Raw genomic sequence first — 72,089 nt, 5'->3', positions numbered from 1 at the left:
TCCAGATCCCGGCGGTCCGACCGCCGGGATCCGGATGGCGGTAGGGGGGGTCGCGGGGCCCCTGGGGGCCCCAGCAGTGCCCATGCCACTGGCATGGGCATTGCAGGGGCCCCCGTAAGAGGGCCCCTAAATGTATTTCACTGTCTGCTGGGCAGACAGTGAAATACGCGACGGGTGCAACTGCACCCGTCGCACAGCTTCCACTCCGCCGGCTCGATTCCGAGCCGGCTTCATCGTGGAAGCCTCTTTCCCGCTGGGCTGGCGGGCGGCCTGAAGGCGACCGCCCGCCAGCCCAGCGGGAAAGTCAGAATTACCGCCGCGGTCTTTCGACCGCGGAACGGTAACCTGATGGCGGGACTTTGGCGGGCGGCCTCCACCGCCCGCCAAGGTCAGAATGAGGGCCATAGGGCCTTATTACGAATTTGACAGAGGAGTTTCCTCCATCACAAATGTGACGGATATCCCATCCATTGTATTACGATCCTCATTGAATATAATGGGATCATGATATGGCAGATGGGATATCCACCACATTCGTGATGGAGGAAACCCTCCGTCAAGGTCATAATAAGGCCCACAGTGCCAGAATCAAAAGGCCCAATCGACATCAGAGCCTCACTTTTAATGAGGCTCTGATGGCGCTATGCACTCTGCCAGATTCACAACGTGGTATTGAGACACTTTTTGTGGCTTAACACACCTTGTAAATATGGCCCCTTCAAACGCAGCACCTTTGCCTGGAAGGGGCGTGCAATCGGTGTTGCTATGGCCATACCACAACAAAACCCACTGCATATTGTTGTTGCCCCAGATTTAAGACTTTTTTGTAAACCTGAGGCTTCGACTAAATCTAACACCACTCCAGAGGTGGTGTTAGAATGGCGCAACAAGGAGAAATGCTTTCCTCTGTTTTTGTTGCACCATCTTGCAGCACACATAGAAAGTGCAAATGCCCAGAGAAGATTGTATTTTCAGCAGGAAGGTGCTCCTTCCTGCCCAAAAACAATAACCCCTACAGCCATCCATACTCCATGGCGCAATGTTGTGTGCATTGGTGCTTGGCAGAAAATAGAGAGCTGATGCAGGGGCCAACACAAGGCTGAGCCAAATACGCTTAAAAACGGTGCATCCAAGCATATAGGAAATGATGGAGTGTGGCATTGTCAAATGTCGCGCAATGTTGCACCCCATCGTTTTTCCTGAAACCCGTGCAATAATGGCCCAACACTTCAGATATGCCTACACCATTCCCCTATATGCACCAACCATTTCTCAACCATCCCAACAATCACTTCACTGTTGCCACTGATCCACTTGCTCATGTGTAACACTCAGTGAACAACATGTACTACGTGAGTTGCACAGAGTGACCCAACAACAACTGTCACACACCTCCATGAGCCATTTGGGAATGGGCACAAAGGTGAACATATACAACATATGGGGGCATGTCTGTGATCATCATTTGTGCTGCTGTACAAGTAGCTTCCATTTCTCCATGTAATAAGGTTGCCTGTGATGTGGGAATGGTTGGTGTTGTGGACAAAGGGACTCCTTAATGCGTAAGAACAGTCACAAGTGCCATCAGTGTCGCACAAGGGGCACAATTTTACAAGCACGTAATGCAACATTAGGATCATACAAATTGTTGCCAATGTGGATCCAAGCTGCCCATTCCCCTTGTGCCACATTAGCAAAGTCACACAGTACATGCATTGATCCACTTTGTACATCCTTACACCACTATATGCCTGTGGCAGATATGCTGTATGCAAGGAAATATCCCTTACGCAGGGAGGGAAGAAGTAATGAGGCTGTCAGTCAATAAAGGCTGTATTGTGCCATCTAATTACCTCATGCATGAGGCCTGCCAAAGACAGATGACAAGTGACACAAGCATTGTAAGCAATGGACCTCCCTGTGCTTTGCTGCACTAGTGCTATCATTCATGGTACCAATGCAGCAAAGCACCAAAATAGTGACAAAACTCATTAGACTACTGTGGGAATGTCCACCATGTAAATGGTCTGTTTCCATGGTGTCAGTGGCCTGGACAAGGGGCCTGCAAGGAAAATGGTGGTGTGGGATAAATGCACCAACTATCTTGAAAGGTTGCCGTATTTGTGATGCACACTGCAATACATAAAAAACAACTACAACCTGTAAAATTACAAACTTGTCACCCACCCACTCGTCACTCCACACAACCCTGAGTTCTTGGACTACACTAAACCTAATCCAGATGTTCTGACCTTTTCAAAGGCATCAGAAGCTGGGTGGGTCACACATGTGTTGCGTGGGAAGATCACAAAAATACACATGGAATGCCTCTTACATGTAGTGTCAGGTGTGAGGGGCACATGAAAAATACACCAGGATAAGGTCTGCAAGGTGCTTCGCCTTGGCATGTTAAGTATGACATATCACTATCCGCCACTCAAGTACGAGTCAAACATTTTATATGCTTGAGTACAGCACTATGATGTCTGTGTCTGGATATACTGGCAAATACATACCCATTTATGAATAAAGTGCAACAGCTCTGCTTACTCTTCTGTGCAGCATCAATTTTAATGTCCAGGGATGTGTGCTTGTCACAGATAGTCAATGCATTCCTCTACTAACCTTGGTAATGCCCAAATATATGAGTGGCCTTACCAACATTGTCACACAACCTGCATGGTATAGAGGTGTCCCTCTTGTCTGTCCTAATGCATATCTACAGGAAGGAACAGATCCTGCTAAATCTACTAACAGGAATGCTGTTGGCCACTTACAATGTTTGACGATGATTGCAACACACATTGAAAGTAGTCCACAATAGGATTACTACAATGTCTGTTCTCAGTACCACAACTAACATGCCACCCTTGATGTGGTGTCCCAACATTATGCATCCACACATCAACAATCCTCAAAATGTTTCTGGTCCGCCTCCCATCATACGTGTGTTCACAGACTGATGGAAGTGGGCGGGCTTTCCACATACATCCTCCTAGCCACTTAGGCCCAGATTCATGACAAAGCGGTGCAGCACACTGCTGCACCAAAAATAGCAGTGTTGTGCCACATTTGAAATGCAGGGATGTGCCTTATTTACAGGAATAAGGCTCACACATGTGGTTCCGCCTTTGCTGGCACTGAAGTAAGCTGCATGCTCCAATGCAGACATCCTTGCACCATAGTGCAAGGGTGTCGGCTTTGAGGAGACCGATTGTTTGTGTGCAGGAAGGGACACCTTCCTGTACATAAACAAACACCTATGGCATTGTGCTTCTCCTATGTGTGCTGCATAATTATGCAAACATGGAAAAAGCAAACCACAAGAAGGAATACAAGCATTCTTCCTCATTTTGCCATGGTAAAGCTAACCCTGGGTTGACACCAGTAATTGCCACTGCCACAAGTTTAGGATTTCTTGTAACTCTGGGGCAGCATGATACGTTATGGAGGTTGTGGTGGAACAGCCACTGCAACACCAATTGCATGCCCCTCCTGCACTGAAAACTGTATCGGAGGGTCCATTTTTACAAGGAAGCGTACTGCCACAGAAAGTGGTATTACACCTCCTTGTAAAAATGGAGCCCTGAAAAGTGCCACTGGAGCATTGCTGAAAGTGAAGCTCTGGTGGTAATGGGGGCTTGTAAATCTGGCCCCCAAAGTCATGTATTCTGCATCCTGCACCACACAACATAACAATGTACCATCTTGTGTGTATGTGTGCAAACAGGAAGGTCTACCTCCCACCAAAACAACACTCAGTCCAGCAATGCAGCCATCCTCGCAACTATGCAACAAGGAAGCCTTAGATGCAAGGATGAGTGTTGTCCTGCAGGGGGGGAGAAAATCATGTGTGCTCACATACACACAATGTGGTTGAATCACACAATCGGTGGTGCAAGATGCTGGACACATCACTCAAAATGTGTAGGAGGATGTATGTGGACTGCTCACTCCCTTCCGTCACTCCAACAACACACGTATGGTGGCAGGTGAGACAGTTAATTACCCAAATATCTGTAAGAACAAATTCCAAGTATATCTGAACATCTCCACTTGTGGAGTGAGCACAAATCTGGAACAACCCCCATGTCTTGCAAAGTTTACACAGTCAAGTCAATGAAAGTGATACATTTGTCGAAGACCATGATTAAAAAATCAATGTGAGTGTAACACACTGGGAACTGTGGACTGGCAGATTGTGTAAATAGTATATATAAATGATGTTCAGGTGGCATAGTGTTCCATTAGGGTTCCACAAATGTGTGCCTTGATGTGGGAATCTGTAACATGCCACTGACCACCAGTAGCAAGTAAATGATGAGCCATGTCAACAGCCACTGCAGTCAAAGATTGACCTTTCACTATTCCTTGCAGAGGATGATGCCTTGCCTCCTGCAGACCTGCCTGTCATTGATTTTACTGATGATAAGGATGACCAGCTGCTGACTATCAAGAGACTCTCCAGGGTGTCCTGGGTTCCTTTCAGACACCACCTCCAGTCACAGGGAGGACACACAGTGTTGTGGGGTCTCCACATGAACCACCCAACTACCAACACACAGCACCAACCAATCCTGCCACAGCCCTGGACTCTGAGGACCCAGACATTACCTTTCAGAGGATGGCGGTAGGAGTCCAGCAGGAGCTGGCACAGCAGGTGTGGGTGGGAATGGAGACCATGGCAGGCAGCCTAGAGGGAGTGCAGACGTGCCTCAGTCCGAATAAGGACAACTCAGCTGCATCAGAGGCACCTACTCCCGCTATGTGGACTCCAGCTACCCTGGCCAACATAGTTGCTGTCATGAGGCAGAGGCTTGACCAATTGCCCTTCCAAGCAGCAGCATGAGAGATAACAGGTTGGGGGCCATACAAAATGCCATGGAGTCCATACAGCGGGAAGTGACCTCCCTCAGTGAAAACATGGCTGCTTACCACAGCAATGTAGCAGCGATGTTGCAGAATCAGCAGTTCCTCCTTGCTACAGTGATGTCTTATGTTTTCCCACAAAGAGCAGCAGTTGGGATCTTTGATTCCACTTCTCTATCCCCTGACGTATGTGTGGCCCCCTCAACTTCAACAACAGCACCATGCACGGCACCGGAGGCACCACACACATAAGATGATGAAGATGTGGAAGGAACAACAATCATATATAAAACCACCCGGTAGCTCCAGTGTGTGCCACGTGGACAGTATCTCCTTAGTTCTGTGCTTAAGAACATGCCAGTGTTGTGACAGCTGGCAATGTGCCCTCTTCACTCTACTACTGTTGACTTATCTTGTAGGGACTCTCATTGTCTCAATATCAACATATTGTCAATTTGGACACCTCCTGGCTAATGTACACTTCACTTACATGAAAATTAAATGGCTCAGGATCATCTCTCATGGGGTCCGTGAACAGTGCATTGTACAGCATTGGATACAAACCTTGCTTGTGTAAATAAATCACCATATTCACATGTATTGTGCTCTTTTTGTCAGTGTACAATCAACTTATATATATTTATGCATTGTGTGAAGCTATGCCAATGAGATCAGAATCAAATTACATGGGTGGCTTACTGTGTGACAGAAAGGCACACACTAGAACTCAAACATGATAAAGGTGACCAATAGTATTGTGGACAACAACCAACTTTCTGAGTCTTCCAAGCATGCATTGAACAGATATCCGTGCAATTTGACATATGGCATGTATGGTTCAGAACTCAAGTGTCTTGAAATTTCCCTGATGATAGTACCAGTACAACAAATATGTGAGGAACAGAAGGGACCCATTTAAGACTATGTCGGGCAGCTGTTAGTGTGCCAGTATTCATGCCCTATTAAGTTGGAATTTAAGGTGTTAAACTTTTCAAGAATGATTGTGACAGACCTTAGCGATGACAATTGATGTTGCATATTACCTGTCAAAGATTTTGTATCCATACATAATCTGAGTGTCAGAAACTGTGCTGAAGACTGTCAGACTACCGCAGCCTATCAGACAGGTCCATGGTCACAGGGGATACGCATAGTCATTCATTTAAATCAATACTGAATACATACCCGAAGGTATTTCTATAACTTGGTCAGTGCCTAGACAGTCAATCATCATGGACACCTAATTGTCTAAAACTAACAGGATTTATTGGGACTTAAAAACACAATATAATAAAAATCTAAACTAAACACTAACCTACACTAAGCTAACCGATATTAACTTACCCCACCAGCTATCTACCATAATCTAAACTTATTTTATACATGTAATGCCACACAATAAGCATTATCCCCAACCCACTTAAGAGACAATATACAAGTAGGACAACATGAGGTGAAGCTACAAATAGACTAACTTAATCTATAGCCTAAACAAATATATATATTTTTGTATTTTTATATTTTATATTTTTTTCATTTTTTGCACAGAGAGCCCCATACATAACCCCTACCCAACCCCCAAACAAAAAATAAAAATAAAACCCACCAAACTATACTAACTATGTACTACAACTAACCTAATCTATGCTACCTAACCTATTACTACCCACCTAAAACCCACTAAAACTATTTACAATATAAAATAGGGGAAGGGAAGGGAGTGGGAGGCAGTGCATATTATGGTTCATGGCTTTTTTGAGCTTTTTCTTACACTATTTTAAATGTTGGTAATTTCTAGCATTGTCCTGCTCCAGTTTAGTCAACCTGGCCTTTATCTCAGCCATGTCCCTCCTCATGTCCACCTCAAAGCTGGAGACTGTGTCAGCTGGTGGTGGCTGTTGCTGGGCTGGTGTTGAAGTTTGTGCTGTGGACGTGGAGGGGGTGCGACCAACTGAGGGACCTCTGACCCTTTCAGTGGAGCTAGATGTTGTTTTGGTGGTTGCGGCCTGTTTAAGTGGTCCCCCATGTTGGAATGCCTGCTAAGACCCCGATGAATTTTAACTCCAATATCTCTTGACCATCTTCCAGCAACCTGCTTGCACTTCTAGAATCTGCCCTCTTCTCAAAAGCATGTTTCTGTGCTGGTCTCATTGTGGTAGCTAAAACATGAGGAGAACATGACATCAAAAGCTTCATTGGGTAGAGGTAGAACAGCCATGCAATGTATACAGCTTCATCAGATGACACACATTGTCCACCCGACATACCACAACAATGTCAAGATCCAAATCAAGACTAAACTGCCTATTAGGTATCTACGGTATCATGTTCATGTCACAGGGATAACAGCTACCTAATGTTGCACATTAGGACCCATATTTAGGTTGGACTAGTGCCATCGTGCGGCACTTTAGCGTCATCAATCTTGTGAGGCTGATGTGGCCCAACAAGGCCAAAATCCATGTGCCATAGTCACAAAGTGGAGTTCAGGGTTAGTGCCAATATTTTTTGTGCTAAGCATGAACTGCACAGCAATAAAGTGTACACTTTTTAGCCTACTGTACCCTACCCTGTGGCATGGTGTGCCGAATATCTAATGTGGCTCACACATGGTGGCAGTAGGTGTGCTCTAAGGGGTACAGGAAAAGTGGTGCTGTCAGTAAGACAAAGGGCCAGATTTAAAACGCCCGAGCGAGACGGGGGCATCACTTTCAGGGACGCTCTAGTGGCGCTTTTCACTGCACCATATGTACAAGGACCGGTAATTACACTTTTTGTAGCATAACGCCTCCATGTAAATTATGGGCCTGTATGATGCAGTTTTCTGCGTCACAGTGACATGCACCAGTTTACGAGATATCGTAAATTAATGGCAGCACCAAAAGTGTAACACCACCCTATGGGTGGTGTTAGCATGGCAAAACGATGAGGAATGCTTTTATACCTCCTTGTTTCTTGCTTTTTCTATGTGTGCACCATTCAGTGGAACACACAGAAGAAGTAAAATGCCATGGATGATTGCTTATGTGCAGGAAGGTGTCCCTGTCGATAATAAATTATGCTTTGGCACTACTATGTCTACTAAATTCTGCAGCACACATAGATGTGCCAAATCAACATTGTAGATTGTTTATGTGCAGTGAGGGATACGTTCCTACATAAACACTCCCTTCGACGCAGACACACTTGCACTAGGGTCCAAGTATGCCTGCATTGGCCCAGGCAGCAGAATTATGTGCCAGTACATGCGCAGAGGCAGGCCTCCGCCTTACTCTTGGAAATACGGTGCACCCCTCTATTTAAAAAATGGTGCAGCGGGGCGCTGCTGATGTTGGCACAGCACCGCGCTGCGCTGCACCTGTTTCATTCATATGCGGTTCATAGTTAGCCCACAATAATATGTACAGATTTGGGTGGCAGACATATGTACAGATTTCATATACATAGGTTTTACATTTCTGGGGGACAGGATACTGTCCATTGTCAGAAGCTTTGAATCTTGTAGTTATTCTATGTGAAACAGCAGCAACCACTCAGATGCTTGACTGTTTTCAAACCCATAGCACCACCACATACCTCCATCTTGTGTGTGCCATATGAAACATATGGCACACTATGGCCGATGTCAGGACAGTGACTTTGCAATCTATTTCATTATGGTTGCACATAGCATGTTTAGCACCATACATGCAGATTCTATACGTGCAAAGTGAAAATTGGCTTATTGATGTCAATGGAATAGTCATGTAACCAACCTGCCTTAGGCACAAATACAAGTTGACTCAAAACAATAGAACGGTGTAAACAAGTTTATTTAAGGGCTATTATTTTCGTGTGCCACCTACTGCAGGAATACACACCTTGCATTCTTCAGGCCTGGCTCTGCCATCATGTGCCACCAGGCTTTTATGCTGCCAAAATACTGCACTGGCCAAATTTTAACATATGGTTAGGTTGTAGTTGCCTCCATTGGCAACATTACCTTCAAAAACGTAGACACAGATGTTGCATTATGAGGCAATCAGTCCTTCTTACATTTGTGTTTTTGTCATGTCACTCTGCACATACATGACTCAAGGCACACACAACCATGACTAACAATACTCCTGTGTCATGTTTCTCATCATTTAAACATTACTTAGCACATTTACACAGTTATAAAGCCCATGATGGACATGTACTTTTGCTCCTGGGAAACATTGACCCTTGCACCATTGCACGTGTGTCCGATATTTGGCACTTCATTGTGTATATGTGATACACAAGGTACACAGAGAGGAATGTGCAATTTGTCTGCAACTGGTGCATTGCTGAGCTCTCATAAATGCCAGTTGGTTTAGAAACAAATCTCCCTGTCCTGACCCTTGTCATAAAATGCTGCAGTCCTACTGTCACGCACATGCAAATGAAGATGTTGCAATGCAAAGCGGATACTTACCAGCAGGTCCGCCAACCTGAATCACCAGGTGATCCAGGAGATCTCCTTTAAGGGCAGTGAGGTCTGCCCACCTGTGTTTGTGCTAGTGGTCATCCGCTCCACAGTAAAGATCCTTCATAGCTTGTAGAGCACCTTGCCCAACTGCAGCTTCCTTACCTCCGTTGGGTAGCCCTTGATGATCCGGCCACCAATAGCCACTATGTTGGGGAGGTACACAAACCAGATGAACCTTCTCAGTTCATCTCCACTCATTCGTTGGCCTCTCCCCTTCCCAGACATTTTGCAGTTTCCCTCCACTGCTAAAAATATTTCACCAAAAATAAGAAGACACTACCTCTCCTAACCCAAAATCCCCCAACAATCTACACTACCCCAAGACAAACACCCGACAATAAAAATACAATAACAGTACAAAACACTGCACAAAGCTTAAAATATATCAAATTGGAGTAAACAGCAACAGGACACAGCACAAAACTCTCAAAAACCACCACTCCTCAACCCGCCCCAGCTCCACAGAACCTCTCACAACCACAGACTAAAAGACTGCAAAGTAAAAGTGAAAGTAAATTCACTTTATCATGGGCCTCATTCCGAGGCCGGCGGGCGGCGGTCGCCGCCCGCCTGGCGGGAACCGCCATATGGTTCGACCGCGGAGGCCATTCTGGCTTTCCCGCTGGGCTGGCGGGCGACCGCCAGAAGGCCGCCCGCCAGCCCAGCGGGAAACCCCTTACCACGAGGAAGCCGGCTCCGAATGGAGCCGGCGGAGTGGGAAGGTGCGACGGGTGCAGTTGCACCCGTCGCGAATTTCAGTGTCTGCGAAGCAGACACTGAAATTCTTTGTGGGGCCCTCTTACGGGGGCCCCTGCAGTGCCCATGCCATTGGCATGGGCACTGCAGGGGCCCCCAGGGGCCCCACGACACCCCATACCGCCCTCCTGTTCCTGGCGGGCGAACCGCCAGGAACAGGATGGCGGTATGGGGTGTCGGAATCCCCATGGCGGCGCAGCAAGCTGCGCCGCCATGGAGGATTCCTGAGGGCAGCGGAAAACCGGCGGGAGACCGCCGGTTTTCCCTTTCTGACCGCGGCCAAACCGCCACGGTCAGAATGCCCTTGAGAGCACCGCCAGCCTGTTGGCGGTGCTCTCGTGGTCGTTGACCCTGGCAGTCAATGACCGCCAGGGTCAGAATGACCCCCCATGTGTGCAGAAAGGAAGTCCTGTATTATTACTTCCTGGGTGCGTGCGTCATGTTTTCCGATATGTGTTTTTTTTTTACCATGTGTGGATTTTTTCCATGAAGGTTGACAAGGCCTGTTAATGTGCAATTGACGTGCAGGGGCCAGGTGTAATTTTTCGCATGTGTGATATCTTTAGGACAATGATAGGCATCAAGTGCCAGATGTATCATCAAGGCCATTTGCGATTCGGAAATAGCGATTTTTAAGAAATCGCTATTTCCGACTTGCAAAGTGCCATGTATCACATTTGCGAATAGGTAACAGCGATTTCTTAAAAATCGCAAATGCTATTACCGATTCACAAGTTGCGATACCGGCCCCATTCGCACCTATGGGCCTGTTGGCCCATATCTGCAAATTTTTTGCACCAGAACCAGAAATCGCAATTTTGGAAATGCAAAACCCCAGGGTGCTGGGGGCCTAAGGCCCCCTCCGCTGCACCCCAAATTTTTTTGGGGGACATGTAAGATGCACACATGCCAAAAGGGCATGTGTGCTATACATGAACAATTTATAAATGCATTTTATATGCATTTTTAAATTTTGCACATGGTTACCACCAAGTTCAACTTGGTGGTAATTAGCGATTCCTAAATGCCAAAATCGCATTTAGGAATTGCTTCATACATGTGCTAAGAATCGCTAATAAGGAATTCTTATTTGCGATTTCTAATTTAGAGAGTCCAAATTTGCGACTCTCTAAACAGGGTCGCAATTTTAAGGAATCGCTATTTTACATACATTCTGAAATGGCATTTTGCATTCACAAATGGGCATTCACACCGTTTGCGAATTCAAAATGCTTTCATACATCTGGCCCCAAATATTTTTACTCATACCAGGCATGCGTAGATTATGGAGGGAAGGCTGAGACGGCAAGACAGTTCAGACATGCATGGTGCCAGGCGTCATTTTAGTGATTTGCGATGTATGGAGAAGTACTGTACGCATCATGTTACTTGATGCATAACAGCCATGCGTGGATTTTGTTGGAAAGGCTGACAGTGCGCCCATATTCACATTCCTCATTACGGGGCATTGCATCTATGTAGTTTGTATGGTATGGCTACATGTGTATGCATGTGCATTTAATTGTGTACAGGTAACATAGGAACTGTTTTTGCTGGTTTTAGGACTCTGCGCACTTTACCACAGCTAACCAGTGCTAAAGTGCATATGCTCTCTCCCTTAAAACATGGTGCCATTGGTTCCTACCCAACTGGATTATTTAATCTACTTGTAAGTCCCCAGTAAAGTGCACTACATGTGCCCAGGGCCAGTAGAGTAAAAGCTACTGGTGAGCCTGCAGCACTGATTGTGCCACCCACATAAGTAGCCCCTTAACCATGCCTCAGACCTGCCATTGCAAGGCCTGTGTGTGCAGTTTTCTTGCCACTTCGACTTGGCATTTAAAAGTACTTGCCAAGCCTTAAACTCCCCTTTTTCTACATATAAGTCACCCGTAAAGTAGGCCCTAGGTAAGCCATAGGGCAGGATGCTATGTAGGTAAAAGGAAGGACATATACCTGTGTAGGTTATATGTCCTGGTAGTGTCGAACTCCTAAATTTGTTTTACACTGCTGTGAGGCCTGCTCCTGTCATAGGGTAACATTAGGGCTACCCTCATATACTGTTTGAGTGGTAGATTCTGAAAGGACTAACCAGGTCATATTTAGTATGGCCAGAGTGGTAATACAAAATCCTGCTTACTGGTGAAGTTGGATTTAATATTACTATTTTAGAATTGCCACTTTTAGAAAGTGAGCATTTTTCTGCACCTAAATCCTTCTGTGCCTTACAATCCACATCTGGCTGGGGTTACTTGACAGCTCCCTTGTGCATTTCACTCAGACAACCCCAAACACAGGATGCTCAGTCACACCTGCACCCATCTGCATACTGAATGGGTCTTCCTGGGCTGGCAGGGTGGAGGGCCTGACACTTACATGTCAAAGAACAGTGGCCTGCCCTCACACAATGAACTGCCAAACCCCTTACTGGGACCCTGGCAGACAGGATGGAACTCAAAGCAGATGTTGTGCACTTCTAAGCCACTCTTTGAAGTCTCCCCCACTTCAAAGGCACATTTGGGTATTTAAACAGGGCCTCGGACCCTACCAACTCAGACGCTTCTGGACAAGATACCACTGGTGAAGAAACTCTGAACCAAACCCTGCAACCTGCCAAAAGGAACTGCCTGGCTGCCCAAAGGACTCACATGACTTCTTTTCTGCAAAGGACTGCTGCCCTGCTGTTGCCCTGCTGCCTTGCTGCCCTCTGGCTCTGCTGAGAAGTGCTCTCCAAGGGATAGAGCTTGCCTCCTGTTCCTTGAAGTCTCAGGACCAAAAAGACTTCCTCCTGCAAAGAACTCCTTGTGCAGTGAAAATGTGACGCACAGCCTGCCATAAATGATGGACAGCCTGCATTGCGGTGGGAAAATCACCGTACAACGAACCGGAGCGATGCAGCCCGCCTCCCTAAAGGAGATCCACACAGCGCCAGGATTGGGACCGGAACTTCAATGCATTGCCCACCTAATCCATGCATAGTTGAGCCAGAACAACGCAGCTCGACTTCCTGCGAGAAGAATAGACGCAGCGCCTGCCGTGCAACAGAAATTTCCCCGCATCGCCCCCCGGATCGACGCAGCTCCTGTGACTTCTTCATGCACACCCAGGATTTCTCTGTATCATCCCCGGGGCATCCAAAACCCTGCAACCCAAACAGGATCCAAGTCAGTGTGTCGGAAATCGACGCAAAGCCTTCCCTGCGTGGAAAATTGTCAACGCATCATCTGTGTGCGCCCAGAGAAACCGACGCACACCTCCCTGTTTTCCACACATCTCCTCCTCTGCAGTCCCCTGTGGAGAATTTGAACGCAAACCAGGTACTTTGTGCTTGCAAAAGACACTTGTTGCTTTTTAAAGACTAAAGACTCCTTTTATCATTCTCTAAAGTGATATTTTAACATGTACTTGACCTGCATTTAACCAGATAAATATTATGGTGGTCATTACAACATTGGCGGTAAAAGGGACGTACCGCCGTGCAGAAGACCGCCAATACACCGCCGCGGAACTCCGCCACAGCTATTATGACACACATCTCGGAATCCGCTGAAATTCAGACACCCACAGAAGTCCGCCACACCAAAGGTCAGTGTTAAACTGGCGAAAACAAATCCTCCACCTCCACGCCAACAGAAACACGCCCATGCTATTACGACCCACGAATACACGCAGCGGTCTTTCAACCGCAGTATTCCATTGGCGGTACACACCGTCGCGCTCAAAATACACACACATCTCCAAAACACCGCCACATTGGACAATTCCAAATACACACACCTGATACACATACACACACCACTCCCACACACCCAGCACAATATAAAACACACACCCACATCACCCACAAACCCCTACGACCAAAAAACAGATTGACAAAGGCCAGAGAGAGAGCACAGAATAGACAATCCCACCACACAGAGGCACACAACACCATCACCCACACAATATCCACGCACAAAACACCACACACCACTACACATCACCACACACATCAACACAGACACCGCCCCACACATCACCCACACCACCCCATGTCACGCCAAAGACACCCCCGGTTTTCCGAGGAGGAGCTCCGGGTCATGGTGGAGGAAATCCTACGGGTAGAGCCACAGCTATTTGGCTCACAGGTGCAGCACACATCCATAGCCAGGAAGATGGAGCCATGGCGCAGAATAGTGGACATGGTCAACGCTGTGGGACAGCATCCAAGAAATCAGGAGGACATCAGGAAGAGGTGGAATGACCTACGCGGGAAGGTGCGTTCAGTGGTCTCCAGGCACAACATTGCGGTTCAGTGGACTGGCGGCGGACCCCCACCTCCTCCCCCACAACTAACAACATGGGAGGAGCAAGTCTTGACCATCATGCATCCTGAGGGCCTTGGAGGAGTCGGTGGAGGAATGGACACTGGTAAGTCAAATCTTAACTATCAGATCCCCCACCCTACCTGCATGCTATCACACCCCCCATCCTCACCCCTCCCCTATCACTCCAACTCCTCACCAATGTACCAGTAACACAAACCACCAATCTCAACACCAAGCCCTCCATGACACAACTAAGCATGGTCACCCCTCACTAAAGCATGCTCACTGCACATACCCAGAACACCCCCCAACCATCATCACACAACCCCAACGCAGGAATGCTTGCACTGGGGTACACGCACACCCACCCATTGCACACCATGACACACACACATGTAATAATCATGCTCTTATGCCCCTGCAGGATCACGAAGGACCGTCACCACACTGGAGGGTCCAGACAACTCCACTCCACCCACAGAAGAGGCCCACAGCGACAATAGCAGCTCTGCCCTACTGGATCCTGATGACCAGCCCGGACCATCGTGGGCCTCGGGACAGTCGGTTCCCCTTGCACAGGCACAGCCCAACACTGACCTTCCACCTTCTGGTAACACCAGCACAGCACCCACCCAGCGGGCCCAAACCTCCGTACCCAGGACAGGTCAATCAGCGGTGTGTCCACCACTACAGGGAACCCAGGATAACCCACCACCCCAACAACAACAGGGACCTGGGGGAAGTGGTAGTGGGCACACGGTCCAGGGGACGGAGGCACAGGAACACAGGGGAACTGGGAGGGCTGCTGTGCGACAGGGGGCGGACAGGCCAAGGGAACCCACTCTCCACGAAGCCCTATCCTCCATCATGGGAGCATACCACCACTCCCAGGAGACTATGGCGACGGTCCTGGACAAGTTTCAGGAGACCCAGCGCCTGCAGGAGGAGCAGTATTTGGGGTTCAGGGAGGAGCTCAGGACCATCAGCTCCGCCCTGGGCACCATCATAGGGGGGTTGCTGAAAGACATACAGCAGACCTTGAGGGACACAGTGGCACTCCAAGGGGCCCCTGACACTAGCCTGGACGATGAACTGCCCACCACCTCCGCCGGCGCTAGTGGACAGGACGCCCCGCCACAGGACCACCACACCAGCACCCCACCCCCTGCAGACGGACAACCACCACGCAAGCGGTCCCTGAGATCCAGGAACAGGACAGAGCAAGATGGCAAGACCCTCGCCAGGAAATGAGACCACCCTGATTGTCCTCCCACTGTCCCACTTTGTTACCGTGTCCATACTTTAACTGCCCCAGCTCCACTTCCTTTGCCCATATGGGCAGTGCACCTGTGTGACCAATAGACTGGACTCTGCCATGGACATTCCTCCACCGTCCCCCATCACCATATTACAACCCCCCTCCATTTTTGAGCACTTAAATAAACACCCTTGAAGCACAAAACAATCTGGAGTCAGTCTGTGATTTGGTCAAATGTATTATCAATGATAGTGTCAAAATGCGTTTCTAGTTGTAAAGCCAACATACCTATGTCACACATCACAAGTCCTTGAAGGATGCATGCAGATGACACACGTTGGTAACCACACCTGTGAAACCGTAATGGAAAGGTACAACTCAGTTACCAAATAATGCTATGAAATTACACACAGGATAGAGGAAGACGTGTGACAGTGAATGTAATGGTAAAAATTAAACTTTTCTCACCTGTGTGTCACTGGAAATATTGCTGTATGACTGACTCCCTGTTGTCGATGTCTTCTTCCTCAGCTTCCTCCTCATCACTGTCCACAGGCTCCACAGCTGCCACAACACCGTCATCTGGACCATCCTCCTGCAGAAATGGCACCTGGCGTCGCAAAGCAAGATTGTGAAGCATCGAGCAGGCGATGATGATGTGGCACACCTTCTTCGGTGAGTAGAATAGGGAACCACCTGTCATATGGAGGCACCTGAACCTGGCCTTCAGGAGCCCGAAGGTCCGTTCGATCACCCTCCTAGTCCACCCATGGCCCTCATTGTAGCGTTCCTCCGCCCTGGTCTTGGGATTCCTCACTGGGGTCAATAGCCAGGACAGGTTGGGGTAACCAGAGTCCCCTAATAGCCACACACAGTGCCTCTGGAGTTGACCCATCATATCAGGGATGCTGCTATTCCGCAGGATGTAGGCGTCATGCACTGAGCCAGGAAACATAGCATTTACCTGGGAGATGTACTGGTCTGCCAAACATACCATCTGTACATTCATAGAATGATAACTCTTCCGGTTCCTGTACACCTGTTCACTCCTGTGGGGGGGGGACCAGAGCTACATGGGTCCCATCAATAGCACCTATGATGTTGGGGATATGTCCAAGGGCATAGAAGTCACCTTTAACTGTAGCCAAATCTTCCACCTCAGGGAAAATGATGTATCTCCTTACGTGTTTCAGCAGGGCAGCCAACACTCTGGACAGCACGTTGGAAAACATAGGCTGGGACATCCCTGATGCCATTATCACCGTTGTCTGAAAAGACCCACTTGCAAGGAAATGGAGCACTGACAGCACCTGCACGTCAAGGGGGATTCCAGTGGGATGGCGGATTGGTGACATCAGATCTGGCTCCAACTGGGTACATAGTTCCTGGATAGTGGCACGGTCAAACCTGTAGGTGACAATTAAATGGCGCTCCTCCATTGTCAACAGGTCCACCAGCGGTCGGTACACCAGAGGATTCCGCCATCTTCTCAATTGTCCCAGCTGACGGTGCCTAGGAAGGACAACAGCGACCACAGAGTCAACTTTTTTCCAGGTATGTACCCACAGATACACAGAACACGACACCAAACACAAAACCCTTCCTGTATGTGTGTTGAGTGTAGGCCTAGCTATGTGTGACGCAGAAGTAAATGAAGCCATGTGGGCCCCTGAAATGGCGGCTGCCTGACCTATAAACTGGGACAATGGGATTGTGAGGTAACTGCGCTGGCGTTGCACACCGTTGCGGTAGGCGGTCGTAGACCGCGGCGCAATGCTGCATTGGTTAACATTGGACCCTATGGGTCCCAGGAGCCAATGAAGAAGTGCGCCGGCGTTGATGATACGCACCGCCGCGGACGTCACCGCCGCGGACGTCACCGCCATTTTCTATCTGTTCAATCACTAGATACCTGATCTTCGACAGGAGAGGACCTACACTGCAAGTGCTGCTGTGACCTCGGTCTGGAAGTGACGATGGCTGCTGCGTCTGGGGAAAGGGCCCCTGCCTTCACTGCTCAGGAGTTGGAGAAACTAGTAGACGGGGTCCTCCCCCAGTACACGCTACTCTACGGTCCTCCAGACCAACAGGTTAGTACACAGGGAGCACGTTGTATGGGCTAGGCCTGGGTGGAGAGGGCTGGTTGTAAGTGGGAAGGGGGCAGAGTTCAGGGAACATGAATGCATGTGAATGCTGGTGCCACATGGCTAGGGTAGGGAGGGGGGACACTCACATCGACGGTGCAGTTGGTAATGACTTCTCTTCTTCCCTTGTGCATGTCATGTAGGTCAGCACCCACCAAAAGAAGGACATTTGGCGTGCCATCGCCAAGGACCTACGGACCCTGGGGGTCCACCAGAGACGGGGAACCCACTGCCGGAAAAGATGGGAGGACATTCGCCGCTGGAGCAAGAAGACGGCAGAGGCTCAGCTGGGGATGGCCTCCCAACGTGGGAGGGGTGCCCGTCGCACCATGACCCCCCTGATGTTCCGGATCCTGGCGGTGGCCTACCCTGAGTTGGATGGGCGCTTGAGGGCATCACAGCAGACACAAGGGGGTGAGTACAACCTCATTCTGGGTACTTGGCGTGCAGTTGAGGGGCTGGCTGAGGGAGGAGGTCTGTGGGTGTACCTAGGCCAGGCAGAAATACGTAGGCTAGGCCCCTCCGTAAATCAGGGCATGTGGCACTCCACCCCACCTCAGTAGTGGGCCAAGTACAGGTATAGATGCCCGTGTGGCATCCATGTGTGCAGATGTCCACCATAGGCATGTAGACCAGATCCCAGGATTTGCTTCTGTAGAGGCCAAGAGCACGGCGTAGTGCAGGGGGCTGCTGTGTCTGTATTGTCCGCCAACGGTAGCGGTAAGCCATGGACTCAACCTGTCTTTCTTCTGTCGTCCCCTCCCCCTTTTTCTGCTCTCCCTGTTCTTTTGTGCATCAGCATCATCAGGCGGAGGTACAGTGGCAGCGGGGCACGACGGAGCTGCATCCCACATGGCCATGGAGGGCCACACCACAGACTCAGAATGCACCAGTGGGACGGAGGGCGAGGGGAGCTACACGTCGGTCACCGGATCACCAACCAGCGACACGGACTCATCAGTCGATGGGAGCTCCCTTGTGGTGGCGGCACCATCTGTGCCCCCCACTTCTACAGGTACAGCCGCCACCTCCCCTACCAGCACTGCCCTCCCAGCAGCCCCTCAGCGTTCGCCCCGTGCCCGCTCACCCAGGAGGGTGGGCATCACCTTTGCCCCAGGCACCTCAGGCCCTGCCCCTGTCACCCCTGCTGCCCTCAGTGAGGAGGCCATTGACCTCCTCAGGTCACTCACTGTTGGGCAGTCTACCATTGTGAATGCCATCCAGGGTGTAGAAAGGGAGTTGCAACACACTAATGCATTCCTGGAGGGCATTCATTCTGGTCAGGCTGCCCATCATCGAACCCTGCAATCTCTGGCCTCAGCACTGATGGCAGCCATTGTCCCTGTCTCTAGCCTCCCCCTTCCAACTCCCTCCACCCAGACCTAATCCCCTGTACCCCAGCCTGTCCCAAGCACACCATCAGACAAGCATGCATGCACATCAACACCCAAAAGTAGCTCAGGCAAACATAGGCACCACACAACCCACAGGCACACACACAAGCATCACACACATGCAGACACAGCAGCATCCACTGCCTACACTGTGTCCCCCTCCTCGTCGTCTGCCTCCTCCCTCCCAGTCTCGTCTACACTCTTTCCTGCATGCACTACATCTACAGGCACCAGGACTCGCACCAGAACACCCAGCACCACACCCCGCTCACCTGCACTCACCACCTCCACTCACATTTACACGTCCCCTGTGTCCTCTCCCAGTGTGTCTGTGACGCCCCTCCCAAAGTACACAAACGCGGGCACCCACACACCCAACATCCATCCATCTCACGACAGCCTCCAATACCTGCACCTGCACCCAAAACACTTAAAGTGACACCTCCTACAACCACCTCCTCTTCCTCCACTCCCAGACCCCCCCAGCTACCCATCCCAGTGTTCGTCAGAAACTGTCCCTCTGCAAAGTTGACCTTTTTGCCCCCACCCCACCCCTCCAATTCATCAGTCCCGTCGTAGCGCCTCAGCCAAAAAGCCTCCAGTACCAGTGGTGCGTGTTACAGGTGTGTGGAGTGCACCGGCCACCAGGGCAGGCAGTGTGACACGGAGCCAAGGCACTGCCAGTCCACCCCCTGTAAAGGCTCTGAAGTTGGAAAGCGGCCGACCGGACCGGGTGAAGACTCCTGGAGGCAAAACAACTCACAGGGGTCCCAAGGGGACTGCAGAGTCAGCTGTGACTCCTCCAAAGGTGGGGAAGGGCCCGAAGAAGTCTGCACAGCCTGGTGTGAGCATCACGGTGGAGAAGGGCGGCATCCTTCCCGGCGGCCAGGACGCCACCGCCAGCACAATTGTCACTGGTCAGGAGACCACCTCCAGAGTCATTGCCCAGGAGGGCACAACTATTGTCACTGGTCAGGAGACCACCGCCGGAGTCATTGCCCAGGAGGGCACAAGTATCGTCACTGGTCAGGAGACCACCGCCAGAGTCATTGCCCAGGAGGGCACAAGTATCGTCACTGGTCAGGAGACCACCGCCAGAGTCATTGCCCAGGAGGGCACAACTATCGTCACTGGTCAGGAGACCACCGCCAGAGTCAGTGCCCAGGAGGGCCCCGTCAGCCACAGCCCCGCTGGGCAATGAGGGACCGTCATGCCACACACCAATGCACAGGTCAGAGACCGCCATGGCAAAGCACTGCTGAACAGTCCAGAGACCGCCATGGCAAAGCACCGCTGAACAGGGCATGCACCGCTGAACAGGGCAAGCACTGTTGAACAGTCCTGACACCGCCTTGGCAAAGCACCGCTAAACAGGGCATGCACCGCTGAACAGGGCAAGCACCGCTGAACAGGGCATGCACCGCTGAAGAAGGAAAAGACCGCCACATCAAGCATCGTTATCCCATGTGCAGCTGGGACAGTGACGGGACAGGAACTGTCACGTGGAGACTAATCCAGTCTAGGCACCAGTCCCCCTCCAGAACCAGTGGAGAGATCCATCCACTACCTCTGTCCTTCACAGATGAAGCGCTCTGGGCACCAGTCCCCCTCCAGAACCAGTGGAGAGATCCATCCACTACCTCTATCCTTCACAGGATGAAGCACTCTGGGCACCAGTCCCCCTCCAGAACCAGTGGAGACTGTTATCTACTTGAGAGACTGTGGATTTGCACTCCCCAGGATTGAACAGTGGGCAAACCACCCACTGTAGAGACTTGTGAGACTGTGGTTTTGCACTCCCCAGGATTGAACAGTGGGCAAACCACCCACTTTAGAGACTTGTGAGACTGTGGCTTTGCACTCCCCAGGATTGAACAGTGGGCAAACCACCCACTGTGGAGACTTGTGAGACTGTGGCTTTGCACTTTCCCAGGATTGAACAGTGGGCAAACCACCCACTGTAGAGACTTGTGAGACTGTGGCTTTGCACTCCCCAGGATACATCAATGGACATGGAGCCCCGTCGTGGATGTGGCGTGGTGCTGTAATCCGGCTGAGGTGCCACCCACCTTCCTTCCCCCTGAGGTGCCTGTTGTTTTTCTCTCTGATGCCCCGGCAGTGTTCTCTCCGTTTGTGGACAGGTATCTTGTGTGGGCCTCGCCCATGCATTTTTGGCCTAGTGGTGCCCGGACATTGAGATGTGCATATCTGCACTATTTCTTGTAATGTATATACCTTTGTATGAGTTTATATATATCTGTATATATTTGACGCATGTATTTTGATACATTACAATGTTTGCACTGATTTCGTTTTGTCTTTGCATTCTTCCGGGGGGGTTGTGGGTTGTTACAGTGCTGTTTGTACATGCATTGGTGTGTGTGTTGTAATATGCGAGGGTGGGGGTGTTGCGTGTGTGTCCCCCTGACTTTTGCCTCCCCCCTCCCCTATGTCGTAGGTGCAGTACTCACCGTTGTCTTCGCCGCCGCCGCCGCTGCTCTTCGTATATGAGTAGGAATACAAGGGCAGGTAGGATTTGTAATTCCGGCTCCATGGTGTCCTCCTTCCTCGTGGGATGTGTTAAGGTGAGCGTTTTCCCATTGCACAAACTGTTTCTTCCGTGTTTTTATCCATGGTGAATCCACCCCGGAAAAGGTGGCGGATTGGCGGGTTGTGATACTATGGGCGGTACATTGTGTCCTGCCTGTCTGATGGCGGTGACCGCCGCGCTACTTGTCTGTACCGCCGTGGCAGGCGGTGTGTTAAAGTGGCTGTCTTTGTTGGCGGTTTCGGCCACAGTCATGATTCCCTTTTTTTGTCCGTCGGCCTGTTTGCGGTATTACCGCACCTTTAACACCGTCCGCCAGGGTTGTAATGACCCCCTATGTACTTTTCTAAGCACTGTGTGGTGTATTTTTGTGGTGTTATACTGTGTTATTACATGAGTTATTGCACAAATACTTTACACATTGCCAAGCTACCAGAGGGTGGGCACAGGATAATTTGGAGTGTGTGACTTATCCTGACTAGAGTGAGGGTCCTTGCTTGGACAGGGAGGAACCTGATTGCCAAACAAAGACCCCATTTCTAACAATATGTTTGTATGTGTGTGTGTGTGTGTAATGCATGTGAGGACTGATACTGTTTGCAAATGGGCCTGTGTATAAAGACTTTTTGCCAGATACATGTTTACACATATGTACTGAGTGAATTAAGTTGAAAGAACCACGGCACATCCAAGCATTCCAAATGTAAGTCCTTTATTCTTCTTGGGTATTCAATGAAAACAGCAAACGTTGTACCAATCCATGTATATACAGCCGACACGTGTTTCGTCGTGAAAACGACTTTTTCAAGGCTCATTAAAGACTGTAAGTTATTTGATCTGTGTCACAATATGGTCGTCTTGTAATATTCAGTGTAGAAGTTGCTTATCACATGTGTGGATATATCAATATATTTTTGACGGTACACCTTGGTAATGAATCAAGGTTTGTACCAGGACCATGATAAGTCCAACAGTTGTGTGTTCGATCCCGTTTCTTGTTTGTAGTGGTCAGACAAGAAACGGGATCGAACACACGACGGTTGGACTTATCATGGTCATGGTACACCTGGGATGCAGTGGGCTCCCTTCACTAAAAAGATTTTGGAAAGTCCACACATTTGCAGCTGTTTCAAGAATGGATCGTCCACAAACAGGTCCATGGCTAGACCCCTGGTATTCAGAGGTACCACTAGTTTACATACATTATTTCAGCAGGACCAGCCTTCCAAGTCTTCCAACTTCTCTCACAACTGTTCTACTGCAGCTTGGATTCATTTTTTATACTTGGCCACATACTCACATTTGCATTCCACAACTGATGACACATTACCAATGAGTATATTTTGGTACTGTGATTATTCATGTCAGCTATGAGTAGAGGGAATGGCACATTCAACCTTCTATGTCTTCCTTCACACATACAATTTGCCAAGGGTCTGTGATTTGTTAGTACATTGCTCGACTTACATGCACATTCCTAGATGATTGGGTGCGATACACCTAGACATTTATGTGTATTGGTCCCTGTATGTCACTCTCTTGCTAATACATGGTGAGTGGCACTAAGATGTATGTTCTTAGTACTCATGTGTGATATTGTCATTCAGACTTTGCTAGGTTACCTAAAAGACACAAACCTACCATTGTAGGTACTTGCTAGCCTTTTCCTACCTAGCCCATACATTTGTACAGCAGTCTTCACATATATTTCCAGGATTGCTACAGCCATATGTCAAGCCAATGCACTTGTGTTACATGTGTGTAACAATGTAAAATGTATTAGCTACAGATAATGCCTATATTCCACCAACACATTCATGTGGTAGTGAAGTATTTTAAAATGTTTTTGTTCCTGACTACGGGCCAGATAAAAATGAAATGGCGCAGCAACCAGTGTGAGAACACCTCCCCACCAACATCATGTGTGCGCCGTATTTTGAAGATTGCGCACCATGGTACAGTGTAGGGGGCAATAGCGTGGAGCTATTTGACGCAATTGATGTACTGTTCAGGGTTAGATCTAACATTTTGGCCCTAACCCTGAACAGTACTTAAGGTCCCATTGATACCAGTGGTGTGCCCCCTTTAAGAAGCTGCTCTGAGCAGGGGTTCAAAGTAGCAGCAATTTATGGCACAGTTGTTTACCATTATAGCACCCCCTCCTGGCTGTACACCCCCCTTGAATACTTAATGCCTGTTGCAGGCATTTTCTGGCACAAGGTGTTATAAAGTAGCACAATGCATGCATTGAGCCACTATGAGTTTCTGCTGCTTAGATATTGGCATTGTTGGGCCACATTAGCGTAAGATGTTTGATGCTAATGTTGAACAAGGATGCACTAGATCATCTTAAATCAGGACCTATGTTCCAAAGTTGTTTACAACTGTTGTGGTGAAGTTATGCTCTCTGAGATATGGGTAAGGCACAATTGGTATGTGGTGGTGTAAATCATTACTCCATGAACTTTCTGAGTTTACATGATTTTATTGAATTTTTTACATGGTGATTTTTGAAGGACAGTTCTATGTGAAAAGTTTAGCACAATTAGTTGTCTTCTGCATACTCCAGCAGCAGTGTTTTGCTGTTGCCCCTCCTCCAGTTGTAACACATTGTTGTCATCCTCCTCACTTGGGACATGTACTTGTTCATCCCAGGGGACATGTGTGCGTAGACAAATGTTTTGCAAAATGGCACACACAAGGATCATTTTGCAGACATGGGGTGATTCATATAACTGTCTTCCTCCTTTAAGATGTAAGCACCTGAAAGTTGATTTAAATAGGCCAAATGTCAGCTCCACTATTGTTGTAGGATTTCCAAAAGGTGTCATGACCCATGGCTGGATGCCGTAACCTTGGTCAACTGCAAAGGAATGTGAGTAAATGTGTTGATCATGTACATTAGTTAATTGCTAGGTGTCATGGCCCATATTTGTTCTGAGTGGAGTGGTGTATCAGACTTGCATCTGGATTTGTGTGTGTTCCTGTTTGGATGGATGGTTGCATTGGTCTGTGGTGGTGCACTTTCCTATCATGGGTTGTGCCTTAGGTACATGGTGATTGTAATTGTAATTTCTGTCTGATAGTTCACCCATGCCAAATATGTGCAGTGTTCTCTATATTAGAGCCAGGAGCCCAAATTTACAAGGCCCTAGCATCCCCTTGCACCACATTAGCCTCACTTTTGTAGACACTAATGTGGGCCAACTAGGCAAAAAATCACAGTGCCATCTTTACAAAGTGCCACTACCCATACGGTGCAACACTTAGTGACCCCTTGCGACACATTATACCTGTGCAAAGCATCATGTATGCAAGTGGTGTGTTCCCCCATTAGAGAAAAGCAGAAATGGTGAAGAGGAATATAAGAGGTTCCAATGCATCTTTGTTAGCTGGTACTTTTGAGGCCTGCACAGAGAATGCGTAATTATGGGGCACACTTTTGCTTTATATGTGCCCCTATGTACTGTGCAGGATTTGCACCATACATTTGACAATAATCCTACACAGTCCATCTATGGCATCCATAATGTTGACACTATTGTACCTACTGTATGCCATGGTGCGCCATATATTGAATATGGCATACACATGTTGAGGGTAGGGGGGGTGCTAAATGGTGCACGTAAAGTAGCGCTGCTTTAGATTCTGCCCAACGTTTCTGACATGTGGCCCTTATTACCTTAACTTGAGACCTGTAGAAGAGTGATTTAGTGGACATGTGTACCTATTTGTGTGTTGTGTGTCATGTAAGTGGTATAGAGCCCTGTGTGTTGCATGTGAATCCCACCCCTTTGCCCTTAAAAAACCTCCCTTGCTCAAAGTTTTGTTGTTGGCAATTGCTGGATGGCATATGTATGTGCATGAGGTTTATATGTCCAGTGTGGGACGGTGATATGGGATGTGTTGTGATGTATGCATGATTTTTCAAATAGATATGGGACAGGACATGGCCTACTTCACTTTTCAGCACTGCCTGCATCAGGAGTCCAGCCCTGCTAAATTCAATGTATCCTCATTCATATGCATGTCTGGCCTCTCCCTGTACATTATCAGTAGTCCATCTGTCGCAGACCATTGTTGGTACCCTTGCATCGTGGTATGGAGATGTGGGAATTACAGGTATGTTTGTTAGTGTGCTGTGAGATGTCCATTCCTTCTGATCTTTCATTAATGGTGATGTTGTATTTCAATGTGTGCTGCACTATGCAACACACAAGGGAAAGTTGTACACAATGAGTATATCTATTATATTTTGCTGATATGTAGATGTTGATGGGACCACTCAGTTGGCAATAGATATCAGTGCTGCCTGAGATTGCTACAGCATAGTAGATGTGGGGCAGTGCCAATATATGAGTTGTTTGACATATGAATGGCAATGCAATTCACATAGCAGAGCGATTCTTTGGTAAGTGTTATATGTGAAGGATCTGTGTTTTGTTGTGAACATGTGGACACATGTAGAAGTTTGAGTTCAGCTTTTGTATTCATAGGAGACATTGCTCCACCTGTCCGTCCAGTGATGTGTCACTCAGGTGGTGCCAGGGACTTGTACATATGGGCGTATGTGAGGGTGATGTGCATTGCTTGAGTTGTAGTGTGGCATGTGGCATATATGTTGTGGTCTATCTGTGTTCCCTGTACATGTGTGTTTAGTGTGGTATTTGTATAGTTTGTGCTAAAGGTTTGGTGTGTTGTGTGTGTTATGATTTGTATGGTATCTTACCTACAAGTAGGCCATTGCCATATTGTCCATCCTGGAATTGTTGGTTTATAGTGGAGAGCCTGAAGATGTAATCATCATGGACGCTTCCAGGATATTTTGCAGGGATGTTTGAGATAATTCCACAATGGTCCACAATGGCCTGCACATTAATGGAGTAGGTATGTTTGCGGTTCCTGTAGAGGTGTTTGGCTGCTGCAGGAGGGACAAGTTGGACATGGGGGCAGTCCACTGCACCCAGCACATGCGGGAAGCCAGCAATTTGGTAGAAACCTTGATTGGTCTCCTGCTGTAGTCCCTGGGTTTTGGGGAAGAGGATGTGGTGGGGTGTGAGTCTGATGATGGCGTCCAGGACCTTCATAAAGAATGCAGACAGGGATGGTTGGGAGATCCCACCCAATTGTGCTGGAGTCATCTGGAATTAACCTGATGCCAGCAAGTGGAGGACAGCCAGGAGTTTGGTCATGGGTGGAATTGCTGTGTGACTCTGCACTCTTTCTGTGATGTCTGGCGCAATGTGATGGAGCAGGCGTACAATGGACTCCCATCTCAGATGGTAGAGTCTGCTTCCCTGAGAGTTAGGATAGTTGCACGCTGGTAAAAAAGATCCTCTTCTGCCTTCTACTCTGCCTTTGTGGCTGCTGTGGTGGTATTTGCAGTTCCTATAGTGATGCTTGTGGCATTGTCTCTGTCATCTTTTACTGGTGCCGAGCTGTAGGAGCGACAGGTCCATGTTGTCCAGTTGCTTTCCAATGCTCCTTCTGTGTGTTTCCCTTATGTAGTAGTGTGTGGGCCTCATTTTAACACCTCGTCTGACCAGGCGTTAAAATGTTAATGCTAATTGGACTTAGCGTCATTTTTTGGGCCCGGTCCTTTACATGCATCTTTTTTCTGTCTGGTTCTAAATTTAGCTCCTGCGGTCTAGCGTACTTTTTTAGGAGGGAACGCATATCTTGCATATCATGGTTGTTAAACGACGCAATGTGTGGGGGTGCTCCCAAAAAATGACACTAAGTCGAAAATTTTGACGCTAGACTGCTCCAGTGTCAAAATATAAATATGCAGTTGAGTAAGCTCCCCTTTTGCATAAAACAATGGCCCAAAGGCTCCGCTAACTTTTCTAAAATCTGGGCCATAGTTGTAGGAAAACGTACACTTAATGTAATTTCCAGGTTCAAACTTTATTCGAGAGCAAGCAGCACAACCTCTCTCATGTTCTCCCCTTCCCTCTTTTTCAACTGCCCACTATCCGCATTCCATTTCCGAATCTCCCCATCTAGTTGCTATGAAATACGTAGCCCAAATACCACATTTCCTTTTTTTCAACCAACCAAAAAAAAATGAATTATAAGCAACAAACATTGTGCAATTTATCAATTAACAATATTATATATATATATATATAAAAAGACCTTATTAAAGTACTATAATTGATTTTTTTAAACTTTCCTAAATCTTTATATTTCATTGGAATTTTCACTGTCCTTCCCAAACGCGTAAGTACACATTTCCCAACAGGAATAGATATGGCATTCCCACTCTCTCTTGAATTAGACCTAATGTTAAAATTTGCAACAACACTAGAATTACCAGCATCACAAACCTCCTCAATCACATCAACCTACAACCAATCATTGGTGTGATCTCTGGTTAAACTCTCAATTTCCTCCTTCCCCCAATCTAAAATCTTGTTGCATCTTGACAGTCTACTAAAATGCCACACCTTCCCATCACTCAACTGTGCAGATTTTGAAAAATACCTCCTCAACTTGCATCGGTTTAGTGAATTTACTATAACCTGTCCTAGTTTTATATCCTACTTTAACTCTTACCCTCTCACCAGGTTCCAAGTTAACATCCTTCACCCCATGTTTCCTATTGTAATAGTCCTTGTAAAACATTTGCATATCCATACAAGCTTTATTGTCCTTAGTAAACAGCTCTCTTCCTCTTAAAATTTTAAAAGGACTATAACCTGTTAACGTTGGAGTGATTCTGTATGCCCAAATAGTTTTAGCTACGTCTTTCTTCCAATCTAATCCTGCATTTATGGCTGCTTAAATACTTCCCATTATGACTCTGTTAAACCTTTCCACTACCCCATTCCCAGCAGGATGATAGACTGGGGTACGTTTCCCTTTAATGCCATTCCTGATCAGAAAACTGTTATCTTTTCATGCTGTGAATTATGGCCGATTATCACTAATTACACTTTTAGGAATTCCCTCTCTCAAATATATTCTCTCAAGAAATGAAATTATCATTTTGGTATCAATTGCATAATTAATTTCTATTTCCAGCCATTTTGAATAATTATTTATTGCAACTATTATATATTTGACCACTCCCCATTCATTCAAAATAGGACCTGCTATATCTACACTCAATTCTTCCCAAGGATTTTCTGGATTTGCATGTTCACCTAATGGTGTTGTAAATGTAGGTTGTGTCTTATCTGCACTTGCACACACCATACAATTCCTGACAACTCTCTCAGCCTCAAAATCAATACCCAGCCACCAATAAACATATTCAACTCTTTTCTTTAACCTAACAATGCCAAGATGACCTTTGTGGCAAATCTCTAATATTTTACTTCTCAATCCCTTGGGCGGACCTAATCTTTCTACTCTTAAAATATAACCTGTTTCATTAAGAGACAATTAATCTCTTATTTCCCAAAGTTGTCTGCATTCACCCTGCAATTTGCTTTTCTCTATCCATCCTTTTGTTATCAATTCCTTAACTTGAGACAAACTTACATCTTTTCCATAGTTCAATTTCCATTCATCCTCTAAAATAGCTGTACAATTTTCCAACATCATGGCCACATTATATTCATCCCATTCATTCTCCTCATGTATAGTACATTCATCCAGTGGCAAAGGTGATCTACTCAAATAATCAGCAACCTTATCTTTGTTACCAGGTAAATATTCTACATCATAAACAAAATCTAACAATCCTAACGTCATTCTAGCAATTCGTGGTGCAGCTCTATTTATGTTACTCGTTGTCAAAACTTTTACTAAAGGTTTGTGGTCAGTCATAATTTGAATCTGGAACCCCATACATACTGTCTGAATTTCTCCATTCCATATACTGCTGTTAACATTTCCTTTTCAATCACCGAAACCTTTTCTTCTTTCCAAGAAGCATATGCTACGCTACAGTGTATTCCTCACCCAAATCATTTATCTGGGTCAACACTGCACCTAACCCCTTGCCACTCGCATATGTGGTCACAATACTATACGCACTGGTATCAAAACCCCGCAACGGTACAGCAGAAAATATATCAGGTATTAATGTTCTCAAACCACATTTGAAGTTCTTCATTCCAAACAAACTCCTCTCTTTTTTTAAGCAATTGTCTCAACCCATGTGTTTTCATTGCAAAGTTCTGTACAAATTTGGAGTAAAATTCGGCCAGACCCAGGAATGATCTGAGTTCCTCCTTGGATGTAGGAGCTGGAACATTCTTCGGAGAAATACCATCCTTCCCCTCTTCATGTCCCAAATACGTTATTGAATTTACTGCAATGTTGCATTTCTTCAACTCAAATGTCAGTCCATTGTCATTCAGTGTTCTCAATACCTCCTCTAACTTGTTATTATGTTCTAATGTATCTCTTCCCATTATTAAGATGTAATCTTGGAAGTGTGTCACTCCTTCAATCCTCTTAAACAGTTTGTGCATTAAACGTTGGAACACAGCTGCCGCGAGACCAAATCGCATGTGCACACACCTGTAACAACCAAAAGGTGTGATAAGTGAATTTAGAATTCTACATTCAGGATATAATTCTACCTGATGGTAAGTTGAAGTCAGGTCTATGGTAGAAAACCACTTCACACCCTTGGTTTGTGCCAAAAGTTCATCAATCTTTGGAAGAGGATGTTTCTCCACTACAAAATTCTTATTTAAGTCTCTCAAATCAATACATAGCCTCAACTGTCCATTAGGTTTCCTTGCTACAACCAAAAGTGCCAACCATTTAGCACTCTCCAGAGGTTCTATAATTCCTTTTTGTTCCAATTTATCCAATTCTTACATGACTTCTCTTTTTATCCCCAACAGTGTGTTCCTTGCTTTGTGACATATTGGTACAGCTCATTCCTTTAGCACAATCGAATGCACATACCGACATAATTTTTCTACTTTGCCATAAAACACTTTTGGAAATTTCTTCACCACTCCCCCTTATACTGAAATTACTGGCTCATCCAATAACAAAACTTGCTCTTTGCTCTTAGGGTCCAGAGTTATGCCTAAGTTTCCTTGGTTAATCCATCCTAATACCGAAGGCTCCTCTTCAGCTACATATAATTTCCCTTGAGATTTCCTTACTTGGAATTCAAATGTGACCATCTTATAACTTACCATGGGATTTTTTTTCTTAGTGAAAGCAACAGGTTGTACATCCATAGCATTCAACTCTTCCCCTAAATTTTTGTGAACTTTTCCTTCCATACTGATAGTGTATGGTAACCCAGAGTCAGCTATTATTTTGATGACACCACCACCTATTGTCATGTTACACATGGGTCTCTTCTTCTTTTCCCCACGCACACATCCAGAACTGCATCCTCTCCAATACTCAATATAGCATCTTCCGTATACGACTCATTTCCTCCTTCAAATTCTTCCTTTTCATCTTCCAAAATACAACGCACAGTCTCTCTACTGTCTTTTCCTTTCCTTCTTCTGCGTGTCTTCGCAAAATGGCCAATTATCCCACAATATGAACACCTGCTTCTCATTGCCAGACAATTCTTATCTCTTGCAAAATGTCTCTTGTTTCTGCACCTAAAACACTCTTGATCCTTAGTATTCACTTTTGGTCTACTATTACTTCCACTCCCTTTAAAGAACTTTTCAGTAGATTTCTCATTCGTCTTATATTTATAAGCAGTACTATTTGACACCTTGCAAACAGGTTCTCCTCCATTTTCCGTCTTACGTGCTGCTTTCACACAATTTTTTGACAACTCTGCTTTCTTTACTATGGCTGTTATTTCTTTAAGTGGTGCTTCACTGCAAACTGACAATTTATCTTGTATACTGTCGTTATTAGAATGCATGACTATTTGATCTCTAATTAAGTCTTCTTGTAATGCTCCAAATTTACAGGTTATTGCCAGTTTTTTTGAAGGCAGATATAAAGTCTTAAATTGATTCTGTAATATTTTGTTTCTGGTCCTAAACTATGTAACAATATTTTTTTCTTCCTTTGAGAAGTAAATTATTCTCTATTTTCATCTTCAATTGCTGAATAATAGTTGCCAAAATACTCTTTACAATCTGCCCATTTCATTTTTGGTTGTCCAAGATGTGGAAGAATGTGTTGTTAAGCCTAGTTTCTGCATTGTTACTTAACATAACAATTTTTTCCTTTTTTTAAAATAATCAGTTAAACAGATCTTTTCCTTCACCATGTAATTGCACACTAACTTGCACGCGTATTGCCAATGCGTTTAATTTAACAGTTTTACAAGTGTTTATAAGAGTTCACTTGCGCTTCCCGATGTGTGTTGCAGCTGCTTAGTAACACGTGCCTAGCAACGACTAACGCGCATGGCTTCAGTCAACACTTGCATCCTTAGCAACAGCTCACACGCCACCTGTTGTTCTCGTGATGAGGAACTTAAGCTGTTATATGGCTGAAATCACCCTGTTGACTCACCGCGATAAAGTCCAGTATTGTTCGTTGTTCCGGCTTTGTTTTTTTTTTGTCTCCTCCTCCTTTCTGATGTGTTCTCACGAAATCGCCTCAAAGAAAGTAGCACTTCCGCATTCCGCTGGCTCTCTGCGGAAAGTGCTTCGGTACAGGTCCTCCGTCGCCAATTTGTAGGAAGACATTGTTGCAGCTGATATGCTAATATGAGAATATTCTAAGGATTTGCGTATACTTACTCATGAGAAAAATTGACATTTGAATATCAGTAATTGAAAATAACGTGAAATGTGCAAAATGTGCCCACGGGGAGTGGTCACCATCTGTGTTAACAGTACTAAATAATGTGAAAGTTTTAATATTATGTATTAATATGTTATAATTAATGATATAAACGTATGTCATAATGCTTCGTGTTCTTAACTTAGCCTACTTAGAGGCCTGGTCGGCGCTGGGCCTTGCTTGCTTAAACATGGAGACGCGATGAGCTACCGAAGACTGGAACTGGAGAAAAGAACCTTGAACTGTACAGAGTTCAGTGACGAGCTCTGCTAGAGAAATCTGCAAACTCACCAGCAGACAGGAGACGATCAGAACAAATTGATACAATTATGTGGAGAGTAGGCTAAATGTACTTTCCCAGGACTTGAACAATGGAGCTACTGACTAAGAGCTGGGGGCAACAATTTTGTTACCTGAAGAGCCAGATGGTGTTCTCATCGACAGAAAGACCAATCATGTTAATGGAACTTGACTCTCAAAATAACGTAGACAAGTGGTAAACAGAAACTATAGGTTAGAGTCATTACCCCTGATAAAGTTGACCAATTGGCAAACTGTGGGACGGACTGAATGACCCTAATAAAAAGTCATGACATGAGAGGAGAAATCGGAACGGAGAAGCAAAAGTTGATGACGTCAGGAGACGCTGTCCAAAGTGGTGAAAATTTGGCTTGCTCCCTGTGAGTCCGAGCCTAGCTGATGACTGATGACCTGGAGATGAAGGCTGACTCGTTGCTGATCTATCTTGGATAGGTAGCTATAACTTGACTGACTAACGTGTGCTTTTCCTTCTAGGTACCAGCTGCGCTGCTTTAAAATGTTTTTCTCTTTTAGTTAGATTTTTCCAAATTATTGGTTTTGGCTAAATTGTTTTCGCATGAAGACCCACATGCTGATGCTAATCTGGGATAGGTAGGCTGATAAAGGTGACTAATGGTGACTTTGTAAACTACTTTCTGAAAGTAAATGCGTTCTTCATTCAACAGGACTTGTATTTCACAATAAAAATCTGCATTAGCTATTCTGGTCCTGGTTTACTATTTTTCACACTCACAAACAACAGCAACGACGTTCCGGCAAATATATTTTATGCTGAAAAAATGAAGCGAGTGCAGCTCAGGTGGATTTGTATCACGTAGGACTCACTCTATTTTTATGTAAAACAGGGGTGGTAACGGAGCTGAATCGACGCAAACATATGTAGGTTTTAACGTAAATCCAGATCTGCTACACAAATAGAGTGGCCTCGCTGTGTGTGAATCCCAAGGGCCAAATTAATCTAGGTACATACAAGGGACTATTGCTTGATATTTCTAAAGGGATGATTTGTAATTGTTGCAAAATCATACTTTTTACAAGGCGGTCACTTTGCCGGGTGTTATCCTGTAGAAATTTGGAATGGAGGGAGTGCCTCGAGTACAACTCTCATGCTAAACATTGTGCCTCGCCCTTGTTCAGACTTAACAGGCTCTTATTGCACGAGCACTATCAATTTCATCATCGCACATGGCTCTTAGTAAATCAAGTGATCTGTAATGTTTTCAGTGCTGTTGAGGCATCGCAATGCTAAAGGTTTTCATGCAGCTCTTTGGTTTTCTGCACACTTGGAGCACGCAGTGAGCCTAATTAGAGTCAGTGCTACCTTTTATAATCAAACCATCAGTGTTCGCTGCCGTGAGACAGAAACACCGCTCAAGACATTTAAAAATGTGAGTTTGTCACCTTTTCTAAAATGACGCATGGCTCAGATTTATAGAGCAGTAATTCTGAACCAGCCACGAGAGAATAATAAATCATACACTTCCTGAGTAAAATCAAGTGTTAGAATTAATCCAAACAAATCCCTTGTTAGGTGAAATATCTCGCAGATGCAGCCAGTGGGAGGCAATCTGCTTGGCACCAGCCGGACCAGGATCATGAACATCTGTGTTAGTTATCATGAAATAATTGGATAAAAAGTTTTACCAAAACTTCACTCTATCAAAGGCAGGAACTCTTTGCACTCTCTGTAACTGCTGCTCCATGGAGAGAGGAGTAATCCTTAAGGAGGTGCAGAATGTTGGACATAAAAATGCAGACTGGTTAAATGTCTGAGCCTGCTGGGCATCAGTGGGGTGCCGAAAATCATCTTCAGCAGGTTTATAAATTAGCAACTCCCTGTGAAAGCTTAGTTTTCCTGGAGCAGGAACTAAGGTTTCCCTGCCAAATTGCAACATACAGAAAGAACTTGCGGTCAAAAGGTGCTTGCTTTAAATCCCTAAATGTTAATCCTTGGTTTTGAGCAATCAAAATTTGCAACACAGGGAATGCGCTCAAGTGAGGGCCTGATAAAGTACTCTGTTCTTGATACATTACTCTGGACAAACAAAATGGCTCAATGTATACTTCTCAGGAATGAAACTTCCCATTTGGTTTCTTTGACTTGGTTTAAAAAAATAGGTTGACAAGAAGAGAAGCACAATGGAAGGGGATAAATATGTTTGATCATAATCTGCAGCAAGCTTAATGTAAAGCACAAAAGGTCGCCGTGGGATGACCTAGCTGCTCTCCCTTAGGTCTCAAGTGTGTACTGAATTGTCAGGGCCTAGTGCTCAACCAATAGTAACACCAAGCCACCCAAACAGTGTCAAGAAATGCAGAAACACCCTACAAACAATCTTAATAATGAAAACTACCCAGGAGCACATGAAATATAGTTGCAAATGTCCTTGGATCAATCCATTATCATTTAATACAAGGGTATTGAAAGTATGCAGCTCAAACGGGATAGTAGTGCAATCAAAGCTCCCTTATTTCAAGTGAATCATGGACAGCCGACACGTTTCGTAATAGATGACTTTCTCAAGCCTAATTAGTTGTATTGTCAAATCAGTCATTGTTCATAGAGTCAGTACGTCCGCAAAATAAGTACTGCAATGTAAAGGAAACTTCCAGATCAATACACGCAAGCTGTAACACGCTTATTACTTCTTTGTTCATTTGTTCAATCTGTGCCTTTGTGTTGTTCTGCACTGATCACTTTTCAGTCCACTGAGTTCTTTCTGGACCGGTTAATGTGGAGAAAGCTACAGCTGTCCCACTTCCTTGTTTTTAGTGTTGGTGTGGCTCTAGCTCGCCATCTTGGAAGTCAGCAGTCTAGTGCTGATTGAGGGACACATAAAAGGAGGATGTGGATGCAGACATGCAGCTGACACACCACTGGTGCACCAAAGACACGCCAAAGACAAGCCCATCTGTACAGTTCTGCACCCGATCATCACAAGGACCCCAGCTCCTTTTCTTATTGAGGTTAGACGTTAGAATCTGTTACTGTTCTAAAACACTTTATAATCTGAGAGACTTGTATATAGCTCCTTTAGAAAAGCACTGCTTGAATTGATTTCCACTCAGTGGTTAGTTTGTAAATAAAAATGTGCTGGTGTCCAAAGCTCTCCTCTGAAGCACCTGGCTGCTTCATTTAAATTTGCGAGCACAGAATACTGAGGCAGTGTAATCCTGAAGCCATCTCTGGTCTCTTTAATCCATTTAGAGCCACTCGCTGCCCCTTCAGCTCACTCTTGCAGCTTTCTGCTTTCTCCCTTCAGGACGCTTTTCCATCTTTCTTTACTCCATTTTTCCCATAGGTGATGTTTTCTCACAGTAATTGCCTGATGCCGAAAAATGAGTGCAGGCCAACAAAAATAAGTGCTGTGCCCCACACTGGCAACCACCAGCTCAAATTAAGCACTGTTTCCATTCCCCAGAGAGGGTCCTTTGGTTTGCCAAAAATGCAGGTTCTCCTGCAAAGGGGACACCGTGAATGCTATTATACAGGGAGGGAAGCAAGCTAGTGATACCAACCTTATCAGCAAAGATGTTATACTAAAATCATCATCAACTACTTGAGCCTCTGTGCCACTCCAAGGCCCTATCAGCCTCTATAGCTTTCGCTGCAATGTAAGATCTTTATCAAAACATGCAATAGAACTAGGAATTAATCTCCTCCCTATCCCCGAAGGTATGCTTTTTGACAGAAATCTGGATGAGTTTGACAACACTTCCATTAGTTACACTAGCACTCTCAGGAAATTATTGCATGCTCAGACTTGATAGAGAGGCCAAACTCAGTGGTGGCATTGCAATTGTTTTTCAAGATACTATTAGAATGTCGTCATTTATAGACACATTAATGGGTGATTGGGTTGAACTTGGCATTTTTAAAGTTGAGTTTTCCTTCAGGAGATTGTTGGAAAGGAGCACTCGTATACCACCGCCGGGTTCTAAGAAAGGGTACAGTCATTGTTTAACTGCAAAAATTGACACCCGTGTATTGTCTGCAAAACACCTTCTTTTTCTATGTGATTTTAACTATCATGGGAAAGATTCCTCTAATCTTGAGGTTGTGCCATTTATCTTGGATTTGGATCTGTTGGGGCTACACCAAGAAATTAGAGGCCCCACCCATGCCTCAGGTCATACTTTAGAAATAATTGTTACCAACTCTAATAATTTGTGCTGTGAGCCTCCCCTACCGCTTATCTGGAACATCATTTCTTGATCTGGTTTCAGATCCAGAAAACTGATGGGAAAACTAAACCTAAAACAGGTGGATACAGAGCTGCGCAACAATGGTGATTGGTGACCCCTGACCCTTTTTCTAAGGCTTTTGAGTATTTAGTGCCACCTGGACCTAAATATTAATTCAGCCTTAGCTCAATTTATTAAGTCCTTAAATTTAGCACTTGATAGTATTGCCCCTCTAAAAACGGGATCCAAAACACCTCTCAGATCTCATACTCCCTAGTAGTCCAAGGAACTTAGAAAGGAGAATTCCTCCTGTAAAAAGCGAGAAAGATGATAACTTAAAACCAAATCCCAAAGCGACAAAACGCTTTTGGACTGGCATTGTCCTTCTATCACCAGAAGATTAAATCAGCTCGTAAATCCCATATTATCAATCAAATTGAGCAAGCCAGTAATTCTTCTAAAGAATTATTAAAAATCCTCTTTGTTAGTGGTTCACAACCTGTGGTCCAAGAACCCGGGGTCTGCAAAGTCTCCTTAGGGGGTCCACGACTGCTTAGAAAATCAAATAATAATAACTGATTAATAAAGTGTATATTAATAAAGTGGCTAAATGTGCAATTGCACATTTTAAAACAGAGTGTAAATATAAAGAAATTTGAATTTGGTGGTTAAAAATTAAATTAGAATCCTCAGATTGATTCATGGGAGCAGTGCAGGTGCATCAAACAGAATATAGCATGGCCGATGTGTGGCTTCAATTGAATTTACAAAAGCTCCAACCTTCTTATTAAAATTAAATTTTTTATTTTTTTTATTTATATTTGTTCACAAATTAAATAAAATGTGTTATCATTTGTCTATGTGTTTGATGAATGCTTGTTTCTGTATTTTTTGTGTATTGTTTTGTGTTTCAAATAATCAACAATGATTAGGCCCGGGTCCATGGCTTCCAGTAATGACTCAGTGGGGGAGGTCCCCGAATTACAATAATGATTCAGTGAGGGTCCCCAGGTTCCAGTAATGGTAAAGTGGGGGTCCACAGAAGTCAAAAGGTTGGGAACCACTGCTCTATGATTTTGTAAATCCTTTTGCCTGATCTCAGACTATTTTAGCTTTTCAAGACCTGTGTAATTCCTTAGCAGACTTTTTTGAGAACAAAATGAATGAAATCAATCTGAAATTTGCCACGTCTGCAGATCTATCTCCTGAGGTGCTAAACTATAATGCTCCCCTTCAAAACGGTGCCTGCAATTTAGAAACATTTGCACCATTTTCCCTCAAACTGATTCAAGACCCATAGAAAAACCAAATTTGTCTCTCCTTTGGATCTCTGTCCTCCGTGGTTTACAGCCTTACTCTCCCACCAGATGGCTCCCATGGTTCAGGCACTGTTTACTTTATCCATGGACACGGGAAGTGTTTCTTATGCTTGGAAATCTGTACAGATTTTACCTATACAAAAATGGGCAACGTTGATCCTATCAATCTGGGAAATTACTGTTCTATTTCGCTACTTCCACTCCTGAGCAAGTCATTGGAAGGTTTATTAAATTGGCAACTCTCAGTCTATCTTGTGGATAATTAGTTCATAGCCCCATTGCAATCGGGGTTCAGATTTATTTATAGCACTGAGACTGCCTTGGTAGTGGTTACTGATTTCATAAGACTCTTCCTGGACAAAGGAGGTCCATCTATGATGGTGCTATTGGATTTATTTGCAGCCTTTGAAACCGTGTCCCATTCTAGGCTGATTCAACGGCTCTATGAATTTGGCATTTCTGGCACTGCCTTACAATGGTTTCAAGATTTTTACAAAATAGACCACAGACTATCTCTTTGGGCACCTTCAAGGCTCTCACTATGATGATGGACAAGAGGTACTATAGGGCTCTTGTCTAAGCAATAGTCAAAGTCAAAATATACTTTATTTGGATTATGGAATCCATAAAAGTGCGTAAAACATACACACAACAAGATTAGCACATTCTAAAAATGAACCATTAAAATCAATAGTGTAAAATTGCACAGCATCTACAATACATTCCAATACCGACAATAAATAAGCCCCACGCCATTTAATATTAATTTCCTTTGGTAAAGACCTGGAAGTAACTTGGCCCTGTTCCTATGCCCAAGCAGGTAGTTAAAAATCTTGACCTGAAACTAGATCAGCCTCTATCCATGAAAGACAACATCACCACCATTACCTTCTACCCTCTGCTAGTAAAACTCTTGTTCAGCCTCTGATTATCAGCAAATTAGACTATGGCAATGCCTTACTTACTGCAGCAAATTAGACTTTGGTGGTTAAATTGGAAGTGGTTCAAAACACAACTGCTGGGCTTGTTCGCAATCTTCCTGCCATTTCTGCATTCAAGCCTTTGCTGAGAACCCAGCACTGGTTGCTAATTGGGAAAAGGACTATTTTTAAAATCTGCTGCATTACATGTCAATCATTAATAGGCAACGGTCCTAGCTATTTAGCACAGAAACGTAAACATTACTGTCCAGTTAGGAACTTAAGTTCCAAGGATAAAGCCCTACAAGCAGTTCCCCATGTTTGACTGACAAGATGCAGTGGCAGGTCCTTCACATACTAGGTCCAATTTACTATAATAACTTGCCTTATTTATAAGCACTTGTACTGATTAGGTTAAATTCAGCAAACTGCTCAAGGCAGTTGTATTTTAATCCTGTCCACTAATATTTTTGTAATTTATTGGTTACAGTGATTTTTGGGAAATGTTTGAAGGATAAGAGCAGGTATAGTTTTTGCACATGGTTTTGGGGAATACTAATGTGACTTTGCATGGTATTGAGTTCAAGAAGCAATTAGCATGCAACATATTTGGGGTTTTATTTTTGTAATTGCTGTACACTTTTCTACTGGTGGGTCATGTGTTTATGAGAAACTCATGGATGTGCTCTACTCTGGTTTCGTGTCAGTTGATATTGATGTTGATTATGTAATTTGTGTATGAGATTGGTTGGGTTTCCACTACATATTAATTTACTTGAGTGCAGTTGGTATGCTCCTAATATGAGGTGGAGTTTTTTTGTGAAATATTTAATATGATTGTTGATTTAAGATGCTATTTTTATATTAGCCCTGAGGAAGTCATGTGTGCAAGATGCCTATCAAGGACCATTGATTGAATTTTGGGACTTTATTTTGATACGAGTGCTCGAGGTTTGTGTTTATTGCTGTATATATACATTTGGGTTATATACGTTTGGGGTGTGGGTGAATATTCGACTTCTGGTCACCGTGTACGCTGTGTACTTACTTATTATTTACATATGGTCATTTATGAGTGAGCGCCAATTTGTTTTTCTTTTTCACCTGTGTTAAGTGTCAGTTTATAATATAGTAACCCTGAAGCAGGACCATCATTTCGCAAAAAAAGTTTGTTGATTGCTTGTGCAGACTGTTCCTAGTTTAAGACTTGCGTATATGAAGGTTATTTTAATCCAGCTTCCGTTTTCATGTTGCAATCTGAAGGGCTAACAGCAATATACAGCATCTTTTCAGCATAAAAATTGTACAGCATTATGAAATATAGAGAAAAAACAAGATTTCAGTGCCCATTTTATAAATGGCAGATTTACGGCCTTCCTTAATGCCTTTGCTCTGAAAGGTGCCTGATCAATATGATCCCCCGGACTAAATTGTTCATAAACTACACACTTTAGTAATGTTAGAAGCAATATTATTTAGAAAATGGACAGGTAAACAGTATTGCAATCAATATCAGATCAATGAACTTACCAAATCAGAGCAACTACAAATGAAATATTCCTTGTACGAGCCAGCGGCAGCAACCTGTCAGGTGCAGTTTTAATTTCTGAAAAATGCAAGCTTTGATACATGGAACATAACATAACTTAATTGTTCACAAAATCAACAAATCATCATTGCAGCTCCTGACCACCTGAGCTTTAATACTCAGTTAAATCTTATTGCCACTTTATTCCCAAATACATTTTCAAAACATGTTTAATGGCAACACCCCAAAACACTTATAATGACACCACCTCATCAAATTGAGAATCCCCATCCTGGTCCAACACACACGCACCACTGCCATACCACCCTGCTGAAACTGGAAAAGCATCACTGGCAAGGACTGGAACACCGCTGTCAAGAACCACTGACTCCCTGTCCCCAAAACACAACAATACAGCAAGATCCAACTGAAACTCAGACTGATGACATGACACTGCAAACAACCGGAGCGCAAATGGAGAATGAGCAGGACAATGCAAACAGGAGCACATTCAAATCTGCCCTGAGGTACTCCCACCAAATGATCTGGATGAACAAACCCAGTACTCTGGTGGACCGCGTTAATACCATCACCATTAAAGAAATCTTTAGCATTGTGAAGATTTCACCACATCATCGACTGCCTTTAACTCAATCACTCCCTCTCAGAATCTCTGCAACAATCTTTCTCAATTATTCAGCAACTAAATCACTGCATTTACAAGAACCCCAGCCCACAACCTGACCGTACAGACCTTGCCAAACATCTCCCGATCATATGCAAAGAACCAAACCTAATCACATGGCCTGTCATCACCCCAGAATAAACCACCACCACCATGGAGTCCTTCCACACAGGGTCCCCATCAAAACCCTGCCCCACCAAGCTAATCCGGAAGACTGAATCCCATCAGCACCATGCTTACACCCATTCTAAATGCCTCCCCCTGCTACCATTCCCCACCCGGGCATTCCCCACCCGGGCCTTATTAAAAATCATCAATAGACACCGCACAAAATACCTCAACAACCACAAACTCCTTGTCACCACTCAGTCTGGTTTCTGACCCAAACACAGTACAGAAACTGCCTCATTGCTCCCCTGCTTATCTTCCCCACAGAGAATGCATGGCAGCCCTCATCATCCTGGATCTCTCTGCAGCATTTGACACCATCTCCCACACCATCCTGATCCAATGCCTGTGTGACATCGGAATCCAAGGGGACACAGTCTGATAGATCTACTACTTCCTGACTGGAAGGACCCAGTCAGTCAGCCTGGCACTGTACAACTCTTACGCCTGCTACCTCATCTGATGAGCTCTTCAAGGATCCTACCTGAGCCTGACCCTCTTCAACACATACACAATCCTGCTAGCCAGCATCATCCACTCTTGCGATATCAACTCCCTCTCCTATGCCGATGACATACAACGAATTCTCTCCCTCACGAACAAAATTCAATACCAGGATCAGGTTCAATCCTTGCATGACTGAAATCACACATTGGAAGAAGACCAAATGTCTAAAGCTTAATACTAAGAAGACCAAAATCATGATCTTTGGGAAGATCCCAATACTGTGGGACTCCACCTTGTGGCCAAAGGAGCTAGGATCATAATCAACAACAAACAGCAAACTTTACATGGCACCCAAATCAATACTGCCATTGCCCCATACTTCCATACCACAAGTTGCCGAGGACGATTTTCACATGGCTCACAATCACACCTTGAAAACAATCACACCTGCCCTGGTCACAAGCAAGCTGGACTATGGGAAGACCTTCTATGCCAGGATCCACAAAAACTCGCCATAAGGATATAGACCATTCAGAACTTGGCGGCTAGAATCATTCCTAACCTCTCACACCACACTCACATCAAACCACTCCTGAATGACCTCCACAGGCTCTACATTCCCAAACAAGCACAATTCAGACTCCCCGCCCACACTTTCAAGGCACTACATAACAGCGGCCCAGAACACCTCAACAATCACATCTGCTTTCACAATCCTTCCAGACACCTACATCTGTCTGAAAGTTAAATGTACCTAGTAGACTGCAGAACCTATTGTACTTTCATCACCCTTGTAGCCTGACTGAAGCAGTTTTTAAACTCGACGTGCCAAAATAAGCCAGCCCTTTTTGACAGGTCTAAACCTTCTTTTTAATTATTTATAAATCACTCCTGAGTAGGACTTATAGCACAAAAGGCAAAGTGCATGGTATTTAGTGGTAGGAAAAGTAGAAATGTGTTAAATGTCATTATGGTGACTAGCACATAAAAGCTATTTTCATTGTAGCAAGATTGGCTATTCCATGGTAAAACACTGGCATACACTATTATATTCAGTAATGGTTTAGGTGATTAGGAAACACCTAGACATGTCAGTCTTCCACTCTTTGTAATATTTATTAAACGTTTTATGCACTGGTGAAGTCAGTTACCTTTTCATTGACTAAGACCTCTGGAGGATACATTTTCATTAGCCTCCAGCTGTATATCCCTTTGATTGTTTACACCCTGATTTGGGAAGGGCCAGGGATGGACCTTGATTAACATCAAAGGGGCCTCTCCAGTCACCGGTAGATGGCAGATGACTCCTGCACAGGACTCTTATTTGTTTCTCCAGGCAGGCTGGCTCCAATCTCAGAGGAGAGAGAGAGCTGCCCTCAGAACTGGTTTGAAGTGACCACAGAGTAGGGGTTGATCATTGCCATGCCTATGACTCTGGGGTGAGCAACAGGCTCTGAACAAGGAGGGGGATGAAGGGAGTATCACTAGTTTGGGTTTAGGCATAGAGGGGGACTGTGGGATTGCTTGCAGAAGAGCACACAGGAACTGCTGCAAAAGTGGGTAGTGTTAATCCTAGGAACCTTTTCCCTATTGGTTAGAGAACAACCAATAGTCACCCCAAACACTAGCTAGTGCCTCAGTACACTTTGGACCTGTGGAAAAGTTGAAGATAGACTGAACCTGTTCTTTGAGACCTCCGAAGAGCTGGACCTGCTCTTACTTACACAGTGCAAAGAAGTGGATTTCAAGTGTTAGTTGGCTGACTTCCTGTTAAGCTGCAGAGCCACAGCAAGCTGCAATAAGCATTTTCCTGAAGAGTCCAGCAGACCATCTGCAACTGGAACCTGTTGGTGGCTTCTGCTGGACTGTCTTGACCTCCAAGTGCTGTTTGTGATATCCTGGGACCCCGATTTGTGTCAAAATGTACACCTCCTAAAATCCTGAAAACCCTGGGATTTGGAAATGTTTTGGCGCCAAAGATTTTTGGAAGACCAGGTCAAACCTGCCAAGTTGATCCAACCAAAGTACATTGCTACTACGCTGAAGTTTCAGGGTTCTCCCACTCAGAGGTTTTCCGAAGCAGCAAATCCATTTCAGCAGGACCTTGCATAGCAGGCCCACAACATTCCACTGCTGAAGGAATCAAAGCTCCAAAAAAGTGTTTATGGACCAGATTTACAAAGGCTGTTAGCAGTCGCAAACAGTACGATTCGCAGAATTGGGCAGTTTGCCACAGCAAAAAAGCATTTTATCATGTACCAAAGCCTACTTTGAGATTTGGTAACCTAGTCCACACTCCTCCCTGAAGCTGTGACTGGGGTCACAGACATCGACACCTCCGGCACACCGAGTACCAGCCAAGGTAGGTGCAATATTGTATATGCACAAAAGCCCCTTAGGAATTAGCATATAATGTGAAACAGTGTGTGAAGTAGTCCAGTCCACATCTTAGAAGCAGCACAACAATGCATTATGGGAGTGGCAGTCCACAACCTAGAACTGGAAGTAGCACAACAATTTAATTAAGTATAGTGACACCCAAAGTGACACAACACACACAACACCGTGTAGAGCAGTACCTGTACCTTCATTGCCATTGTCTGACAGATAATGTAACATACAGAACTGACATGCTGCATATTGTTGTTGCAGGTGGGCCAGGCCCAGCAGCCACACCATCTGCATGTGTAGGAGAGACAGACACCCATCTGCCCTCAGATTCCAACACCAGTGGGTCCCTCCACATGTCGACTGTCTGACGCAGGTCCAGGGCACTGCTACTGCCAGAGCTCAGCAACGACTCTGATGAGCAGCAGGAAGGGCCAAGCACACCATCAGCACCAGACAGGCACAGCCAGATTCCGGAAGGCAGGGGTCAGCCAACCACAGCACCACGCATGATTGCGACGGAGTCCCGGGCACAACAGCATGAGGCAGGTGAGGGTCCCTCCTTATTCGGGGGCCTTGAAACTGCTATGTTGCAGCAGCAGCGTCTCCAAAATAAGCGGATCCTTGGTTTAGACCGAAACCTGCGCAAACACAACCGCAACATGATGGGCCTGCATCGCCAACTTGACGCACTCAATGGTAATATTGTACAGCTGCGTGAGGGACAAGTGCAGGCTTCACAGGAAACCAGGGACCTTACAAGTGCTGTCCGTGAACTATGCCAGGAGCTGCGCCATGAGAGGGTGAGCCGGCGGAGACAAGAGCGCAGATTCCGGACAATGTTTGGCAGCTACTGCCGGTCCTCTAACAGGATGGCAAATTCGACTGCATTGATTGCCCGTCGCGCAGTGGCTGCGCAAGTGGAGGCTGCACATAGCAGCAGGGACGTTGTCCAGGGACTTGTTCAGATCACAAATGTGATCGAACACATCATGGGACCACGATCAGCCACTCCAAGTGATCTAGCACTGGGGGACACTGAGGACAGTTCCAGCCTCAGCAGCGTTGCCGTACCAGCAGCAGACACCAGACGGCGCAGTGCCAGGCACAGCACTGCCACTGAAGGTGACAATTGAGGTGCCAGTGACGTAACTGGGCACCCGAGTGGTGTGCGTGGTAGAAAAAAATTACTCTTGCTGCCATTAGACTGCTGTTGCCACTATGAGGAAATAGTGCATTACTCTGGTTATTTGTTGTTTTGCGTTTGTCACATCACCTGTTACATTTATTACTCACTCGTACATTACCTGACGTAAGGTAATACATTTATATCACTACAGGTACAGTTGTCAGTGGATTTGTGTCATTAATACTCACGTCTGAAATGGTTGTGTGTGATGTCGGCACGCCTTTGCCTTCCCTCTGCTGCACTGGTCCTGTCTGCTGGCTGTAGAGTTGGTATGGGATCGTCATCCTCATCTGATTCAGTATCATTGATTTCCACAGGTGTGCCCCTGGTTGTAGCTATATTGTGCAAGATAGCACAAGTAGCCACTATTCTACATGTCGTCTCTGGACTGTACTGTAGTGCCCCTCCACTTTTGTGGAGGCACCGGAAGCGACTCTTCAGCAGTCCAAATGTGCGCTCCACCACGTTGCGGGTTGCCGTGTGTGCTGCATTGTATCTCCATTCAGCTGGTGTTGTAGGATTGAGGTAGGGCGTCATCATGTAGGTGCGCACTGCGCAGCCACTGTCACCTGGAAGGGAAGGGACAGAGGGTGTGATGAGTAACTGTGCCATCTGACATGGGTTCGCCATCTATGCACCAGTGTACAGAGTGATATTACCTAGTAGATATCCTTCACCAAACTCCCCAGCTAGCAGTCTTGTGTGAATGCCGCTGTGGCAAAAGATGTACGAATCATGTGTGCTCTCTGGGTACCTGGCCACAAGATCAGTTATGATATAGGAGGCATTGCATATCACTTGTATATTCAAGGAATGTTGCTACTCGGTGGCTGATGGTGGACATATTGCCACATGTGTGCCATCTATGGCACCTATGACGTAGGGGAACTGTGCTATCTGGTAAAACTCTATTTTTGTCTGCTGTATTTCCTGTGGGGTGTGGGGGAATCTGATGTACTGTTGTAGTTTGCTCAGCATGGCGTTGATGAAAGAATTAAAAAATCCGGAGAGGGTACTCTGTGAGACCCCTTCAGCTACTGCTATGACCCCTTGATAGCTCCCTGAGGCGAGTAGGTGTAGGGAGCATAATAACTGCACATGGGTGGGTATGCTATGACTCCTATGTGTTGCGCGCTGCAGTATGGGTTGTAGCTCAGCTATCAGGTCAAGTATCATGGCTGAGTTCAACCTATACCTCTCATATATTTCCTCCTCTGTCAGGTCAAAAAGAGTTATGCGCACTCTGAAAATGCGCTCCTGTCTCCTCCTCCCTCTCCTCAAACCTGCCAAGATCCTCATCCTCCTCGCAATGACGTAGAGAGCAGCCATTGTGGAAAAGAGTCTGAGGCATTCTGGGACTCTTTATATAGGTTGCACCAGGTTACCACCTGGTTTCAGTTCATGGTATTTTGCATGTGTAAAATGCCATTCTGCGGAAAATCGCAATTTGCGATTTTTTGATGCATCTCTTTGCGACTTGGATTTTGCAAATCGCATTTTGCGCCTCACATTTTCCTACTGGAAATACTGAATCGCAAAATGCGACTCGCAAAACCAGGTCGCAAAGCAAAAAATCGCAAAAATTGCGATTTCTTATTTTTGGTCTGCGAATTCCTTTGATGCATCGCAGACCACGTTTTTGCACTCGCAAACGGACGATTTTTGCGATTCGCACCGTTTGCGAGTGCTATATTGCTTGATACATCTGGCCCTAAGTCTGAAGTAAAAATCTCCAATTAGTCGAAACTGGATGGGGTAGCTGATCCTCGATCCATTGTGTTCACCCTCAAATTGCACCTAGGTCCCGGTCTACTATGACCAGTTGCTCCACATTGGTGCTTAATGGTTTTTGCTGCTTTTTTTTTCTTTAAACCTAAAACATTCATATCAGTAGTCCCCCTTGTTGGATATCTGTTGTTTTGCTGTCATTTTGTTCATTATTTTATTCTCTACTGTTGTAAACTCAAGTAGGATTTTTACTGAGTTATTTATTTGACTTTTTAACCCTTTTGGTACATTTAAATGCTTCACACATTTTCCTAAGTTATGCCTGTCTGCTCCTGCCATGGCTAACAGGGTTTCAGCCCAGATTTGAATTACTGAAACCTTTACAGTACTTAACAAAATACCAAGACTCCCATCAACTCCAACTTATAATCTCCTTTCTTAGAGCAGCTCATTCTTATTTTCCTACTCCTTTGTCTCCTTTTTCCTTAACACCGGATGGCTTTTTCCATCTGCCCATCAATTATCTTGCCAGTACATTTCTTTATCCTACATCTCACCTTAAACCTTCTTTTTAGATCTGTTAATGGCAATCTTTTGAGTGTAGCAGGTAGAGTATGGGGTTTGGGTCATCCCCTCCAGGTATTGGCTTGTTTTTGTCAATCCCTTTCAGTCACTGCTGTGAGACAGTGTCAATCACATTTTAGATGTGTCCAGATGGGTTGTACAGCTGAATATTGATGACAAAAATATTATTTGAAATAAAAATTGTGCCTTAACTATTGTCTACAAACATATTGTGCCGTGGGATGCAAACGTTCTATTATTTAACAACAATGGGGCAACATTTTTGTAAACATATTTAGGGCATAATATTTTTGCCAACAATATTCAGGCCAAGATGTTCTGGTACTATACCATCCAAAGGAATATTTCTGGCTCACAATCATACTGATACAACTATTGGTTGTATGAGAGCACCTTCTAGAGCATGCTTCTATTACAATGCATGAGATGCATTGTTCTCAGCACGTGATAGGGACTATTTAGTGAAACTAGATGTCATTTTAAAAAGCTGTATCCCTCTAAAAGCAATACATTTTGTATTATAAAAAAATGCTTACGTGAAGAATGATATGCATATAAGTATGGACACTGCCTATATTATGAATCAGGTGTTATTATAAACAAAATATGTTTTATGTCGAAAACTGCTACATAAACATAAATAGTTTTAATGATTTTATTTAGACATAACACCTGAGATATAGTATGGAGCATTTACATAATTTTCCTTACCATAATTCAAGAAAAGCCTTGCTTTCTTATTTTAGCTGTGTTCTTGGATTGCTTTCATTATTTGTACATACTACCCGGGGACTAAGAGAAAGACATTTCTAGAGCTTTCTGTGTGTAAAGCATTGTCTGTTAGCATGACAACCAACTACAAGGCAGGAACACAGCTGTAAAGTGGAGGCAAAAATCTTTGAACATCGCATCGTTATGTATCGTGGAAGGACAATAATTAACTTACGTTAAACTCCCAGATACGTGTATGATACATTATGCCCCGATGTGCATTAAAAGTTTATTGCAGGTCACTGAGGAGGTCCTAGACCATATGGAGGAACAAGGCTGATAGTTGAGTTACTTCATAACATCAAGAAACTCCGAGATGACTTGTAATACCCTTACAATATACAGCAAAGGGTATTTTATTCCTCTTAACACATGGACACCATCACTCTACCATCAAACTGCTTGGGTTCCTGCATCTTAATCTTTCATATGAAAGAGAAAGCATAGTTGCAGACATGACGCTTAAACACTGGTTCTGTTGTATTATTAAATTCTCAAAAACAGCTAGTAATTGGTTGTAAAATAATTTTACAATCATTTTAATGTAAATCAAAATAATGATAGGGCACAAAATATGTATATAAATACAATATTCTATTTTATCTATAATGACCTTTATAGTGCAAAGAAAAACCACGTTTCCTAAAAATATCGCCTCCCTGCTCTTACCTGTTCCTTTGAGAAAAAAGATCAGAATAATAAAAAAACAATGTCTTCATTTTCACTGCTTCGTTTAAACTGTAGCTGTAATGGTGCTCAGTGGCCTGTCTTTTACCTTGCCTACTGGCTCTGGTAGCTAGCTGCATTATGAAGTCACAACCCAACTGTAATACCTTATTACAGTGGAGCAGCTGCATCATTTTATTATTACAGGCGACTAGAGATGTCAGAAGTCGTCTGTAATAAGGAAAATGAAGAGTGGCTTTGATGCAGGGAAAGTAGTCTACCATATATCATATATGCAAAAATAGCGACAGGAGAAATATTTTGAAAAGGAAACATTTCTGTGTATGGCATCTCTTGCGTGAAATTCAAACACATTTCATTCCCTTTCCATTTCATGTTATTTTTGTATTAGGACTGGCTTTAGCCCTTTAACATTGCTAGACTTGTGTATGCAGATTCTCAGGGGACTGTTTTTTTGCACTTTTATATAGTGCAAACTCAACCCAAAGATAGTGGAGCGCTGCACATAGTACCAGTTACTTTACACAAGGATAGATGCATTCTTTTTGGCTGTTTTAGGCACAGGGAGATTAAGAGGCATATTTACAAGGAACTGGTGAATCGGCTTAGATGAGCCAGTTTCCTTGTGTCGCTCTGCACCCCCTTAACAACATAATGGTAGCGCTGTATTTACAATACAGTGCACCATGGTGCACATTAGTACAATAGCGTAAACATTTTTGTCTCTATTGTGGAGCTTTGGTGGACTAGAGCCAAAACTATTGATGCTAGTCCAGAAAAACTCGGGGAGGCACATAAGCAATAGCCTAGCCTCACTTGAGCAGGCATTCAAGAATGACGTAAGATGGTGCAGTGAAATCTTGCAAATTTTACTGTGCCCTTTTTTTGGGCCTCCCTGCGGTGGAATGCCCCCTGGCATACATAATACCCCGCACAGGTATACTGTGGCGCAAGGGTTTACAAAGTGGTGCAATGCTAGCATTGTGGCACTTTGTAAATATGGCACAGGGTGAGGGCCTGTTTAGCGTCACCGTAGTGTAAAAAAAAAAGACACTTTGATGGTGCTAAGGGCTACATGGGGCTTGTAAATATGCCCGTAAGTGATTTGCCAAGAATCACAGGATGTTGAGCTGACACCGAGGCTAGATCCTTGTTCCCACGTTCCAAAGACAGCAGCTCCACTGTTACGCCACTTCCTCTTTCCTGTTGATGCATTTTGTAACATTGGAGATGATGGAAGTTTTGTATGGGTATCAGTAGTGGTGGCCAGTAAGTAGAATGTAGGGGGGGCAAACACACATGTGCACACTCATACCAAGCATGCATATGCAGACATGCATACTCCCATTCACAACACTCACTCAAAAATACATATACATCCATACATACAAGCCACGCATCAGTCAATAAAAATGCAACACTTACCTGCTGCAGCTCTCAGGGAGGGAAGCCTCGGAGGTGTCAGGAGGATTGGGACTGCTGCCTCCCCTCATTGGCTGACCTTAGGGGGAGGGGAGGCAGCAGGCAGCAGTCCCTACCTCGTCACAGAGTAGGATGGGGTCAGAGAGACTGCTGATCCCACCCACTCTGTCACCAGGTGTCAGTGATAGACACTCGGCCCGGGCAATTCAGGGCTTAAAACTGAAGCTCCCAGGTTTGAGTCTATCCTTGACAATCCCCCTGGTCATGACGGAGAGGCCCTTAAGGACCTCTGCTGAGCTGAAGAGGTCACACCCATAGAAGCTGTGCCATCATCAGTGAAGTTCAGCTCAGGCTGCCAGGAGCCTGTGCATTTAGCACATACCTCGCTTCTGCTTGCCCTGAAAATAAAGAGTGTCTGACAGACACCCTCGATGTCCGAAAGGAGTAGGGGCATGGCCCCTCCTCCCTTAAGGACCTCCTGCTGCTGTCCTTCATACATTTGCACGTATATCAGCTTATGCAAGTGTAAGCCACATTCCTGATCTTTGTCCTGTTATTCCTCTAATATAGTTATAATAATGATAATAAATTGATTTCCATATCTAGCACTACATAACTCCCTTCTGCTGTCTGTAAGTGTGGCATCCCACCTAATAAATGTAGGCAGTGTTGTTGGTACACCTTGGTATAGTGAACATATTACAGTGGTGTGGTGGTAAAGGAATATATGCACGATCTGGGGGATGTTTCTCCATGAAGGAGATCTTCCAATGCAGTGCTTCATCTTGCACTTGTGCTATTTGTAAATTGCGTAAATAATGACTATATCTGTTACTTAATCCAAGGTGTTTAATTTACAGATTGTCGAAGGAAGAAAGGCTGAATTTGCCTTGCATTTGTATGAACCTGTAACTTTCAAATTACAGCATTTTGATTGGAGAGTAGTGAACTTACTCAGCGATCTTGATGGTGAAGGGCAAGCATGCAAGAGCTTTGAACAGCAGCACATACTGCTGAAGGCAAACAGCACAGCACTGTCATGCCTTTTTCTGTGCTGATACTTACCAGTAACTGTCACATTAATATATGTTTGCATCAGTTTCTTTAAAAAGAGTTAAGGAAAGTTCCTGCAAAGCTAAAAGTTCTACTGTGCTTAAGCAGGGAAACACACCGTGTTTGCTTTTGATACATTAGGGGTGGGTGTAACTTGCATAAATGCCTTCAGCGTAATTATACGTAACTACCACATAAATATATGTAAATACTAGGCATTACACGAGGGGTGTAATCCAGAATTTAGCACTATTTTCTTAGCACAAAAGTCTCCCCCATGTCCAAATAGACCAGAGGATGCATTTCGCACTGAGATATTAGCACGAAATGCAAAAGGACACGGACAGAAGAAGCCAGCAGCTGCTTGTGCTTTCTCGGTCTGTTGTTCCTATCCATCTAGAGTTGTATTTCTGACCCCAATCACCCTTAATCACTTCAGTAGGTGTATTAATTTAATTTTGGTAGTTAGACAAGAGTAATGTGGAATTATCAAAATTGCTCCAGTTACTCTGGCGTAATTAAAATGTCTCCAAGTCCTATTTACAATATACTGGCCAGATTAATTGGCTTTGACAATGCTAGTTCTTTCTAATTCTTGGTTCACACTCCTAAGTTCTTTCTCATTGTATTTACTCCCTTTCCCATTTCCCCATCCACCTCTTTTCTGGGGCTCTGCTTTATGAGGAACACATGATTGAAACAAAGCATCACCAGTTACTCTATTGTATTGGTTTTTATAAAGCGCTTTCCATACTGATTGTGTGGTCTAGGATAATTTAAGGCATAAGTCCTAAACAATAAGCGATGGATTAATTGATGGAGCTAATCCAATGCATACTGATGTTCCGGCTGAAATAATTTTTCAGCTTTACTATAGTCTGCACATAATTCAGAGAGATAAACTATGCTAATATTTGCTATTCCTCTTGTGTACGTAGGTAGACAAATATCAAATGTTACAACTTATGGCTTTACCCCAAATGCCTTTACCCTGCTGGCGTTACAATGCGTTGAACTTTGCAACATGTTGTAATATGTAGGGCTTTGCAATGCCTATCCTTTTACCACACAATGGTAGTTATAGTTGTATTTATAGATATACTTATCTGAAGAAACTGTGCCGCTTACATATAGATATCAAATTACACCCGGAGCCGGCCCTGGATGGTGGTAGTCCCCAGGAAAATCTGTGGCTCTAAGGGGGGGGGGGGGGGCACAGCCCTCCTGCATCTTTTAAATTTTGCCCCAGAAAGGTGGTGGTCCCCAGGACCAGGTGTCCACGACGAACCCTCTTCTTATTTGTATATGTAGCCCCGGGGAGGTGCAGCTTCCTGTATACCCCAGGGGAGGTGGCAGACCCGGGCTCAAGGGGGTCCACATGACCCCCCTATTAAATTTATATGATGCCTCGGGGAGGTCGTGGTCCCCAGGGAGTGGGGGACCATGAGGCCCACTGCATACTTTATGAATATAGCCCTGCAGAGGTGGTGGTATATTATTAGTATTCAAGCCCTGGGGAGGTGGTGGTCCCCGTGGTGCAGAGGGCTTTGCGACACCCTGCATTCTTTATGAACATAGCCCCGGGAAGATGGTGGTCCCCGGGCCCGTGGCAGCTGCAGGACCTCCCATTATATTATTGTTAAATAAACCCCAGGGAGTTCGTGGTCCCAGGGGTGCAGGGGCTGTGATGATCCCCCAGATATTTATGGCGCATAGCCAAGGGGCTTCTATAAGCCCTAGGAGGGGCCCCATGCGGCCCACCTCCTATTTTGCCTGCAATGCCCCTGGGACCAGGCCCATCTGGGCACACAATTAGAAGCAAGCACGGGAGACCATGCTTACTGTTTGTTTTTTTAGTTTCACAGTGAAATTCGTAAATATTTGTGAATTTTGCAGTGTATTAAAATAAATGCTTTTTTGCCCTGGGAGGGTACTAGGAGCACCCCTGCATCTAAGTTAGGAGGTCAGGGTAAACATACCCTGTGGCCTTTTCTCTTTTTTTTTTGTTATTTTTTGAGACTCGGCTGAAGATGAGTCTCAAAATGGCTGCCAACATTTCCTGTTTGAAGTGTTTGCAGCCAATCAGATCTATCCACAAGAGCAGGAGGATTTGTGAAGCCTTCGAGCCTCTGGATAAAAACATTGTTTTTCCTTTAATTTTTCTTAAACTACTGAATGGATTTGCACCAAACAACAAAAAAGAGTAAACTGTGTACCAAAAACTACCTTTCTGTCAAATTTGGTGTAATTCTGTCTGGCAGTTTGGGCTGTAGTCATGTTCAAAACTCCTAAGGAAATTAACATGGAAATTGCACTTTCTTTTACCCCTACCTTTCCTCGTTCCCTGCTTCACCGATCACCCCGAAACTTCCCAAGCACCTCAAGATTCTTGGAACACTTTTTTTGGGAACATTTTGTGAAGATTCATCAAATGGTGCCAAAGATAAAGGCAGACAAAAATGCTTTTTCTGTGGAAACTAGGTCCTAACTATAACTACATACTGGTGACCGCCAGTAGATATAATATATATATGTTTTTTATTTTTGGGAGTATCCCACAAAGCCTCTCTTTTTTAAATCCCTCACCTCTGTCTACCTCTTACTGCCCCTGAGCTCTTAAAATCTAATCCCTCTCTGTACCTCTATCTACCCCTGTACCCTAAAAACCCTTACCTCTCTTTGCCGCTTCTTGCCAATGAAACATAAATCCCTTTATTTTCCTTTACCTTTCCCTGAACCTTAAACGTCTAACTCTGTTTGCCCCTAAATCCAAAAAAACCCTTACCTCAACCAGCCTCTAAGCCACAAAAACCCTTTACCTCAATTTACCACAACCCTGCTCTGGACCCTAAAATACATTAACTCCTTTTACCTCTTCCCTCCACTGAACCCTCAAAATCTTTTAACTCCCTTTACCTGTATTTGACTCTTACTGCTAAGAAATCCTTAAATTCCTTCACCTCTAACTGGCCTTGGACCCCAAAAACCCTTTACCTCCATCTACCACTACGTGGCTTAGGACCCTAAACAAACCTTAACACCCTTTACCTCTACCCTTCTCTGAGCCCTAAAATCTCCTTACACCCTTCAACTCTACCCTTTCCTGAACTCTAAAAAAGCCTTACCTGCCTTTACATAATTTCCTTCTGAACCCTAAAACGTGCTTATCTCCCTTTACCTCTAACTCGGAACCCTAAAAACCCTTACCTACTTTTATCTCTCCCTGAACCTTAAAAACAATTTAACTCCTTCTACCTCTACCTGAAGCAGAACCCTAAAAGCCCCTTATCTCTCATTACCTCTACCTGTCCCTGAATGCAGAAAACCCTTGCCTCCTGTTACCACTACCTGACCCTGAAACATAAAAAAGACCTTACCTTTGTTATCTCTTAAATCTCCTGAAACCTAAAAAACCCTTACCTCCCTTTACTTCTACTTGCCCCAGAACCCTAAAAATCCCTTGCCTCCCTTTACCACAATCTACCCTTGAACCCCAAAAAACCCTTACCTCCATTTTTATTTTTTTTATTTTCCTGTTTTCCAGATTGGTGATGGTGGCCCCAGTGATGATGAGTGTATAGGGTGTGTAGTATTGCAGAAAAGGCCTTACGCAGTTTAGTGGTTCGCTTATGCCATTCAAATTTGTAATACTGAATCGCTGTTGATAATACAGCTAAGGTCCCCAGCTAGTATACAATATTCTTCTTGTGGCATAATATCTGTTTGAATCTGCATGAAGGATATTGATGTATCCTCATTTGATTCATATATAGGACATACCCTGAGGATCTGAAATATATCTAATCACATTTATCAAAGGATTGTATATTAAAATAGCAGCACCCTTCCTTGATACATTCTAGCTATTTGAGTAGACGTTCTTGGCACCTAGCTGCTTAAATATGTTCCGAACTTTGGATTTCCATTCTAGTCTCTTGCAGGCATGCTATATCTGGTTTATAACATCCAATTTTCTCCCTAATTTAAGTTGCTTATCTTAGGCATTACAAGATTTTACATTAAAGATAGAGAGCCAGATTTAAGAAAAGTGGCACTGCACCCAGTGCAGCGCCAATTTTCCTGCGCCCCTTAGCGCCCCCTAATGCCACCATGTGTGCGCTGTATCTAGGATACGGTGCACCATATCATAGTTAGGGAACTAGCATCAACATTTTTATGCTAGTTTGGAGCTTTGCAGGATTAGCGTAAAAAATGTTGACGCTAATCCTGCAAAGCTTATTGAGGCCCATTGTAAACAATGGTGTGCCTCCTTTTAATGCCTGCTCTGAGCAGGCATTAAAGTGCCGAAAAAAAGGATGCAAAGAAATCTCTTTGATTTCTTTGCGCCATTTTTGTTACCCCCCCTTGCAGGGGAATGCACCCTTTGTATACATTATGCCTGGCGCAGGCATAATGTAGCGCAAAATGTTACAAAGTGCATGCACTGTGCCACTTTGTAAATTTGGCGTTGTTATTTTGGCCTTGTTGGGCCACATTAGCGTAAAAAAAAAAACTAATGTGCTGCAAGGAGGCACCAGGGGCTCTTAAATCTGCCCTAGAATATTTAGCATTTTCATGATTCATAGATATGTGCCACTGATGCGGCAACTCATACTGCAAAAAGAGAGTATGTCCGGTCTAGCCACCACAGTATCCTACATCTTAACTTCTAATTTCTTGTGTTTTTGCCTTCCCCCTTTTTTGTCCTATTCACACATTCCCTTATGCTCCTTGCAGCCTCCACGTATTCCCTGCCTCCGCCCACTAGTCCCCTGGCTCCTTTCCCCCTTTCCCTCTCCTAAACCTCCTCCCTGCACTGGATCAGGCCTGTCCATTGCTGATACTGGACCTGGTCTCCTGCAACTACCCTTCATATGTGGTTGGGATACTAAATCACCCTAAAGATAGTGTGAAGTAGATGCCTTCAGTGCCTAGACTGTCATTTTAATACATCTTTAGGGATAAATCAGCCTCATTTACTCCCAGATTAAAACTTCTCGCCCTGAATTTTAGCAATACATCTTTGAATTTCTTTTGGCTTATATAAGACCTTGAAATTGCCTTGCCAGGCTACTTTCAAAATTGGTAATGCCACTAACAAAGATGGAATATCACTCTTCGTCATGTCTCCTTGGTGATTTCTCATTTCCTTCAACCATCTAGCTGTTCGAAAGGCATAGTGTGGGAAAGCTGAGGATGAGTAGCTAGCATCTGTATGTATTCTTCTAAGTTGGTGCTATAGTGGAGACTCTAAGGCTTTCTCTACTGTTATATGCTCTGAGTGTTATGCTGATTCATCCTCCAATATGTTATCTTTAATCATATGCACAATCTATTTGATAAATTCTGGACCAGTAGCAGCTTTCTCTATTTCCTCGGCTATCTCTGCACTACTCATATTATTTGCCTTGTGCAATTTTCCAAACACTCACATTTGCATTCAAAATTTCTAATACTACTCATTTGCTGCATACTATCCAATTGCATTTGCTGTGCAATAGTAATGACTTTCCTATCCATCTGCGAGGGAGCACCTGCAATAGCTTCAACATTTTAAGACAAATTATCAACCTTCAAGTTGAGCTGTTCAAAATTCTCCATATAGACCTTCTGTGTAGATGTAATCACCCTCACCTCATCTGTTTTGCCAAACTCTCTTCCTGTTGTGCAACCTTACTCCCCTCTTCAGATTTTGATAATGCGTGATGCTTATCATTCTTATGGCGGACTTGCAAGCTGGGTGTCTCAACCCTCAAATTTTCTATATCACTGGTACAGATGGAGTCTTTGGAGAGATAGAATTGCCTATATCTGGAGCCACTAAGAAATACATCGATAGCATATTTTGGATCTTGCAGACTTGGTGGTCCCCCCACTACTACCTAATTGGATCCATATTAGATTGGATGTTGAGGTGGCCAACTATGAACTAGTGTGTTTATTAACACAGCCCTACCCCTCTTTGCTCTGATTTGTTATTTAAAAGCTCTGATTTGTTGTTATAAGCAGTGACTTTTCAGTCCCATTTGGTGGAGGTTGGGGGTTCTTTGGAAATCTCCGGATTTCCTGAAAGGGTAACAACTTGTATCTCCTCTGCAAAGTTACCTGTAGGTATTTTCTCTCCTCTTGTGGTTTGTGTTACGTTAGCAAACAAAGGCAGGGGAGTGGGCTAGTAACCTTCCCAGCTGCGCCTTGGTCTCTGATCTGATCTTTAGTGACAGAGATGTCTATTGGCCTATGAAATGACACAGGGGCAGGTTGAAGCTTTGTCCCAACACTGCTTGAAAATATTGGTTGCATTGGCTCCCCATATCTTTTTTGGACCCTATCTTTAGGGATGGTTGAGAAGCTATTGACAAAATCAGCCACATTAGCTTCAGGGGAAGACTCTACAAAATATCCAGGAGGAGCAGTTTAGATGTTAAAGGCTTTAGATCAATTGTGCAGCTTTTATCTGTTATGTAATTAACACACCAAGATACATGATGAGTTTTGGGTGTGGTCCTCTACCACTGTCCCTGCCTTCAGTAATAAGCATGCAAGACTGCATAAATTCTGTTTTCGGGTGCACCATGAAGACAGCTCAACTCAAAAAAGCTCCCTTAAACTTGGAAAAGGGTATATTAAGTGGTGGCAAAGGGGGGAAAAGGTGTAAGTGTCATTTTCAACCAAATGCATGAAGATATATTGCAATAGCTACAGTTTTAATCCCCCCCCCCATCAGGGTCCATCAGCAGAATATTTAAAAAAACAAAGAGGACCAGCAATGAGTGTCACAGAAGGCCTCTCACCTTACTTGGTCTCTCAGCTGCCTATTCTCCATCTCTTTTGCAGTTACTGCTGTTGTTTACATCAACACACTGAGCACAATCTAGCCACGATCACCTCACATTAGTGTTTTGACTCCTAGCCCTGATCACCATCTGCTAGTTGTGATCCCCACTCAACAACAGCGATGCACACTCTCTGAAGTGACCAAAACTACAATCTCCTGTTTGTGTTTAGTTCAGTATTTCCTGTGATGCGGCACTCCACTATGGCGGCCTACAAGTGGGGCTACAGGTCCCTTAAGGACAAGAGGCATCAGGCTATCTCCTGGGACACAGAAAGGGATTTTGCAGAGACTGTCAAGCTTGACCAGGTGAGGGTGATAAGCCTCGGCCCACTTCATCCCCTCCGCCAACCTCTCTCTCTGCCTCCCAGCCTCACGTGCTCCACCTCCTTCCTGCATGCCGGCTGTTGGTGCCGACCCGCAACACAGGAAAACACATAGCCTCTATCCTCTATTTCAGTCACTGGAAAAATTAGCCCTAGGCTGCCATAGTTCTGTCTCCATACATTTCATGCCACTGAATACACTTTTTGAAGTCATTCCCTCCAAGAGCTTATGAGCAGCAGCTCATCTTGGCTACTTGCTCAACAGCCATCTTCTGAACCCTTACCTTCCTTTACCTTTATCCTCCCTTACCAACATAAACGTACACATCTCCTAATACTTAAATGTCCTTCATTTACAATAACATAAGTATGATATTTCAAAAAATACTTGCATGGAAACGTACTGCAAGGTAAACTACCGAAAACGGGCCTCTGTGGTACTTACTTGTGTGGCACTTACCTGTGTGGTAAACACTGCATAACTGTGTAGATATATGCCTAAAACATGATCATTTACAAACCGCATATTCAAGTCTACTTGTTTATCTATCACTGCAAAACAATGAATGTTTGTAGCAAAACAGAAGCTTACCTTTAAAAACTAAAGCATGGATTACTCACAGTTAATGTAGTGTGGTGCAGTGTCTAAAAGTGCGACATAGGACAGGAGTACAATGTATCATGCAGCTTTGTGGAATAGTTCATGCAGTTGGATTATCAGCTACCTCTAGGGGTGTGGCGGAACTTGTAGAATTCCACTCCACAGAATTCTGTGGAGTTTCATAAATACCCTGTGAGATTTTGCAGAGTTCCCCCAACTGGCAGAAAAATTGACATTGCACTAAAATTTAGCGCTGCTAGATTGTTCCGTGTTGAAAAATCAGGGACAGCAGTAATACAAGAGTGTGCAGCCATCTGAGCTGATTTTGCTGCTGCTTGAGTATAAAATCTACTTGAGAAGCAGCCCTCTAACTGCATCTGCTCCTGCGACCACATGCATTATAAAATCACACTAGAAGGCTTCTTAGTGCACAGAAATCTCACTAGGGTATGCAAAATCTCGCATGGCTTGCTGGAGTCTTACATTTGTCCAGTTGTCATGAAAACGTTTGAACGGGAAAAACATTACGCCACGCGGCGGTTTTGGTGGTATTACAAATTCCGCCAGCGCCTAGTTATCTCCTCTTTAGCTCACAGCTTAATACCATCACCATTAAAGAAATCTTTAGCATTGTGAAGATTTCACCACATCATCGACTGCCTTTAACTCAATCACTCCCTCTCAGAATCTCTGCAACAATCTTTCTCAATTATTCAGCAACTAAATCACTGCATTTACAAGAACCCCAGCCCACAACCTGACCGTACAGACCTTGCCAAACATCTCCCGATCATATGCAAAGAACCAAACCTAATCACATGGCCTGTCATCACCCCAGAAGAAACCACCACCACCATGGAGTCCTTCCACACAGGGTCCCCATCAAAACCCTGCCCCACCAAGCTAATCCGGAAGACTGAATCCCATCAGCACCATGCTTACACCCATTCTAAATGCCTCTCCCTGCTACCATTCCCCACCCGGGCATTCCCCACCCGGGCCTTATTAAAAATCATCAATAGACACCTCACAAAATACCTCAACAACCACAAACTCCTTGTCACCACTCAGTCTGGTTTCTGACCCAAACACAGTACAGAAACTGCCTCATTGCTCCCCTGCTTATCTTCCCCACAGAGAATGCATGGCAGCCCTCATCATCCTGGATCTCTCTGCAGCATTTGACACCATCTCCCACACCATCCTGATCCAATGCCTGTGTGACATCGGAATCCAAGGGGACACAGTCTGATAGATCTACTACTTCCTGACTGGAAGGACCCAGTCAGTCAGCCTGGCACTGTACAACTCTTACGCCTGCTACCTCATCTGATGAGCTCTTCAAGGATCCTACCTGAGCCTGACCCTCTTCAACACATACACAATCCTGCTAGCCAGCATCATCCACTCTTGCGATATCAACTCCCTCTCCTATGCCGATGACATACAACGAATTCTCTCCCTCACGAACAAAATTCAATACCAGAATCAGGTTCAATCCTTGCATGACTGAAATCACACATTGGAAGAAGACCAAATGTCTAAAGCTTAATACTAAGAAGACCAAAATCATGATCTTTGGGAAGATCCCAATACTGTGGGACTCCACCTGGTGGCCAAAGGAGCTAGGATCATCATCAACATCAAACAGCAAACTTTATATGGCACCCAAATCAATACTGCCATTGCCCCATACTTCCATACCACAAGTTGCCGAGGACGATTTTCACATGGCTCACAATCACACCTTGAAAACAATCACACCTGCCCTGGTCACAAGCAAGCTGGACTATGGGAAGACCTTCTATGCCAGGATCCACAAAAACTCGCCATAAGGATATAGACCATTCAGAACTTGGCGGCTAGAATCATTCCTAACCTCTCACACCACACTCACATCAAACCACTCCTGAATGACCTCCACAGGCTCTACATTCCCAAACAAGCACAATTCAGACTCCTCGCCCACACTTTCAAGGCACTACATAACAGCGGCCCAGAACACCTCAACAATCACATCTGCTTTCACAATCCTTCCAGACACCTACATCTGTCTGAAAGTTAAATGTACCTAGTAGACTGCAGAACCTATTGTACTTTCATCACCCTTGTAGCCTGACTGAAGCAGTTTTTAAACTCGACGTGCCAAAATAAGCCAGCCCTTTTTGACAGGTCTAAACCTTCTTTTTAATTATTTATAAATCACTCCTGAGTAGGACTTATAGCACAAAAGGCAAAGTGCATGGTATTTAGTGGTAGGAAAAGTAGAAATGTGTTAAATGTCATTATGGTGACTAGCACATAAAAGCTATTTTCATTGTAGCAAGATTGGCTATTCCATGGTAAAACACTGGCATACACTATTATATTCAGTAATGGTTTAGGTGATTAGGAAACACCTAGACATGTCAGTCTTCCACTCTTTGTAATATTTATTAAACGTTTTATGCACTGGTGAAGTCAGTTACCTTTTCATTGACTAAGACCTCTGGAGGATACATTTTCATTAGCCTCCAGCTGTATATCCCTTTGATTGTTTACACCCTGATTTGGGAAGGGCCAGGGATGGACCTTGATTAACATCAAAGGGGCCTCTCCAGTCACCGGTAGATGGCAGATGACTCCTGCACAGGACTCTTATTTGTTTCTCCAGGCAGGCTGGCTCCAATCTCAGAGGAGAGAGAGAGCTGCCCTCAGAACTGGTTTGAAGTGACCACAGAGTAGGGGTTGATCATTGCCATGCCCATGACTCTGGGGTGAGCAACAGGCTCTGAACAAGGAGGGGGATGAAGGGAGTATCACTAGTTTGGGTTTAGGCATAGAGGGGGACTGTGGGATTGCTTGCAGAAGAGCACACAGGAACTGCTGCAAAAGTGGGTAGTGTTAATCCTAGGAACCTTTTCCCTATTGGTTAGAGAACAACCAATAGTCACCCCAAACACTAGCTAGTGCCTCAGTACACTTTGGACCTGTGGAAAAGTTGAAGATAGACTGAACCTGTTCTTTGAGACCTCCGAAGAGCTGGACCTGCTCTTACTTACACAGTGCAAAGAAGTGGATTTCAAGTGTTAGTTGGCTGACTTCCTGTTAAGCTGCAGAGCCACAGCAAGCTGCAATAAGCATTTTCCTGAAGAGTCCAGCAGACCATCTGCAACTGGAACCTGTTGGTGGCTTCTGCTGGACTGTCTTGACCTCCAAGTGCTGTTTGTGATATCCTGGGACCCCGATTTGTGTCAAAATGTACACCTCCTAAATTCCTGAAAACCCTGGGATTTGGAAATGTTTTGGCGCCAAAGATTTTTGGAAGACCAGGTCAAACCTGCCAAGTTGATCCAACCAAAGTACATTGCTACTACGCTGAAGTTTCAGGGTTCTCCCACTCAGAGGTTTTCCGAAGCAGCAAATCCATTTCAGCAGGACCTTGCATAGCAGGCCCACAACATTCCACTGCTGAAGGAATCAAAGCTCCAAAAAAGTGTTTATGGACCAGATTTACAAAGGCTGTTAGCAGTCGCAAACAGTACGATTCGCAGAATTGGGCAGTTTGCCACAGCAAAAAAGCATTTTATCATGTACCAAAGCCTACTTTGAGATTTGGTAACCTAGTCCACACTCCTCCCTGAAGCTGTGACTGGGGTCACAGACATCGACACCTCCGGCACACCGAGTACCAGCCAAGGTAGGTGCAATATTGTATATGCACAAAAGCCCCTTAGGAATTAGCATATAATGTGAAACAGTGTGTGAAGTAGTCCAGTCCACATCTTAGAAGCAGCACAACAATGCATTATGGGAGTGGCAGTCCACAACCTAGAACTGGAAGTAGCACAACAATTTAATTAAGTATAGTGACACCCAAAGTGACACAACACACACAACACCGTGTAGAGCAGTACCTGTACCTTCATTGCCATTGTCTGACAGATAATGTAACATACAGAACTGACATGCTGCATATTGTTGTTGCAGGTGGGCCAGGCCCAGCAGCCACACCATCTGCATGTGTAGGAGAGACAGTCACCCATCTGCCCTCAGATTCCAACACCAGTGGGTCCCTCCACATGTCGACTGTCTGACGCAGGTCCAGGGCACTGCTACTGCCAGAGCTCAGCAACGACTCTGATGAGCAGCAGGAAGGGCCAAGCACACCATCAGCACCAGACAGGCACAGCCAGATTCCGGAAGGCAGGGGTAAGCCAACCACAGCACCACGCATGATTGCGACGGAGTCCCGGGCACAACAGCATGAGGCATGTGAGGGTCCCTCCTTATTCGGGGGCCTTGAAACTGCTATGTTGCAGCAGCAGCGTCTGCAAAATAAGCGGATCCTTGGTTTAGACCGAAACCTGCGCAAACACAACCGCAACATGATGGGCCTGCATCGCCAACTTGACGCACTCAATGGTAATATTGTACAGCTGCGTGAGGGACAAGTGCAGGCTTCACAGGAAACCAGGGACCTTACAAGTGCTGTCCGTGAACTGTGCCAGGAGCTGCGCCATGAGAGGGTGAGCCGGCGGAGACAAGAGCGCAGATTCCGGACAATGTTTGGCAGCTACTGCCGGTCCTCTAACAGGATGGCAAATTCGACTGCATTGATTGCCCGTCGCGCAGTGGCTGCGCAAGTGGAAGCTGCACATAGCAGCAGGGACGTTGTCCAGGGACTTGTTCAGATCACAAATGTGATCGAACACATCATGGGACCACGATCAGCCACTCCAAGTGAGCTAGCACTGGGGGACACTGAGGACAGTTCCAGCCTCAGCAGCGTTGCCGTACCAGCAGCAGACACCAGACGGCGCAGTGCCAGGCACAGCACTGCCACTGAAGGTGACAATAGAGGTGCCAGTGACGTAACTGGGCACCCGAGTGGTGTGCGTGGTAGAAAAAAATTACTCTTGCTGCCTTTAGACTGCTGTTGCCACTATGAGGAAATAGTGCATTACTCTGGTTATTTGTTGTTTTGCGTTTGTCACATCACCTGTTACATTTATTACTCACTCGTACATTACCTGACGTAAGGTAATACATTTATATCACTACAGGTACAGTTGTCAGTGGATTTGTGTCATTAATACTCACGTCTGAAATGGTTGTGTGTGATGTCGGCACGCCTTTGCCTTCCCTCTGCTGCACTGGTCCTGTCTGCTGGCTGTAGAGTTGGTATGGGATCGTCATCCTCATCTGATTCAGTATCATTGATTTCCACAGGTGTGCCCCTGGTTGTAGCTATATTGTGCAAGATAGCACAAGTAGCCACTATTCTACATGTCGTCTCTGGACTGTACTGTAGTGACCCTCCACTTTTGTGGAGGCACCGGAAGCGACTCTTCAGCAGTCCAAATGTGCGCTCCACCACGTTGCGAGTTGCCGTGTGTGCTGCATTGTATCTCCGTTCAGCTGGTGTTGTAGGATTGAGGTAGGGCGTCATCATGTAGGTGCGCACTGCGCAGCCACTGTCACCTGGAAGGGAAGGGACAGAGGGTGTGATGAGTAACTGTGCCATCTGACATGGGTTCGCCATCTATGCACCAGTGTACAGAGTGATATTACCTAGTAGATATCCTTTACCAAACTCCCCAGCTAGCAGTCTTGTGTGAATGCCGCTGTGGCAAAAGATGTACGAATCATGTGTGCTCTCTGGGTACCTTGCCACAAGATCAGTTATGATATAGGAGGCATTGCATATCACCTGTATATTCAAGGAATGTTGGTATTTACGGTTTCGGTACACATACTCGGTGGCTGATGGTGGACATATTGCCACATGTGTGCCATCTATGGCACCTATGACGTAGGGGAACTGTGCTATCTGGTAAAACTCTATTTTTGTCTGCTGTATTTCCTGTGGGGTGTGGGGGAATCTGATGGACTGTTGTAGTTTGCTCAGCATGGCGTTGATGAAAGAATTAAAAAATCCGGAGAGGGTACTCTGTGAGACCCCTTCAGCTGCTGCTATGACCCCTTGATAGCTCCCTGAGGCGAGTAGGTGTAGGGAGCATAATACCTGCACATGGGTGGGTATGCTATGACTCCTATGTGTTGCGCGCTGCAGTATGGGTTGTAGCTCAGCTATCAGGTCAAGTATCATGGCTGAGTTCAACCTATACCTCTCATATATTTCCTCCTCTGTCAGGTCAAAAAGAGTTATGCGCACTCTGAAAATGCGCTCCTGTCTCCTCCTCCCTCTCCTCAAACCTGCCAAGATCCTCATCCGCCTCGCAATGACGTAGAGAGTCATTGTGGAAAAGAGTCTGAGGCATTCCGGGACTCTTTATATAGGTTGCACCAGGTTACCACCTGGTTTCAGTTCATGGTATTTTGCATGTGTAAAATGCCATTCTGCGGAAAATCGCAATTTGCGATTTTTTGATGCATCTCTTTGCGACTTGGATTTTGCGAATCGCATTTTGCGCCTCACATTTTCCTACTGGAAATACCGAATCGCAAAATGCGACTCGCAAAACCAGGTCGCAAAGCAAAAAATCGCAAAAATTGCGATTTCTTATTTTTGGTCTGCGAATGCCTTTGATGCATCGCAGACCACGTTTTTGCACTCGCAAACGGACGATTTTTGCGATTCGCACCGTTTGCGAGTGCTATATTGCTTGATACATCTGGCCCTAAGTCTGAAGTAAAAATCTCCAATTAGTCGAAACTGGATGGGGTAGCTGATCCTCGATCCATTGTGTTCACCCTCAAATTGCACCTAGGTCCCGGTCTACTATGACCAGTTGCTCCACATTGGTGCTTAATGGTTTTTGCTGCTTTTTTTTTCTTTAAACCTAAAACATTCATATCAGTAGTCCCCCTTGTTGGATATCTGTTGTTTTGCTGTCATTTTGTTCATTATTTTATTCTCTACTGTTGTAAACTCAAGTAGGATTTTTACTGAATTATTTATTTGACTTTTTAACCCTTTTGGTACATTTAAATGCTTCACACATTTTCCTAAGTTATGCCTGTCTGCTCCTGCCATGGCTAACAGGGTTTCAGCCCAGATTTGAATTACTGAAACCTTTACAGTACTTAACAAAATACCAAGACTCCCATCAACTCCAACTTATAATCTCCTTTCTTAGAGCAGCTCATTCTTATTTTCCTACTCCTTTGTCTCCTTTTTCCTTAACACCGGATGGCTTTTTCCATCTGCCCATCAATTATCTTGCCAGTACATTTCTTTATCCTACATCCCACCTTAAACCTTCTTTTAAGATCTGTTAATGGCAATCTTTTGAGTGTAGCAGGTAGAGTATGGGGTTTGGGTCATCCCCTCCAGGTATTGGCTTGTTTTTGTCAATCCCTTTCAGTCACTGCTGTGAGACAGTGTCAATCACATTTTAGATGTGTCCAGATGGGTTGTACAGCTGAATATTGATGACAAAAATATTATTTGAAATAAAAATTGTGCCTTAACTATTGTCTACAAACATATTGTGCCGTGGGATGCAAACGTTCTATTATTTAACAACAATGGGGCAACATTTTTGTAAACATATTTAGGGCATAATATTTTTGCCAACAATATTCAGGCCAAGATGTTCTGGTACTATACCATCCAAAGGAATATTTCTGGCTCACAATCATACTGATACAACTATTGGTTGTATGAGAGCACCTTCTAGAGCATGCTTCTATTACAATGCATGAGATGCATTGTTCTCAGCACGTGATAGGGACTATTTAGTGAAACTAGATGTCATTTTAAAAAGCTGTATCCCTCTAAAAGCAATACATTTTGTATTATAAAAAAATGCTTACGTGAAGAATGATATGCATATAAGTATGGACACTGCCTATATTATGAATCAGGTGTTATTATAAACAAAATATGTTTTATGTCGAAAACTGCTACATAAACATAAATAGTTTTAATGATTTTATTTAGACATAACACCTGAGATATAGTATGGAACATTTACATAATTTTCCTTACCATAATTCAAGAAAAGCCTTGCTTTCTTATTTTAGCTGTTTTCTTGGATTGCTTTCATTATTTGTACATACTACCCGGGGACTAAGAGAAAGACATTTCTAGAGCTTTCTGTGTGTAAAGCATTGTCTGTTAGCATGACAACCAACTACAAGGCAGGAACACAGCTGTAAAGTGGAGGCAAAAATCTTTGAACATCGCATCGTTATGTATCGTGGAAGGACAATAATTAACTTACGTTAAACTCCCAGATACGTGTATGATACATTATGCCCCGATGTGCATTAAAAGTTTATTGCAGGTCACTGAGGAGGTCCTAGACCATATGGAGGAACAAGGCTGATGGTTGAGTTACTTCATAACATCAAGAAACTCCGAGATGACTTGGAATACCCTTACAATATACAGCAAAGGGTATTTTATTCCTCTTAACACATGGACACCATCACTCTACCATCAAACTGCTTGGGTTCCTGCATCTTAATCTTTCATATGAAAGAGAAAGCATAGTTGCAGACATGACGCTTAAACACTGGTTCTGTTGTATTATTAAATTCTCAAAAACAGCTAGTAATTGGTTGTAAAATAATTTTACAATCATTTTAATGTAAATCAAAATAATGATAGGGCACAAAATATGTATATAAATACAATATTCTATTTTATCTATAATGACCTTTATAGTGCAAAGAAAAACCACGTTTCCTAAAAATATCGCCTCCCTGCTCTTACCTGTTCCTTTGAGAAAAAAGATCAGAATAATAAAAAAACAATGTCTTCATTTTCACTGCTTCGTTTAAACTGTAGCTGTAATGGTGCTCAGTGGCCTGTCTTTTACCTTGCCTACTGGCTCTGGTAGCTAGCTGCATTATGAAGTCACAACCCAACTGTAATACCTTATTACAGTGGAGCAGCTGCATCATTTTATTATTACAGGCGACTAGAGATGTCAGAAGTCGTCTGTAATAAGGAAAATGAAGAGTGGCTTTGATGCAGGGAAAGTAGTCTACCATATATCATATATGCAAAAATAGCGACAGGAGAAATATTTTGAAAAGGAAACATTTCTGTGTATGGCATCTCTTGCGTGAAATTCAAACACATTTCATTCCCTTTCCATTTCATGTTATTTTTGTATTAGGACTGGCTTTAGCCCTTTAACATTGCTAGACTTGTGTATGCAGATTCTCAGGGGACTGTTTTTTTGCACTTTTATATAGTGCAAACTCAACCCAAAGATAGTGGAGCGCTGCACATAGTACCAGTTACTTTACACAAGGATAGATGCATTCTTTTTGGCTGTTTTAGGCACAGGGAGATTAAGAGGCATATTTACAAGGAACTGGTGAATCGGCTTAGATGAGCCAGTTTCCTTGTGTCGCTCTGCACCCCCTTAACAACATAATGGTAGCGCTGTATTTACAATACAGTGCACCATGATGCACATTAGTACAATAGCGTAAACATTTTTGTCTCTATTGTGGAGCTTTGGTGGACTAGAGCCAAAACTATTGATGCTAGTCCAGAAAAGCTCGGGGAGGCACATAAGCAATAGCCTAGCCTCACTTGAGCAGGCATTCAAGAATGACGTAAGATGGTGCAGTGAAATCTTGCAAATTTTACTGTGCCCTTTTTTTGGGCCTCCCTGCGGTGGAATGCCCCCTGGCATACATAATACCCCGCACAGGTATACTGTGGCGCAAGGGTTTACAAAGTGGTGCAATGCTAGCATTGTGGCACTTTGTAAATATGGCACAGGGTGAGGGCCTGTTTAGCGTCACCGTAGTGTAAAAAAAATGACACTTTGATGGTGCTAAGGGCTACATGGGGCTTGTAAATATGCCCCTAAGTGATTTGCCAAGAATCACAGGATGTTGAGCTGACGCCGAGGCTAGATCCTTGTTCCCACGTTCCAAAGACAGCAGCTCCACTGTTACGCCACTTCCTCTTTCCTGTTGATGCATTTTGTAACATTGGAGATGATGGAAGTTTTGTATGGGTATCAGTAGTGGTGGCCAGTAAGTAGAATGTAGGGGGGGCAAACACACATGTGCACACTCATACCAAGCATGCATATGCAGACATGCATACTCCCATTCACAACACTCACTCAAAAATACATATACATCCATACATACAAGCCACGCATCAGTCAATAAAAATGCAACACTTACCTGCTGCAGCTCTCAGGGAGGGAAGCCTCGGAGGTGTCAGGAGGATTGGGACTGCTGCCTCCCCTCATTGGCTGACCTTAGGGGGAGGGGAGGCAGCAGGCAGCAGTCCCTACCTCGTCACAGAGTAGGATGGGGTCAGAGAGACTGCTGATCCCACCCACTCTGTCACCAGGTGTCAGTGATAGACACTCGGCCCGGGCAATTCAGGGCTTAAAACTGAAGCTCCCAGGTTTGAGTCTATCCTTGACAATCCCCCTGGTCATGACGGAGAGGCCCTTAAGGACCTCTGCTGAGCTGAAGAGGTCACACCCATAGGAGCTGTGCCATCATCAGTGAAGTTCAGCTCAGGCTGCCAGGAGCCTGTGCATTTAGCACATGCCTCGCTTCTGCTTGCCCTGAAAATAAAGAGTGTCTGACAGACACCCTCGATGTCCGAAAGGAGTAGGGGCAGGGCCCCTCCTCCCTTAAGGACCTCCCGCTGCTGTCCTTCATACATTTGCACGTATATCAGCTTATGCAAGTGTAAGCCACATTCCTGATCTTTGTCCTGTTATTCCTCTAATATAGTTATAATAATGATAATAAATTGATTTCCATATCTAGCACTACATAACTCCCTTCTGCTGTCTGTAAGTGTGGCATCCCACCTAATAAATGTAGGCAGTGTTGTTGGTACACCTTGGTATAGTGAACATATTACAGTGGTGTGGTGGTAAAGGAATATATGCACGATCTGGGGGATGTTTCTCCATGAAGGAGATCTTCCAATGCAGTGCTTCATCTTGCACTTGTGCTATTTGTAAATTGCGTAAATAATGACTATATCTGTTACTTAATCCAAGGTGTTTAATTTACAGATTGTCGAAGGAAGAAAGGCTGAATTTGCCTTGCATTTGTATGAACCTGTAACTTTCAAATTACAGCATTTTGATTGGAGAGTAGTGAACTTACTCAGCGATATTGATGGTGAAGGGCAAGCATGCAAGAGCTTTGAACAGCAGCACATACTGCTGAAGGCAAACAGCACAGCACTGTCATGCCTTTTTCTGTGCTGATACTTACCAGTAACTGTCACATTAATATATGTTTGCATCAGTTTCTTTAAAAAGAGTTAAGGAAAGTTCCTGCAAAGCTAAAAGTTCTACTGTGCTTAAGCAGGGAAACACACCGTGTTTGCTTTTGATACATTAGGGGTGGGTGTAACTTGCATAAATGCCTTCAGCGTAATTATACGTAACTACCACATAAATATATGTAAATACTAGGCATTACACGAGGGGTGTAATCCAGAATTTAGCACTATTTTCTTAGCACAAAAGTCTCCCCCATGTCCAAATAGACCAGAGGATGCATTTCGCACTGAGATATTAGCACGAAATGCAAAAGGACACGGACAGAAGAAGCCAGCATCTGCTTGTGCTTTCTCGGTCTGTTGTTCCTATCCATCTAGAGTTGTATTTCTGACCCCAATCACCCTTAATCACTTCAGTAGGTGTATTAATTTAATTTTGGTAGTTAGACAAGAGTAATGTGGAATTATCAAAATTGCTCCAGTTACTCTGGCGTAATTAAAATGTCTCCAAGTCCTATTTACAATATACTGGCCAGATTAATTGGCTTTGACAATGCTAGTTCTTTCTAATTCTTGGTTCACACTCCTAAGTTCTTTCTCATTGTATTTACTCCCTTTCCCATTTCCCCATCCACCTCTTTTCTGGGGCTCTGCTTTATGAGGAACACATGATTGAAACAAAGCATCACCAGTTACTCTATTGTATTGGTTTTTATAAAGCGCTTTCCATACTGATTGTGTGGTCTAGGATAATTTAAGGCATAAGTCCTAAACAATAAGCGATGGATTAATTGATGGAGCTAATCCAATGCATACTGATGTTCTGGCTGAAATAATTTTTCAGCTTTACTATAGTCTGCACATAATTCAGAGAGATAAACTATGCTAATATTTGCTATTCCTCTTGTGTACGTAGGTAGACAAATATCAAATGTTACAACTTATGGCTTTATCCCAAATGCCTTTACCCTGCTGGTGTTACAATGCGTTGAACTTTGCAACATGTTGTAATATGTAGGGCTTTGCAATGCCTATCCTTTTACCACACAATGGTAGTTATAGTTGTATTTATAGATATACTTATCTGAAGAAACTGTGCCGCTTACATATAGATATCAAATTACACCCGGAGCCGGCCCTGGATGGTGGTAGTCCCCAGGAAAATCTGTGGCTCTAAGGGGGGGGGGGCACAGCCCTCCTGCATCTTTTAAATTTTGCCCCAGAAAGGTGGTGGTCCCCAGGACCAGGTGTCCACGACGAACCCTCTTCTTATTTGTATATGTAGCCCCGGGGAGGTGCAG

Source organism: Pleurodeles waltl, chromosome 6 (assembly GCF_031143425.1).
Source record: "Pleurodeles waltl isolate 20211129_DDA chromosome 6, aPleWal1.hap1.20221129, whole genome shotgun sequence".
Taxonomy (NCBI): domain Eukaryota; kingdom Metazoa; phylum Chordata; class Amphibia; order Caudata; family Salamandridae; genus Pleurodeles; species Pleurodeles waltl.
This window is presented reverse-complemented; position numbering follows the sequence as displayed.